The sequence below is a fragment of the Lytechinus variegatus genome, chromosome 6 (assembly GCF_018143015.1).
Source record: "Lytechinus variegatus isolate NC3 chromosome 6, Lvar_3.0, whole genome shotgun sequence".
Taxonomy (NCBI): domain Eukaryota; kingdom Metazoa; phylum Echinodermata; class Echinoidea; order Temnopleuroida; family Toxopneustidae; genus Lytechinus; species Lytechinus variegatus.
This window is the reverse complement of record NC_054745.1, coordinates 27,563,678-27,624,625: the sequence shown is the minus strand read 5'-3', so window position 1 is coordinate 27,624,625 and position 60,948 is coordinate 27,563,678. Positions and strand designations below refer to the sequence as shown.

At 37.0% G+C, this 60,948-nt stretch overlaps 2 protein-coding genes and 1 long non-coding RNA gene across 3 annotated transcripts; 2 read left to right on the top strand and 1 right to left on the bottom strand.

Moving 5' to 3' along the window:
• Positions 1 to 2,160: 2,160 nt before the first annotated feature.
• On the top strand, positions 2,161 to 38,438 carry LOC121417300 (zinc finger protein 665-like). Its single transcript, XM_041610957.1, has 6 exons — positions 2,161 to 2,230; positions 26,418 to 26,584; positions 28,027 to 28,122; positions 32,521 to 32,600; positions 33,058 to 33,610; positions 36,191 to 38,438. The coding sequence occupies exons 2-6, from the start codon at positions 26,449 to 26,451 to the stop codon at positions 38,113 to 38,115; spliced, it is 2,790 nt and encodes a 929-aa protein (XP_041466891.1). The 5' UTR covers positions 2,161 to 2,230; positions 26,418 to 26,448; the 3' UTR covers positions 38,116 to 38,438.
• Positions 8,995 to 10,525, bottom strand: LOC121417301. The gene is made up of 2 exons (XR_005970336.1): positions 9,774 to 10,525; positions 8,995 to 9,173 (listed from the first exon to the last, which is right to left on the bottom strand). It is a non-coding gene; the product is annotated as an uncharacterized LOC121417301 (long non-coding RNA).
• Positions 38,439 to 38,579: 141 nt separating the features above from the next.
• Positions 38,580 to 39,836, top strand: LOC121417677 (zinc finger protein 626-like). Its single transcript, XM_041611410.1, has 2 exons — positions 38,580 to 38,614; positions 38,768 to 39,836. Exons 1-2 carry the CDS (start codon positions 38,580 to 38,582, stop codon positions 39,456 to 39,458), a joined length of 726 nt encoding a protein of 241 aa, XP_041467344.1. The 3' UTR covers positions 39,459 to 39,836.
• Positions 39,837 to 60,948: the final 21,112 nt, after the last annotated feature.

Genomic DNA, 60,948 nt, shown 5'->3' with positions numbered 1-60,948 from the left:
ATGAGAACGGTGGCATATTAAAGAGAGAACTGGTAAAATATTAAATGAATTTTTGTTGAATTCTTTATTTTTTGTTGTTGCAATTTCTGATGTTCATATAAGTACTTAACCCTAGAAAGACTGGGCTATTTGAGACGTATGGAGGACCTTCTTATCTCGGCCACCGTTCGGTATATCTCGCCGAAAATTGGCATGCCTTGTTTCTTTACCACGTAAACTACAAGTCAGTATTAACAAATTCTTAAAATAATTATTTTTTATGTATTATGAATAAACTATACAAATTTACTAACCATTATTTTCAATCTTAACACCCTATTTCACTTAAAATTTTCTCCCTTTTTTTTTCCTGACATCATCTTTGCAAACTTATTTAAAGGTTTCCACAAAGTAAATTGTGAAAGCAAATTTTTTCCTTATATATTTCTTTGATTTTTCATCTTTTGTTTTTCATTGTTTTTTTTTTCAATGGAAATTAGTACAGACCGTTTAACAACTAACTTAAGTCACGTAGCACCATGATGCTATATATTGTAAATCTCTTCTCAAAAGTTGTGCAAGACTTTAAAGAAAAAAGTCAAAATTTTGCGGCATTTCGGAAATATTGGTTTGAATGGATGCTCAAGTCTGAGTTAGAATATTTTTTTGAATAGATGAAAAAAATTCTGATAATGCACTGAAAACAAATATCAAAGTTATTGCATTCTAAAGTTTTGTGCATATTTCATGAAGACAGCTTAAGTGCACGCCACCGTAGCGATTCCGGGTAGGGTGGTGCACATCCGGTCCCTGCCCCCTGTCCCCCCCCCCCTTTCTCGGTGGAGAGGCACAAGGCCAGGGGGAATATGACATGCATGAGGGTCCTTATTTTTTGCTTATCAAGTTTCTCCTTGTACACAAATATCACCGCATCCCCCTCCATGCAAAATCCTGGATCCATTCCGAAGGGGGGGGGGTACTTAAAACGGGGATGTGCTGCTGGAATGGGTCGCTCTTTGGGAAGAAATTCCCAAACATTGGCTATGGTTTTATGATGATTTCATATTCGTGCTTATGATATTGTTCGGCCATTATTCTCTCACATTTCCTCTCAAACTTAAATGAGAAGAAAAAAACCTTTTTAGGATAGCAGGTTTAAGGCCAGTATCTAAAAATTGGGGCATATTAAACCATACCTTATGTTTAAAGATTTCTTCCAAAAAGCGACCCGTTTATTTCCAGCGGCACATCCCAATATGCCTTATTTCGTGAGTACCCCCCCCCCCCCCGGTTTATCCAACATAAATAGGCAATGCCTGATGCCAATGGGCCGATACTTGTACTATACTGATCAGTTACCACTTGCGCTCGTGATTGGCCAAAAGTCTGCGCGCAAATAGCTTTCCATACTTTTCTTATATACAGTACTTTTAACAATACTAATCGAAAAGAAAAAATCATCTGAAATTGCATGCTGGCGGTCGACAAGAAACCCATTAGTAGGGTGTCTGGAGAAAAAAATTATTTTTCTTATTTCAAGAAAATATCACATTTTCTTTGTGAATTTGAAAAGAAATGACCTTCAGACTTACAGAAATGTAACATTTTTGAAAAAAATCCAATTATTGGCTGCAAAAAAGAAGAATGAAATTAGGTAATTTTTCAGCATTTCTCTGCCATAGACTGTGTAGTTAAGAAATGGACACACACAAATCCAAATTTTTAGCTTCCAAGGGCTGTTATAAATTTATTATTAATGCCAAAAACTTGTCCATAAAGAGTCAAATAGGATTTTTTATGCTCTTTCTGATGGTATGATTTTTATAAAGATTTGGAAACCAGATCACAATGAAAAATTGCGACAAAGTGAAAAAATTGTGCAAAACAGAAATTTCATTTTCCCATAGAAAACGCATGGGGAAATGGCAATCTCAACACACACAAAAATAAGGGTTTGCAATTTATCTCTAAATCCTTATTTAGAATGATCATATAAACTTGTCCTTACTGTCAAAAGAAGCCCCTGAATTTTCTCTTTCCATACATGCCAAACACAAGTTAATTATCAATTCAGATCACATTTTTCTAATAGCCTGAACTTCCCGAAAAATATGTGCCACATTTTCCCCTAAATCAGCCTGTTTTATGCTGACACTTTTCAGTGTGGCTTCAGACACCCTACCATTAGTATCAACGCAGACTTTTGCGATTTTCCAATGTAGGCCGAGACTATACATGGGAATCATATTTGGTGAGTGCATTTGCTCAGACTGTGCATCGATTAAGCCCTAGCCATTATTGCATTGGCCATTGCCTTGCCCTTGCCTTGGCATATTGCATGTGGACGAGTTCAAACATGATGCAAACGATACCGATGCAACATGCGGCGTGATTCGGATCGGCCAATCCCAGGCTCGGGCCATGCCCCAACCCAGGGAACTCCGGCCCGCGAAGGGCCGTAGCTAGCTCACTGGGTTAGCCATGCCCATGCTAACTCATTCAATGAACAAGGTTATAAAATATCAGACATGATCATATAAGTATAAGTTGCCCCATGGCCAGGACCTCGACACATCTAAATGAGGCCTATCTAATATTAATAAAGTTGTTCTCATCAGTTCATCTCCATGTCATGCATGTGTGGCAAAGTAAGGGTGGTGATGTTTTAGCTATGTGCGAATACGGGGCATCGCGAGCGCTGGTTTTGGTGGCACGGTTTTCGCGCGGGTTTTGCTACGAGTGGCATCGCCTCTGTCTGGGGCGGCTCATTGAAAATGGGGTTTAATGCGCATGCGCACATAGTACGTGCAATCTCGTGCCTTTTAACAGACAGCTGAAGATGTGCTCTTTCTGTACATATAAGTTTCAATGTGGATACTCGCCTGTAAAGTGTGGATACTCGCCTGTAAAGTGTGTAAATCGGAGCTTGAAAGTTCATCAAATTTTTGGACGCGGAAATGTTCGAAATTTTAAAATGCCATGGTGGCATAATCGTGATATAGTCCCCAAATCCAAAAGTGGGGATCATTAGAATCACACCTACCAGAACGTATGAAAATCACTTCCTTTCTCCAGAACACAGTCCCCAACTCTCGCACAGCTCTGTAGCAAAATGATAACACACACAAATGAAACACACTGTATCATGTGTATATAAACACTAGGGTTCTCTCCCTATTATATACTCGTGATACAGTCCCCACTCAATGGGAAATCAAGTTCGATTTTCACGGCGGTGGGGACAGCTTCAACAGTATAGTATACTCGTGATCCAGTCCCCACGCTATGGGATAAACGGTTCGCTTTGTACGCAGTGGGGACAGTTCCAACAGTATAGCTATACTCGTGATACCATCCCCACGCTATGGGATACACAGTTCGTTTGGCACGCAGTGGGGATAGCTCCAACAGTATCATACTCGTGATACCGTCCCCTCACAACATGAAATCGTGCTCGTTCAACAAGGGGATGGGGACAGTTTCCCAATGCAATGTGAAAGCATTTTAGGATATGGCTGCGGAAGTTGGGGGGGGGACTTCAGCCCCTACCTTTTTCCAAACATAAACGTGAAAATATGACCATAGAATTGTGATTTCATGTGCAGCTTCCCCCTTTTGCACCCACAAATGTAATGCACTTTACCCACGAATGTAATAATTTTTGATCGTCCACAGATGAAATAATGACTATTTACCCACAAATGTAATAAATTTGAAGGGATTTTCAGCGAATACTTCTAAACTAAAATCCTATAGAAATGCCTTCATATAGCACAAAAGTTCAAAGTCTTTTTTTCCAGACCCGGTTGATTAATAAATTATAATGTGAGCCCAAAGTCTTTTTTCCAGACCTGGTTGTTTAAAAAATTATATAAGTTCTTTTTTCCAGACCCGGTTGTTTAAATAATTATATGAGTTCGAAGTCTTTTTTTCAGACCCAGTTTTACAAATCATTTCTTAAAGAGTCAAAAAGTAACACAGATCCCCACCCTCTTATTAATGTAAAATAACATGGAAATATAGCGTAGTCTTACATCCAGACCCAGGGTTTTCAAAAAAATGAATACTACTACTAATAAATTAATAATTATATAAATTTATTTGAATGATTCAATTCATAATAATATTAATTTATTAGTAGTAGTATTCATTTTTATTTGAAAGATCTGGGTCTGGATGAAAGACTACGCTATATTTCCATGTTATTTTACATTAATACAAGAGTGGGGATCTTTGTTACTTTTTGACTCTTTAAGAAATGATTTGTAAAACTGGGTCTGAAAAAAAGACTTTGAACTTTTGTGCTATATGAAGGCATTTCTATAGGATTTTAGTTTAGAAGTATTCGCTGAAAATCCCTTCAAATTTATTACATTTGTGGGTAAATTATTTCATTTGTGGACGATCAAAAATTATTACATTCGTGGGTAAAGTGCATTACATTTGTGGGTGCAAAAGGGGGAAGCTGCACATGAAATCACAATTCTATGGTCATATTTTCACGTTTATGTTTGGAAAAAGGTAGGGGCTGAAGGCCCCCCCCAACTTCCGCAGCCATATCCTAAAATGCTTTCACATTGCATTGGGAAACTGTCCCCATCCCCTTGTTGAACGAGCACGATTTCATGTTGTGAGGGGACGGTATCACGAGTATGATACTGTTGGAGCTATCCCCACTGCGTGCCAAACGAACTGTGTATCCCATAGCGTGGGGATGGTATCACGAGTATAGCTATACTGTTGGAACTGTCCCCACTGCGTACAAAGCGAACCGTGTATCCCATAGCGTGGGGACTGGATCACGAGTATACTATACTGTTGAAGCTGTCCCCACCGCCGTGAAAATCGAACTTGATTTCCCATTGAGTGGGGACTGTATCACAAGTATATAATAGGGAGAGAACCCTAGTGTTTATATACACATGATACAGTGTGTTTCATTTGTGTGTGTTATCATTTTGCTACAGAGCTGTGCAAGAGTTGGGGACTGTGTTCTGGAGAAAGGAAGTGATTTTCATACGTTCTGGTAGGTGTGATTCTAATGATCCCCACTTTTGGATTTGGGGACTATATCACGATTATGCCAAAATGGTAAGTAAAACAAGAATCCGATTAGGTATACAATTTGACTGGAAATATATTTGAATTATAAAAAAATCCAAACTTACGCGATTCTGACGCTGCGCAGTCCAGATATAAGAGATGCCAGCTACCCTTGTTACAGCCGGTCTCTCGGCAGTCGAGCTGCCCGATGCGCCTGCGTTTGGCAGGGCGATGCTACCCTTGTCACAGCCGGTCTCTCGGCAGTCGAGCTGCCCGATGCGCCTGCGGTTGGCAGGGTGATGGGAGCGGTCGATAGTGAGTCGTTCATGCTGGATTGAACTAGATCGTAAATTGCTTACTTGATGATTATGTTGTGCCTTTTTTGGGAAATCTCTGTCATTATACCGTAGATAATTATTCTGATATTGATTTTAATACATACATTTGTCACAGAAAGATTTTATCATCCCAAGGTTATGTGACTCAAGTCAAGAGTCTAGTCTAGGTGGTTGATTATCGTTTCATTTGGAAACTGGATTTGCTTTTGACAGTGGAATATCAATGTTGACTTTTCTAAAATTAAATTCATGGGTGGAAATCCCAGGGGGACACGTCCCCCTACCCAAAATAATAGGGGGACATGTAACAATAATACATTTTTTTTTTCTTTTTTGGTCAAACTTTTTGGGGTTAAAATGACCTTACAACAGTTTGGGGATAAACTTTTTTTTTTTAACTTGTCAGAGTTGCCGGCATCCATAGGCGGCGAAAGCTGGGGGAAGTGTACCCCCCCCCCGCCCTTAATTTGAGGTGGGGGACGATCCCCCCCACCTCAATTTTTTTTTTTTGATAACCTTTTTTTTTTCTTTTCTTTTTTTTTTTTGCTTGTCAAATTTAGTTTTCTGCGTCCCCCTATAATTTTTGGTTGATAACCTTTGGTGTATTTTTTTGATTATCAAAATAATTTGGTGGTCCCCCTAAAATTGTTGGCTTTCGCCGCCGATGCCAGCGTCCCCCTACCTTTGGGGCCAATTTCCGCCCATGATTAAAATGCAAAAAATTTGTTGTTTAATTTTTCACTCTCAGAGGAAATATTTCACTTCCACACGGTGTGTCTGGAAAACGAAGACCGGGGACACATATCACACTCGTGTGAAAGCGTTTGTAGTTCACGCACGAAGTGTGTACAAAGCAGTGCAAATTGTGTTCAAAACACGTGCGCGGGTTAGAATGGACTTTGGACCTTGCCCCCTACACATGTTCTCCCATTGACATAACGCATGTCCCCGGTCTTCGATCTTCGTTTTCCAGACCTGTTGTTGGGTGTCTGGAAAACGAAGACAGAAGACCGGGGCCATCGCATCCGTCTAGCTAAAATAAACCATTATTATATTCAGATCAAATTCAGGAATATTCTGATATTGGATATGTAATGAATTATGATTGGTTAATGATTAATTGTATGGGGGTCATTCCACGGGGTTGGGGCAACAGCACTTTTTTGTGTTCCTTATGAATTGTTAGCTTTATCCTGAAAATGTGTTTGGTGTTTTGATGTTGCAATGTGGTTTTGTTGGAAGGCAGTTATGTAAGCAATTACTTGATGCAGAAATAAAAATGTTGAACTGCAAGTATTATTGATGGTGAGACTTTAAATGATGATGTCCAGACTCTTTTTTGGGGTACCAAGTGTGACATCCAAAATGGTCATTTTCAGTTGAAGATATCTAATCAAAAGATAGACTTAGTCAAATTCAAATGGCCATGATTGATAAAGCAACATTTGTTTAATAACAAAACAGTAATGGGATAGCAAATGAAAAGAGACTTCATATCATAAATCATTCCTACAAATCGGCATACCACCGTTACATGCGATGTCCGCGTTAATTTTTTCTGTAACGGCGGTAATGTGGTTAATATCTAAAAATCAGAAATCATTTTTTTCAAAATTATGTGTCAGAAATAAAGGGCATGCAGTAAGCAACTGTTAATCAAAAGATTAGCTTTGAAAACCGATGGTAATGTCATCTAAATTAATCGAGAGTCGCCGATGTTTTGGGCGATGTCCGGGCCAAATTTGTAACGGTGGATCACATTTCATCGCGTATGTAAGGAGACACCGGAGAAGAGACCGTCGTTGTATCAGACGGACGGGTTGTTAGCCGAAATCCACATGCACGCGCACATGAACAGCTATGATAGCGGGCGTTTTGAAGCATTGCAATTGGGAATATTCCTGCAATGTCTATGTAACGGTGGATTGGATATCCACGATGTTTTCCCTTTCAAAGCGACGTAAGTACGGAGATTTATCCCGATACTCGTATTTTGAAACTAGTTAAACCTTATCTTTAAAATGTGGAACTGTATTACCATGCAGAAAGTGTTTTTAAGTTTGAAAAATCTCGCTAATTTTCCATCATCTTTCACTTCGGTCCCACATGTAGCTTCTCGTGTAAGTGAAATATGTGATTGAGACATTGCCGTGTTTGTTCCAGATTTGCTGAATGGTTCCAAAGAAAATAATGCTTTTATTACTGTGATTCCGTGCAAACATGTTTTGAATGGTAGCTGACATTATTCAATCGTAATTTAGTTGATTTTTTTTACACAAAAATATGTTGATTCAATAGGCCAATGGATACTCAGAAACAGCTCTTTCACTGATGATCATGACGGTGACATCTCAAATTTGGTACAAAATTTCTCCTTGTTTAAATTGGCTCCTACTGATTCTAGGTAATATGGGTATCAAAGACCTGATGATCAAATTTGAATTTGCAAAAAAAAATGAGAATTTAGAACCAGTGGCGGCGCCACGGGGGAGGCAGACCCCCCCCCAAAAAAAAAAAAAAAAAAATTTTTTTTTTTGCTCGTCAGCTGATCCCAGCCCGAAAGGAGGGGGGAGGGGCAAAATAATTTTTCTGTTACTACCCCCCCCTACACATAGTAGATGGGCTTTGTGTATGATGAAGCATGGGAATAATTCAATTACTAGTAATTCTTAGCTATAGGCTTAACCTTCCCAAAACTTTTCATCTTGTTGAATGTTGGTATACTTTTTAGCACTCATTCTTTTTCCCTCATTTCTTTCTCCGTTTTTTCAATTGTATTTTTTCATTTCTATATATTCAGTTGTTAAGGATTTTTTTTCAATCGTATTTTAATTTATATTTATTCAATTGTTAGGAGAGGGGGTGGGTATTTGTTTTATCAGAAAGCAAAAGCCTTTGTGATTGTTTTCAATGTGATTTTTTTATTGCAATATAACGACATTTTAAAAACATGTACAAGCGAAGAAAAGAAAAAGTGACACAATCTAGTTTGTTTCACAAGAGTTTATTTGCTGTATCAGAAGGTAAATTGCAGATTTGAATTCCATTAATTCATTTAATTCCAATAAAACATAAATATATTATGTAATTGCTTGAACAATTAAACTTCATAGTTGAAAATTAAATAGGATGGTCATACAAAACTAAATGGAATTGTCGAGATAACCACCCTTGATTATAATGCAGAATAAAATTAGATTAAATTCATCCATTGAGAAACAAAATTAAAGTAAAGATAATTTATGAAAAGGTACCGGTAATGGGCAAGTAATTGTATTGTGAAAACAAAGTAGAACACAAGAAAGCAAATACAAAAACCTTGTATAAAACATAACTTTATATTTAATTTATGAACTAGGAAATGATGAATTCTAATTGCTGTGAAAAAAATACAAAGTGAGGGTGTATTTTGCAAGAACAGATCAGATTCCTTGTCATTGCCCTAGTAATCCACCCCCCTTACTTTAATGAGAAAATGTCAAGACATGTACATGAGTAAATGATTTCATATAATAATATAAAATATCGTGGAAACAATCCAGCAAGTTTTGTTGATTAAAATGTAATAATTTGAATTGTGTAAAAAAATAGTCAAACTTCCAAATACTATTTTTCTCAAATAACTACAGGTAGCCTCTGTTGAAGGTAAAAATGTATATCTTCAGTACATGAAGTGTCAATCTGGTGACCTGTACTCCTGGCCTGATGGCGAGGCACAATTCTACCTCTATCTATTTTGTGACATTGACAGAGTCCTCTTCCACACAGTTGTCATTGGGTCACCGATCATCTTGAAGTTCATAAACTTGTAACCTGAATGCAGAGAGAAATATTGCATGTTATTTCTTATTGTCAGGTTTAGTGTACAGTACAGTGTAATACTTTTTTTTTGCATTTGCCAGTAAGAAGTTTACCAGAGAGTTTTTAACCAAAGGAAAAGATTAGGTGTAGTTTGCAGTGTTATTCTTGAACATTTATTAGAATAGCTTAGTAGAAATAGTACATTTTACTTTCTTGTTCAAACAACAGGTGTAAGTTTTTTTAATTCAATTTGTCCACTAAGTACTTTACAATTGTCCTTTTGGCATGCTGAATCTTACTGTTTTATCCAATGCATTTATTCCAGTGATGACATGATTATATTTTAATTAATGTCACAACTACATTACCATGTAACTGAGGTAAAATAAGTTACATGTAGAGTAAACAAATTGAACAAGTTATATGTGTAAGGTATTAATGCATTGTCCATGAATTGCATGCCAACTTTGTGTTGTTTTGTCTTGAAAAACCATACATGTAGCTTAGAACTAAACTAGTACCTTTTCCCTACATCTTTTTCACCCGAGTATTGTATCAAAGGTATCAAAATTATAATCGTGTACATGTATGAATAAAAAAAAAACATTTTACCTGTTCATTGATGCATTTTAGAAGCTTGCCTGTAGATGTTGTATTTCTACACTTGAGTAAGATGAGTTAACTCGCATTAGTGTGTTGATACTAAAAGAATGGCAAGTACATGTAATACTATTCAATATGATCATTACAAGGACATGATGTCCATGTAACGGAGGTATGTACATTTGAAAGTAATATCGTGAAGGAGATATTTTAAAGTAATAAAGATTTGGAGATCATAAGCTAGCACTCTTTTGTTCTTTTCCCCTTTAGACAGAAACATTTGTTTCCAGAGATAGACGGAAGTGGAACCTTGAGGATTACCTTAGTATTATTTTAAATATAAATTTATCAATAATTTTGTACATTTTTCCTTGTTTAAACTCTAATTTAAATTGCTTTTATTTGCAAAGAATTTGACATGAAAAATGTTTTTTAGTATAATCAATTGATCTTGTGCAAATATTCTAAGGCATGAAGTGGAATTTGGTGTTTAATGGCCATTAATGGACCTTAACTTAGCAATGCTTCAAAGTATACCTCTGTTACTGAGACATGATGTCCATGTAACGGTGGTATATACATTTGAAAGTAATATCTTGAAGGAGTTATTTTAAAGTAAAAAGAATTGGAGATCATAAGATAGCACTGTTTTGTTTTTTCCCTTTAGGCAGAAACGTAAATGTTTCCAGAGGTAGACGGAAGTGGAAACTTGAGGATTATCGTAGTATGATTTTAAATATAATTTGTCAATAATTTTGTACATTTTTGTCTCACCTGCGAAGCAAAGTGAGACTATAGGCGCCGCTTTTCCGACGGCGGCGGCGACGGCGGCGGCGGCGGCGTCAACATCAAATCTTAACCTGAGGTTAAGTTTTTGAAATGACATCATAACTTAGAAAGTATATGGACCTAGTTCATGAAACTTGGCCATAAGGTTAATCAAGTATTACTGAACATCCTATTAGAGTTTCATGTCACATGACCAAGGTCAAAGGTCATTTAGGGTCAATGAACTTAGACCATGTTGGAGGAATCAACATCGAAATCTTAACCTGTGGTTAAGTTTTTGAAATGTCATCATAACTTAGAAAATATATGGACCTAGTTCATGAAACTTGGACATAAGGTTAATCAAGTATCACTTAACATCCTGCATGAGTTTCACGTCACATGACCAAGGTCAAAGGTCATTTAGGGTCAATGAACTTTGGCCGAATTGGGGATATCTGTTGAATTCCCATCATAACTTTGAAAGTTTATGGATCTGATTCATGAAACTTGGACATAATAGTTATCAAGCATCACTGAAAATTTTGTGCAAGTTTCAGGTCTCATGATTAAGGTCAAAGGTCATTAGGGTCAATGAACTTTGGCCGAATCGGGGGTATCTGTTGAATTACCATCATAACTTTGGAAGTTTATTGGGCTAGTTCATTAAACTTGGACATTAGAGTAATCAAGTATCACTGAACATCCTGTGCACGTTTCAGGTCACATGACCAAGGTCAAAGGTCAATGAACTTTGGCCGAATTGGGTGTATCTGTTGAATTACCATCATAACTTTGAAAGTTTATGGATCTGATTCATGAAACTTGTACATAAGAGTAATCAAGTATCACTGAATATCCTGTTTGAGTTTCAGGTCACATGATCATGGTCAAAGGTCATGTAAGGTCAATGAACTTTGGCCATGTTGGGTTTTTTGGTGAATAACCATCATATCTCTGTAAGTTTATTGGTCTAGTTCATAAAAAGTGGACATAAGAGTAACCATGTATCACTGAACATCTTGTGCGAGTTAGAGTAGTATTCAAAGTCAGCATTGCTGCTATATTGAACCGCGTGATGCAGGTGAGACGGCCAGAGGCATTCCACTTGTTCCTTGTTTAAACTCTAATTTAATTTGCTTTTATTTGCAAAGAATTTGACATGCAAAATGTTTTTCTTTAGTGTAATCAATTGATCTTGTGCAAATATTCTAAGGCATGAAGTGGAATTTGGTGTGTAATGGCCATTAATGGACATTAACTTAACATTGCTTCTAAGTATACCTCTGTTACTGAGACATGATGTCCATGTAACGGTGGTAACACCAAAAATAGAAGGTTATGCCAGAAAGAGTAGTTTAGTTTTTCCAAAGAGAATATTCCATTCTGTTGAGGCATGACTTCTCTCAACTATTTAGTTCTACATGCCATCATAAATTCAATTTTCTAGACTGGTGAGAAAAAAGAACGACACAGAACATGGCACTGGTATACACACAGAGCATCAAGTTCCATTTACTGATGCTAAATCTTTCAAAATATATATGCCATGTTGAAAAGTGTGGAATAAAGTGACTAACAATGTTGTTAGCAAAATATTTATCAAGAGTAATGGAGATCAACCCCTTTATTTTGACAGTGGGAGAGCATAGTCTTAGTAAGGATGATAAATGATGTCCATGTAACGGTGGTATTTTGTCAAATCTTATTTCTCAGTTTACTCCAATATGCAGGGTGGTATGAAATGCCTGTAAGTGGATTTAGTTGAAGGATTGTCCCATGAAACATATAAGAAATAAAACATTTCATTTATTACATTTCTATTTTTTGACCCTGATGTCACAATTTTTGCCCCAACCCCATGGAATGACCCATGGATATCGTAATGTGAATGATAATTGAGTGAGCAATATATCGTGCTCAGCTCAGCTGGCATTAAAATTTTATACCATTGACATAACGCATGTCCCCGGTCTTCGATCTTCGTTTTCCAGACCTGTTGTTGGGTGTCTGGAAAACGAAGACAGAAGACCGGGGCCATCGCATCCGTCTAGCTAAAATAAACCATTATTATATTCAGATCAAATTCAGAAATATTCTGATATTGGATATGTAATGAATTATGATTGGTTGATAAGTTAATGATTAATTGTATGGATATCGTAATGTGAATGATAATTGATTGAGCAATATATCGCGCTCAGCTCAGCTGGCATTAAAATTTCACACCATTGACATAACGCATGTCCCCGGTCTTCGATCTTCGTTTTCCAGACCTGTTGTTGGGTGTCTGGAAAGAGAGATAGAGGAAGAGGGGAAAAGAAGAGAATAAAGAGAGAGAGAGAGTGGAAGGGGGAGGGAGAGAAGAAAAAAAGATTAAAAGAGAAAAAAGGGGAAAGGAAAGAAAAAGAAAGAGGGATAAGTAATGGGGGGAAAGAGAAAAGAAACGAAAAGGGGGAAAAGAAGAAGAAAAAATAGGAAGAGAATAATATTAAAAAGAGAGAAAGATGGGAAGAAAGATAAGAAAGAGAGAGATGGAAATGAATGTCGAATGTCCCATTGGGGGATTTGAAATCTCATCTTTTTTAGGTTGGAATATCAAAAATGTTCAGTTTAATCGTTGAAATATGTATCTTCTTAATGGCTAACTTTTCGACCAGGCCATAATATGTAACATTTCTGCTCGCGCTTCGCGCTCGTGGTAATTATCTAGTTACATACGCGTCCTGTTCAGGTTCACAAACATTGCCCAGAATGTTAAATTTTCAGGACAATATACATGAAATTTGATTTTTAGCTTGCATATGGCTTATGAGATTTAACACATTTATGTTGCTTATAAAGTAAATCTAGGAAATTACTGTCAGGACATGGGCGTTTGCCCCTTCCCCCCAACAAAAAAGAGAGAATCAACGCTTAGAAAAAATAGAGAGAAATTAAAGGGATATTAGGATGAAATATACTATTATTTTCCAAATATCATGTCAAAATCTATAATACTATCACAACCTTGTATTTTTGTAATAAAAGTGTCAACATATTTGCTTGCTCGCTTCGCTCACTGCCAACTTCTTATCAGTTTTATGCGATACGCCATATCGAGCCCCCTCGAAATTGTTGGCTCATTACGGCACTTGGACAAATCAACTTTGAGCGGCCGATCGGGGAAAATATAGATGAAAAAATGGCCCCTCCCCCATTGGCGGAAGCTGGGACCGCCCCTAACTTAGGCTTTCAAGATAAAATACAGGGAAAAAAATCAGATCGCGCTTCGGGTTCTCATTATTTATTCAGGCCTTGTGAGATACCTCAATGTGTTTTTCAAGAATAAAATCTCAGATTTTCTTTAACGTCTACCCCCCATTTCATCTATTTTTATATCTTGGTGCCCTCGATCCCCCCCCTGCACCCATGCTGAATAAATATGCCACTGATGAGGATAATTAGTCGAGATTGCATATTCCCTAGAGGTTATCATTAATGATATTGAAGGGTATACTAAAACAACAGTACAGAAACTACAGCTCCGGTTTACAATATTCTGGTAGGGCTTAATCTGGTGAGAAGTTAAACCAAATTGAAACCCCCAAAATCACTCGTGCTTCGCGCTCCCACTGATATTACATCATGGGCGGAAATCCCAGGGGGAAAGGGGGGGGGGGGAACGTGTCCCACCTACTCAAAATAGTCGGGGGGACACAATATAAAATGTCCCCCTACTATTTTGGTCTTTTATAATCATAGAAATACATTATTCTAAATCGAAATAAAACATGTATTTTGGGACGAGATGACCTTAATTTGGCGATGATAACCCTTTTTTTTGCTTGTTATATTTTCCCGCCCCTTCTCCCCATAGGCGGATCCAGGGGGCCGAGCTCCCCCCCTTGGCGGAGCAAAAAAAGAAAAAAAAAGGAAAGAAAGAAGAAAAAAGGATGAAAAAGAGAGGAGAAAAGGAAGAGAAGGACGACGAAGGCATGAAATAAGATGAGGGGAAGACTTGGAAAATAAAAAGAATCTTTAATGCAACTATATAAAACTTTCGCTCGCGCTTCGCGCTCGCATTGCCTATTAGGTGATTTACATATCTTGCTCAAAATGTAGTTCGAATATCAAGTTTGGAAGTCAATATACAACACATATATATTTCACCTCGGAAATCGAACTTTCATTATTTTGTGTAATTTAAAAATTGGTTTTTGAAAAGTGCTCTGTAAAAATGTCAATTTTATGGTTTGAATGTTAACATTTGCTGCTTGCGCTACGCGCTCGCAAATTTTGATTTATCATGTACCTATATTTTCGTGTATTCCATAAAGTTTTCAAAATATCCCTTTTCTTGTCTGATTGTTAAGACGCATCAGCTAGCGTGCTGCACGCTCGCATTTTGATTGGCGAGTTATATAAATGTTTCAATATAGTTTATACAACAAACTACTTAAAATCCCCTTTTCATGACAGTTTATCAAAAATTATAGGTCGCGACTTGCGCTCGCATTAATGGTTACAAATATATTAACTGATGCATCCTATTCATAATCACAAAAGTGAAATGTCCAGTTTTTATGCCATGATATCATCAGATTTTGTGCCCTCAATAGGCATTAATAAATATGATATCAATTTAATAATTAAATTGTCCCTTTGTTTCATCTCACGCTTAGCAAGATTAATAGGAAGATAGTCATCATTTTCATATGATGGCATGTCGTAAGGATGTCCCGGTCCTATGTCAAAACTCAAAGTCTTAGTAATATCAGCTCTTTTTTAAGTGCGATCCATATCCACCTTACAATTTTTTTACAAAGTGCTAGAAATATAAAGCTGAAATTGACTCTCTTTTTTCAGATCGGACTATCAAAGTTTCATGATTTTCATGATTAAAGTTGTATTTAGAATGCCTAGATTCTAGGTCTAAATATGAAACACACTCGAGCATGTTTATTCAGATACCCAACTTTCTCTAATTTAAATCATTATCCATTTTCAGATCACAATATTAAACAATTTTCTGCTCGCGCTTTGTGCTCGCATTATTAATGTAGGAAGACCCCATATTACTCATCCTTTTGATGATTTACAAAACATGAACAGAGTGGCCCCCTTTTAGGTCTAAATCTCATTTTTTTTTAGGATTTACAAATCATGAATAGAGTGTCTCGTTCAGTAAATATCATGGAACTAAATCTAGAAATTTTCCGCTCGCGCTTCGCGCTTGATTTATTTGTTTTCTCATATACCTATTCTGCTTGAGTTAATAAAAAAGTGCTTAGAATTTCCTTTCTTTGGGTGAAAATTTCGAAGAGATTCAGCTCGCGCTTCGCGCTCGCATTATTTGATTGTCAAATCAAATGTAACAGGTATTTTTTTCATCAGTTCATTTCCCCTCGCGCTTTGCGTTCGTAGTAATTATTAAGTTGCATACATGTCTTTTTCAGGATAACAAACATTGCCCAGAATCAGTTCAACTTTAAAATTTCCCAAAAAATTAGCTCGCGCTTCACGCTCGCATCATATAAATGAGGATTATGATATTATGTATTAATTTATGAGAATAAAGCCAAGAAGTGACTAATAAGGACTACCCCTTCAAAGAAACAAACAAAAATTATCTTCGAGCTGCCGATCGGGGAAAATATGGCTGAAAACAAATTTCCGCCCCACCCCCCCCCCCTATTGGCGAAGGCTGGAACCGCCCCTGTGTCCCCCTACCTTTTGGTATTTATGTATTCATGGATTTTTTTTCAAGAACACATTAAAAAGTGGTCTTTATTTCTTTTTTAATGTCATTATAAGATAATTTAAGTTAGTCTGACCGGTAGGGAGTTGGCGCCATTTTTCGAAAAGTACACATGGGCGCCAAACATCAGATCAAATTTGCTCCCCCTCCCTCCCCTTGAAATCCTGGATCCGCGCCTGCATGGGTTCTATAACAATAACCCATTAGGGCAATCACCCCCTGACAACTACTTCAAGGAAAATATTATCCCCATATTTTTTTACCGCCGGGGACTGTTACCCCCCCCCAGAAATTTACTCTCCAGACAATTGTCCCAGATAATTATGAAAATAATAATTGTGAAAATGCCTTAACGTGACGACATGGCGTGGTACTTTATCTTACCATGTCTTAATTAATCATTGGCGGCCGAAGGCAAAACATTTAGGGGGATCCACCTGAAACTTTGGGATGGACACAGGTAAAAAATTGACAAGCAAATCAACCAAAATTTTAGGAGGGACCACCAAAATATTTTGACAAGGAAAAAAAAGGAAGGTTATCAACCAAAATTAGGGGGGGGGGCAAAAATATTTTAGGGTGGTCTACCTCAATTTAGGGAGAGGGGACGTAGAAAAGATATTGACGACCAAAAAAAGGTTCTCAACTAAAAATTTAGGGGGGAAAGCCCCCCCCCCCACTTCCGCCGCTAAGTAATTAATAAGCTTATTATTTCGACATAGCGATATATTCTATCTTGTCAAGTCCATATGTCCACATGGCGAGATATGAAGTGTACAAGTCCCGGCAAGAATCCCGATGAATCGCCATGTTCTCGTCATGTTGACTGTTGACACATAACTTTTTATAAGTGGACTGACTTGGCAGGATAACGTATCTCGCCATGCGGACATAATAATCTTATTTAGTCGATATGGCAAGATAAAGTATCTCGCCATGTCGTCAAGTCGATGGCATTTTAGAGGCTCCGTATGGCGTCTAGAGGGTACATTTCCGGGGGGTAACAGTCCCCGACGATAAAAATATGGGGATAATATTTTCCTTGAAGTAGATGTCAGGGGGCGATTGTCCAGTGGGTCATCGTTATAGAACCCCATGGACTCGTATCATTGACCTCTTTATAACATGAATTTCATTATATTGTCATGATGATAATTTTACACACACCGCGGACTATCGGACCCGCGGTCTATCGGGCCCGCGGTCTATCGGACCCGCGGACTATCGGGCCCGCGGTCTATCGGACCCGCGGTCTAACGGACCCGCGGTCTATCGGGCTGTAACCGAAAAGTCTGAGATTAGTTGATCCGGATTCAAAGCGGTGTACTCAACCCACTTCGAGAAGAGGGTTACAAACGGAGTTACTCCGCACCGGAAATGCGGTATGCACTTATCGCTGTGATCTCGCAGCACGTATGGCGCGAACTCGCTTGGAAACCATGGCAACAACTGCGGATACACCGCTGCGGTGTTTGCCAATATGAAAGCGGGTTTAAAGTCGGTCCGCAGTACAAGCGTATAAACTCAATCGGGAGTTATTCCGGAGTAACTCAACTTCGCCTTCAGTATGAAAACGGTATAAATGTCGTCCGCCGTCGATTCCCAGAGAGGGTTAGCCGATTCTGCGGTGCAAGATAGACCATAAAAGCCAATTCTGCATCGGCTTATGGTTCTGAGCCAAAAGCCGATGCACGTGTAAACAGGGCTTCCAAACGCGTACTGAATGTTGCTGTCTCGAAATGTACGCGTGGGAACGTCTCGGCCGGTTTAACCGCAAAGTAGTAAGCAAGCGACGCACTATTGTTTCATGTTCGCCGACCGTATGGAAAATACATTCACAAGGGCGCGCTTGCCACCTGTCTTAGGTCGATGACATTGCTTTCTATTACAATTAGGTTTATTTTATACGGAGTTTTTAATGGGATGGTCCGGGCTGAAAGTATGTATAGCTTAATGAATAGAGTAGAATTCACGAGTATAATACCGAAAATTTCATCAAAATCGGATAACAAAGTTATTGAATTTTAAAATTTAGCAATATTTTGTTCGATCAATTATCATTCACATCACGACATCCATACAATTAATCATTAACTTATCAACCAATCATAACTGATTACATATCCAATATCAGAATATTCCTGAATTTGATCTGAATATAATAATGGTTTATTTTAGCTAGACGGATGCGATGGCCCCGGTCTTCTGTCTTCGTTTTCCAGACACCCAACAACAGGTCTGGAAAACGAAGATCGAAGACCGGGGACATGCGTTATGTCAATGGTGTAAAATTTTAATGCCAGCTGAGCTGAGCACGATATATTGCTCAATCAATTATCATTCACATTACGATATCCATACAATTAATCATTAACCAATCATAATTCATTACATATCCAATATAATATTCCTGAATTTGATCTGAATATAATAATGGTTTATTTTAGCTAGACGGATGCGATGGCCCCGGTCTTCTGTCTTCGTTTTCCAGACACCCAACAACAGGTCTGGAAAACGAAGACCGGGGACATGCGTTATGTCAATGGTATAAAATTTTAATGCCAGCTGAGCTGAGCGCGATATATTGCTCAATCAATTATCATTCACATTACGATATCCATACAATTAATCATTAACTTATCAACCAATCATAATTCATCACATATCCAATATCAGAATATTCCTGAATTTGATCTGAATATAATAATGGTTTATTTTAGCTAGACGGATGCGATCCCCGGTCTTCTGTCTTCGTTTTCCAGACACCCAACAACAGGTCTGGAAAACGAAGATTGAAGACCGGGGACATGCGTTATGTCAATGGTATAAAATTTTAATGCCAGCTGAGCTGAGCGCGATATATTGCTCAATCAATTATCATTCACATTACGATATCCATACAATTAATCATTAACCAATCATAATTCATTACATATCCAATATCAGAATATTCCTGAATTTGATCTGAATATAATAATGGTTTATTTTAGCTAGACGGATGCGATGGCCCCGGTCTTCTGTCTTCGTTTTCCAGACACCCAACAACAGGTCTGGAAAACGAAGATTGAAGACCGGGGACATGCGTTATGTCAATGGTATAAAATTTTAATGTCAGCTGAGCTGAGCGCGATATATTGCTCAATCAATTATCATTCACATTACGATATCCATACAATTAATCATTAACCAATCATAATTCATTACATATCCAATATCAGAATATTCCTGAATTTGATCTGAATATAATAATGGTTTATTTTAGCTAGACGGATGCGATGGCCCCGGTCTTCTGTCTTCGTTTTCCAGACACCCAACAACAGGTCTAGAAAACGAAGATCGAAGACCGGGGACATGCGTTATGTCAATGGTATAAAATTTTAATGCCAGCTGAGCTGAGCGCGATATATTGCTCAATCAATTATCATTCACATTACGATATCCATACAATTAATCATTAACTTATCAACCAATCATAATTCATCACATATCCAATATCAGAATATTCCTGAATTTGATCTGAATATAATAATGGTTTATTTTAGCTAGACGGATGCGATGGCCCCGGTCTTCTGTCTTCGTTTTCCAGACACCCAACAACAGGTCTGGAAAACGAAGATCGAAGACCGGGGACATGCGTTATGTCAATGGTATAAAATTTTAATGCCAGCTGAGCTGAGTGCGATATATTGCTCAATCAATTATCATTCACATTACGATATCCATACAATTAATCATTAACATATCAACCAATCATAACTGATTACATATCCAATATCAGAATATTCCTGAATTTGATCTGAATATAATAATGGTTTATTTTAGCTAGACGGATGCGATGGCCCCGGTCTTCTGTCTTCGTTTTCCAGACACCCAACAACAGGTTTGGAAACCGAAGACCGAAGACCGGGGACATGCGTAATGTCAATGGTAGTAAAATAGTTGCAAACGCCAGTTTAAGTTGAGTCTGCTTGTACGTGATTGCGCAGTATGAGGTGTATTGTATGCAAGTTTTCATTTTTATGACAGTTTTGAGAATTGCAATGGCTGAATTCCGTGGGTGAAATAAATTATGTACGTTATAATTGTTAGGTATTAATTATGCCCTAGTTGATAACGATATCCTTACAATTAATCATTAACTTATCAACCAATGATAACTGATTACATATCCAATATCGGAATATTCCTGAATTTGATCTGAATATAATAATGGTTTATTTTAGCTAGACGGATGCGATGGCCCCGGTCTTCTGTCTTCGTTTTCCAGACACCCAACAACAGGTCTGGAAAACGAAGATCGAAGACCGGGGACATGCGTTATGTCAATGGGAGAACATGTGTAGGGGGCAAGGTCCAAAGTCCATTCTAACCCGCGCACGTGTTTTGTACACACTTTGCACTGCTTTGTACACACTTCGTGCGTGAACTACAAACGCTTTCACACGAGTGTGATATGTGTCCCCGGTCTTCGGTCTTCGTTTTCCAGACACCCAACAACAGGTCTGGAAAACGAAGATCGAAGACCGGGGACATGCGTTATGTCAATGGTATAAAATTTTAATGCCAGCTGAGCTGAGCGCGATATATTGCTCAATCAATTATCATTCACATTACGATATCCATACAATTAATCATTAACATATCAACCAATCATAACTGATTACATATCCAATATCAGAATATTCCTGAATTTGATCTGAATATAATAATGGTTTATTTTAGCTAGACGGATGCGATGGCCCCGGTCTTCTGTCTTCGTTTTCCAGACACCCAACAACAGGTTTGGAAACCGAAGACCGAAGACCGGGGACATGCGTAATGTCAATGGTAGTAAAATAGTTGCAAACGCCAGTTTAAGTTGAGTCTGCTTGTACGTGATTGCGCAGTATGAGGTGTATTGTATGCAAGTTTTCATTTTTATGACAGTTTTGAGAATTGCAATGGCTGAATTCCGTGGGTGAAATAAATTATGTACGTTATAATTGTTAGGTATTAATTATGCCCTAGTTGATAACGATATCCTTACAATTAATCATTAACTTATCAACCAATGATAACTGATTACATATCCAATATCGGAATATTCCTGAATTTGATCTGAATATAATAATGGTTTATTTTAGCTAGACGGATGCGATGGCCCCGGTCTTCTGTCTTCGTTTTCCAGACACCCAACAACAGGTCTGGAAAACGAAGATCGAAGACCGGGGACATGCGTTATGTCAATGGGAGAACATGTGTAGGGGGCAAGGTCCAAAGTCCATTCTAACCCGCGCACGTGTTTTGTACACACTTTGCACTGCTTTGTACACACTTCGTGCGTGAACTACAAACGCTTTCACACGAGTGTGATATGTGTCCCCGGTCTTCGGTCTTCGTTTTCCAGACACCCCTTCCACATTGCTCTATTGTCTATTTTTTTTTCTATGTTATTCATTTTTTTTCTATTTTATTATAATTATTTTTTTTTTTCAAGAAGGGTGCAGGGGGGGTTGTGTTCATAAGTTGAAATGGGGATGGGATTTGTATAAGTTTTTGTGTCACTTTTGTTCTCTTGTTTTGAGTGTTGGAGCTTTGATGCCTGTTTTTGTTGCTGTTCAGAGCTTTATTTATGTGCAGTGATTTCACGCTAGAATATGAACTTATTTTTCATAAAAAAAGGAGTGCTCGAACATGGCCTTTGTTGTAATCATACATATCTAAGAAATGCATATATTAAAGCTTAATTTTTATGTTTCCTTCTTGATACTTGAATTACATGCAATGCTACATCATTACACCCTCAGACTCTGCTGCTCATCCTTCCTAAAAAAAATTGTAATCGAATGCCCACGGTCTCCAAAATGAAAGCTACATTATCCATCTATAAACAAATTGTTGAAACAATAAAATACATAAAGAATTGGTGAAACAATCAAATACATCAGAAAAGCACACTTGTATTTTTATACCATACAAAGTACATGTACAAAAGGAATGATATTTTTCATTTGTAAAAAAAAGACCCCATACATACATGTACACAATACTAAAGTTGAAAAAGAGCTAATTGTAATTTATATCAGAAAAACAAAGAAATACATTAGAAATTACAAAAACAATACTTTAAACTAATTTATTTAGGAAATTATCTACATGATGCTGTTTTGATGCCAACTAAATTATATACAAATTATCTCTCATTATCACCTTCATTTGGCAAAAAAAAGAGGCGAGTAATTGTAATTTGCATAATTAATTAGAATTAATTAAAAGAAATTATTTTACACATAATAAGAAAAATTACCAAGTGAAATGATTACACATCAATTGAGTTTTCTTTCACCTTTCCATTGATACCTAAATTACTTCAAAGGGCTCAAAAACAAAGAAGTTAGAGCCCGTTGAAGACTTGGGTTCAAAATGGTCACAAAATGCCCGAAATGGTCACAAAAATCGGTTATGCACTCCATTGACTTTACATTAAGACAATGACCACAAATTTGGATAAATATGCGCGACTTAAACTGGAATAACTTTATAATTTCTTGTTGAAAATTTGAGTTCTTGGTATCATTTGAAAGGTCTTTTTAAGGGCTTTCAAATGATACCAAATTCATTGAGATTTGAGGATTTTCATTTTATTTGTCACATACCTAGATGTTTGGCTTATTTTCTCTTTTTCTTTTGGACAAAATATGCTTGATTTTCTTACACTCTAGTCTCACTCTCAGTTCATCATCTAACCATGGACCCTACCACAAATGATCTAACGCACTCATTCAATGAACAAGGTTATGATATAACCTTGTTCTCACTTATATGTGTGGCAAAATAAGGGTGGCAATGTTTGGCTTATTTTCTCTTTTTCTTTGGGGCAAATGCTTGATTTTTTTACACTGACAGTCTCCATTACACCTATTATTCATACAACTTGACTCTTATTTAAATTTGATTCTTTAAATTATTTTTTTCTTAATTAAAAATAGAGATCAAAAAATGAAAATTTTCTTGCCATATTACTTTCCACCAATAGAGGGTGTACAAAAAATTATGCCCCAAATTCAAGTTTTTGAGCGCTCTGGTGAATACAAAAATTATTCACAAGTTACTAATGAAAATAAATTGCAACTGTATGGAAATTAGTAATTTTGGTCACAAAAGTGATATTCATTTTTATGATTTTTTAAAGTGTGTGCTCTGTACAACATTGGCATACCATAGTCCTACCTGTAGATTCCCCACAGGCAGGGTGGTAGCAGTGAACAAGTGATCTAACGTTACCTTGGCTCTTATGTAAATTTAATTCTTTAATTCATTTTTTTTAAATTAGAAATAGAGATTTATTTAAAAAATGAAAGTTTTCTTGCCATAATTCCACAATTTCCACCAATAGAGGGCGTACACAAAAATTGTATACATTTGTAATTCTGAAGCTTCGTTGTTCCGAAGGTTTGTATATTCCGAAGGTTCGTATTTCCGAAGGCGAAGGTGCGTAATTCCAAAGGTTCATAAGTCCGAAAACGAAATGAGGTTCGTAATTCCGAAAGTTCGTTAATCCGAAAACGAAGTGAGGTTCGTAATTCTGAAGTTTCGTTAATCCAAAAACAAAATGGGGTTCGTTAGTTCGTAAACGTAATGATTAATGAACTTTATTTCATTTTCTGACTGACGAACCTTCGGAACATCGAAACTTATTTCGTTTTCGGATTATTGAACCTTCGGAATATCGCCACAAATGTTCGGATTAACCCTTTCACGTTTTCGGATTAACGAACGTCAAGGTATATTACGAACCTTCAGAATTACGAAGTGTAACCCACCAAAATATGCCCAAAATTCAAGTTTTTAGCGCTCTGGTGAATACAAAAATTATTCCTAAGTTACTTATGAAAATATATTGTGACTGCATCGAAATTAGTGACAAAAGTGATTTTTGTCTCGCCTGTATAGCAGTGGGAGACTATAGACCAGTTCGTAGTTACTTCATGGGCAATTTTGGTCAAATGACCTTTCATTTCTTTCATCATGATAAGCAGATTTCAAAGCAAGATATTACGTAAGCTTGCCTTACATAGCAGGATGAAGAAATTGAATAGACCAGGTGACTAGAATAGCACACCAATGAACACTTAATGAAGGTATTTGTTGCATTCCTACTTTGAATGCATATCTTAGCATGTTGCACATTGTACTTGACAAACTGAAATACCAGTCATTCGTGGAAGCATTGTTTTTTGTGGATGTAAATGAAAACGACAATTCAAAAGAATATATGAATAATCAAGACATCAAAGTTGGTGCTTATCTCATTAGATTTTAAAGCACCATGTCACTTTAGTACAAATGACCTTCTTCTGATTATGCGTAGAATCTTTTGATCATGCACAGAAAGGAACTACGAACTGGCTTATTGGCGCCGCTTTCCCGACGGCGGCGTCAACACCAAATCTTAACCGAAGCCCGAAGGTAAAGTCTTGGCTAATCCCATCGGAATACAATTAATGGATAATGTCTGTAGCGTATTCAATGAGGATGAGATATTAGCATAACTTAGAAAGTGTATGGAGCTAGTTCATGAAACTTGGCCATAAGCTTAATCAATTATTACTGAACATCCTGCCCTAGTCTTATGTCACATGACTAAGGTCAAAGGTCATTAGGGTGAATGAACTTAGACCAAATTGGGGGTACATGTATATGTTGAATTACCATTGTAACTTTGAAAGTTTATGGATCTGATTCATGAAACTTGAAAATGATAGTAATCAAGTATCACTGAACATCCTGTTAGAATTTCAGGTCACACGATTAAAGTCAATGGTCATGTAGGGTCAATGAACTTTGGCCAGATTGGGGGTATTTTGTTGAATTACCATCATAACTTTGAAAGTATATTGGTCTAGTTCATTAAACTTGGCCATAGAGTAATTAAGTATCACTGAACATCCTGTGCGCATTTCAGGTCACATGATCAAGGTCAAATGTCATGTAAGGTCAATGAACTTTGGCCACATTGGGGGTATTTGTTGAATTACCATCATATCTCTGTAAGTGTATTGGTTTATAAAACATGTCAAATAAGGGTAACCAAGTACCACTGAACATCTTGTGCGAGTTATAGTAGTTTTAATGTCAGCACTGCTGCTATGTTGAATCGGGTGATGCAGGTGAGACTGCCAGAGGCATTCCACTTGTTTTCTCAAGACTAGACAAATGTGTTTAATTTATGTCCCCCCCAAGCATTTTCCCCGGGACTATTTAAAGTATCACCTGATGATTTTTGGATGACACTTATTGACAATGTATATTGTATTCCTTCGTGGTTTTTTAACCCTACCTGCACAAGCGACAACTTGTGTAGGGGCCAAAACGTTTAAATGAGCAAGTGAAAGGGGGTCAAAAGTTTAGGGGGTGTTTGCAAATAATTTGGTCACACATGTGTAAAACAATGCATTTGACTGCCCCCCCAAAGGTCGTTAAGGGTCCATGAACATTGGCCAAGTTTGGGGTATTTGTTGAATTCCCATCTTAACTTTGAAAGTTTATAGATCTAGTTCATGAAATTCAGACATAAAGAGTAATTAAGAATCCTTGAACATCCTGTGCGAATTTCAGGTCATAGGTCATTTAGGGTCAACAAACTTTGGTAATGTTGAGGGTATTTGTGGGAATGTCATAACTTAAATAAAACGTTTATTGATCTAGTCCATGAAACTTGGACATAAGAGCAACCATGTATCCCTGAATATCCTGGGCACATTTCAGGTCACATGATTAAGATCAAAGGTCATTTAAGGTCATTGAACTTTGGCCATGTTGGGGTATAACTTAATTGGCATCATACCTTAGAAAGTTTATGGATCTACATGTAGTTCATGAAACATGAACACAAGGGTAATTTTTGATTACTAATCAAGTATGAATTATTGTTTTGCACACATTGTGGGTCACAATCATGGTCGATGGTCATTTTGGATCAATGGACAGAGTATTTCATTATCATATGAATATTTTCCTTTGTGAATAATTATTCAAGAGCTGTTTTCAAAGTCAGCACTGCTGCGCATCGGATTGCGTAATGCAGGCGAGACTTCGAGAGGCGTTCCACTTGTTTTTTTTTTTTTAAGAGCTTTCTCACAGGTTCTGTCTCCATCTTATCCTAGGTACAGAGTTAACTTGTATAGTCAAATCACCATGCCTCTGCCAAAGACAGATGAATGTTCAGATGTCCAGGTTTACTTCACAGCCAATGAATGGGCAGATATCAGCGATTACGAAAGGATCTGTATCCAGAATGTCAAGGAAAACTATGAGATGATGATAGAAGTTGGTAGGTGCAGTAATTTGTCAGAAGAACCTTTGTCCATTCATTGGAAAATAAAAAATTTAGTCAATAAAATTTGGTTCCTTAGATTAATTCAAGACCTGGGCCCGTATTCAATTTGATTCTTAGGTCAGAATATTTTACTGTATTTTACTGGGCATTTTGGTTCAAGTAAAATACTTCTTTGGTATTCAACTGTATTTTTAGCTAAGTATTTTTCTTAAATCTAAGTCGGCCACCTACCAGACTTAAGACTGGCCTGTGTGCAATATATTAGTTGTGATACACGCAGTCATACATACTGCACACAAATTGATACAATCATTGCACGTTTCTTGGCTCAAATATCACGATGTCACAATGGTTTGCTTAAATTTGACTTTATAAACTAAAATACTTAGATGTGATCTGAATATGATTTTTAAATACTTCTACAAACCAAGTAAAATTTTAAGTACAATACCTACAAAATTCATATTTCCAATTAAATAGAGGCCCTGGAACATCATGATTCCTAGACCTATTTTGAAAGTGAGATTGGGTAAAACAGCAGCATTATAACCAGGTGGGTGTTTCATAAAGCTATTCGTGAGTTCCTTTCTAATAACCAATGAAAAATTAGCATTTACCACAAGAAAGGATCACTAGTCATTCTTATAGGTCAAGTCCACCCCAGAAAAGTGTTGACTGAATAAATAATGAAAAATCAAAGTAGCATGCAAATGAGACAGTCTAATGTCCCTTACTATTTCTTTTGCTTTTTATTGTTTGAATTATATTTTATACTGTAATAAAATAGTATGCTCATTGGATTCTTTTTATTTATTTCAACGTTTCATTGGGGTGGACTTGTCCTTTAAACTCATGACAGAACGGTTACACTTCGTAATTCTGGAGGTTCTTTATTCTGAAGGTTCATAATTTTGAAATGCATAAATTGCCTATACCTCGATGTTCGTTAATCCAAAAACATAAAAGGGTTCTTTCATCCGAAGATTTGTGGCGTTATTCCGAAGGTTCGTTAATCTGAAAACAATATAAGATTCGTTGTTCCAAAGGTTTGTTAATCTGAAAACGAAATAAGGTTCGTTGATCCGAAGGTTCGATAGGCCGAAAACGAAATAAGGTTCGTTAATCATTTCGTTTTCGGACTGACGAACCTTCGGAATTATGAACCTCATTTCGTTTTCGGATTAATGTACCTTTGGAATTACGAACCTCACTTCATTTTCGGACTAACGACCCTTCGGAATTACAAACCTTCGGAAAAACGAAGCTTCTGAATGAGGAACATTCAGAATATCCGAACCTCCGGAATAACGAATGTTTGTAGATTTTTTCTATCATTTCATGGGAATTTGTTTGAATAATGCCAATCACTTTGTTTTTTGTCAATATTGGTGTTTCATACCAACATTGAAAAAGCTATTTTTGTTTTTAATACACAGGGGTACAGGTCAACCCACCAATGTTCATGCAACGTCAGCAGATATTACATAAAGAGATAATAGAGGAAAGTGAGGATAAGGGGACAGAGACAAGAGGTTTGTAAATTTAACCTAGCAATATAATAGCAACAGAAGGCTACACTATGAAAATTGTGATTAGCTCTATTAACATATATTGTTTTTTGGCAATTTATGCAGGGGTAAATTGTTTTTTGTGTAGGCCTACTTCAAAAGTAAAAATAATATCACCTTTGTGAAAGTTACGCACTAAATTTTGAAGTGATTTTTAATTGTCATGTCTTTCAGGTATAAAGGCCCGAGGAGTCTAGCGTTGTATGATGTATTACAAATATTTATCATTGTCTAGAGTCAGAATCAAATTTTTGCTGATTGGAATTGAACTTGGTTCATTGTTTGAACGTGATGATTCCAGAAGATTATTGTTGGCCTATGTTAACAGAAAATTGAAAGTCGGGTGAGTACGGTATTACATCAGCAATGGCATTGATTGATATACAATAACCTGTGTATCATTTGTTTTATAGAATGACTGAATTTTCTGGAGAATATTGATTTTTTTTACAACCATTTATAAGTAATTAATGATAATTATAACAATTTTATATACCGCAAAATCGCAAAATTGCCTCCAAGCGGTTAAGAGAAAGGAAAATGAAGTATAAAGGAAATAGAAATACTTTGCACAACAAAATGTATCATAACTAATATTACAATGTACAACTTTCTCACCAGATCATAAATAAAGAAATACCAATAAATGGGCCAATGCATCAGTAATGACTTATGCATGGTAATCATTCTATATCTATATATACACAACAAAAAAAGTAAGTCCCCCTTGAACAAACGTCGATAATTTCTGAACCAATTTGAGCTTTTGATATATTTTTACATGAGCGTGTATGTAATTTTATAAGCTACCCTCGGAGTAACTGTTATGGACGTATTTTACGTCATGCTTCAGTGAGCACCGACAGAAGACAAAAATGTCACTTTTCAAAAGTCACCAGCCAAATATCATGACTTTGATTCCATTTTATTGGAAGTGATTCCACATTCTCATCATGAAAAGTAGTCAGAAGGCTTGTAAAAGGTACTTTCTAAAAGACGATACAACTCTTGGCTGAATTTCACAGTTGAATAAACACAAGTCCAAATTTGCTGTAATTGGATTTTTAACACATTTCTATCAATAAAAATGATAGAATATGGTGACAGTTATTTTTGGGATGAGTATTTTGAACAATATTCATCGTTTCATGGTTCAATGAACATTCATTGAAAACAAAAATACAATTTTTTAAATATCATAGGCAAGTAGTGTTTCATTTTGGTAACTGAAACTGATCTTTTATCTACTTTTTCGATATGTTCATGACCAATTAACATGCTTCAATGATTCAAAGGCGTTTAATTAAACATTCACGCTTGAATGAACATGTGGAATGTCATTAGCTCTACGTTATTGGAAAAAATGCAATTTGTAACCATGGATATCTGTGACAAACCTCCTTGCATGGTTCATTTGATTTGATTTTTATGAAAATCCCGATGTTTGATGCATCAGTGAGCACACAATATTTGAAAATTTTGCAAATAAGAAGAAAGTTTGAGGCCTTGGCCCCACTCTGTGCCGTATCGAATTGTTATTTTGCAGAGCTACCAAGTCTCACGCATTGTGCGTGAGACTCACGCATTCAGGGTCCGTCTCACGATCTCACGCATGGCACCCATTTTTCTCACGCATATCGGTACCCAACAGAAAAAAAGAGAAAAAGTAGCATTATTCGCCAGATTATACGACTGGCTGACCGCCTTCGCGTCTAGCCCGGCACACGAGACGAATCAAAAGTGCAGTCAGCGCACAGCATACGTGATACGATGAATAGCGTGCGTGCATCGCATGGTTTTGAAGCCCATATCTCATGCGCGCGCGCGTTGCGCGCGCACCTTTTCGCAACGTACGAGTGTAAGTACTGGCCGCGCGCGCACAGAGACATCGAGTCATGAAAATCTCACGCATTACATTTTTTTGAACTTGGCATCTCTGATTTTGGTGTGCGCGCCTTTTGAATAGTGTTACTCTGAAGCCATGTGCGAAGTTTCATGAGATAAATGTTGGCAGAAGTAACAAAAACCGTCCATGAAACAAACCCTCATTTCATATTTGTTAAAATGTTGACTTGAACCTCTCTCTCATAGACTTGTGTACATTATGGATGCATATGTTTAAAGGTCAAGTCCACCTCAGAAAAATGTTGATTTGAATCAATAGAGAAAAATCAGACAAGCACAATGCTGAAAATTTCATCAAAATCGGATGTAAAATAAGAAAGTTATGACATTTCAAAGTTTCGCTTATTTTCAAAAAAATAGTTGTATGAACGAGCCAGTTACATCCAAATGAGAGTCGATGATGTCACTCACTCACTATTTCTTTTTTTTTTTATTGTTTGAATTATACAATATTTCAATTTTTACGAATTTGACGATTAGGACCTCCTTGCCTGAAGCACAAAATGTTAAAATAATGGAATTCCACGTGTTCAGGGAGGAATGAAACTTCATTTCACATGACAATGACGAGAAAATAAAAATATTTCATATTATACAATTAATGCACATTTATGAGTGTGTTATGACGATGCAGCACACTCGAGGGTATTTACAATTATGCGAAAGCAAGAGGCGCTTGCGCCGAGTGCTTTTGCATAATATTGTGAATGCCCGAGAGTTGCTCGCATCGTCACTAACATCACGAATCTTAAAATGTGCATTAATTGTTTTATAAAACGGGTCGGCAAAAAGAATTTTTCATGGAAATCTTGTTCAAATCCCTCCAACTTGTGTACGATCGCACAGACGAAGAGATCACAAGACTATCAATTATGACATCACAGGCGTATCTACTATGCGCGCCCAAGGAAGCGCATCAAAATCCTAGCCAGCCTCTTTTACTGAACGCGTATCAGTTTTTACGTGCTATTGGAACTAATGCTGCACAAAAATTGCATAGTGCTGCACAAAAAATGCACAGTGCTGCACGAAAAATGCACGACTGGAAGGTTGCGCACAATTAAAGCATGAACACGTGACTTGAATACGCAATCACCATTGGCTACATCCTTGAACCCGTGTTATAAAATAAAATAAAAAAGAAATAGTGAGTGGGTGATGTCATCAACTCACTCATTTGGATGTAACTGGCTCATTCATATAACTATTTTGTTGAATATAAGCAAAACTTAAAATGCCATAACTTTCTTATTTTACATCCGATTTTGATGAAATTTTCAGTGTTATGCTTGTTGAAATTTTCTCTTTTTATTAAATCAAGTTATTGTTGGGGTGGACTTGTCCTTTAAGAATAAGTAACCCCTTATTCAATATGGTTGAACTTTTTTTCAGGGCTGTCTTTAGCAATGTCATTTGGCAGTAATGTTTATCCACCTATGGGCAGAATCCTGTGCAAAAAAAAAATCGATTTGTTTATTCATGGATGAGTGAGCACGCATCAAAGTGGGAAAATTGGTATTTTCAATGTCACAGCCTCATTTTAATGGGTAATAAGGTGAATATTGAGGGCAAATTTGGTTTCAAATGTGACTTTAAATGCTGTTGTTTTTATCATCCACCATTTCTATTACCACACACTTTCCGAACTTTAAACATTTTCATGGTTGAGCAAGCACATTCGAAAACTTAGAATGAATACTCTTTATGCTGCATAAATGTATTCCTTTCCTAACAATTTCTCATGATCAGTTTTATTTATGGACAAATCAGTGGTGGATCCAGAATCTAAAAATGGGGGAGGGGCCTGTAATAGGGAGACACCAATATTTTCAAAATTAATCTGACCTAACAAGTTGTAGAGGATACTACCAAAAAACCCCTATGATGATACGTCACAGGGGCCGCGGAACGGTTTTCAAAATGTAGGGGAGGGGCTGAGCCAAAAGTGGGGGGGGGCTGACTATGCATAAATCACAATCGTATGGTCATTTTTACATTTCTGTACATGGTTTGGGAAATAAAGCGGGCCCCCCACCCCCCCCCCCTCTCCTCCGCTTCCGCGGCCCCTGCAATATTGTGCTCTCTCAACCATGAACATACGATATCAAAATTGTGTGTGGAGTGGCTAAATGATGGATAGTAAACCAGTATTAACACAATAAAATTCACCCAAAGAGAACTTTTGCCCAACTTTGTATTTGCACAATCTGAAAAACGACTCTTGTGACTTTCAAAAATGGTCATTTTTAATTCAATCTTTAAATACTCATGCATGACTCGACCGATCAATCCCATTTTTCCCCAGGAGTTGCCAAATGAGTGTAGAAAACCACCTACGAAATATATCTCAAATTGATTCCGTTCAAAAGTATACAGCAATTTGATTTAGGGGGGACTTACTTTTTTGTTGTGTATATATTTGCAGGTACATAGTTATCCATCTCTTTTCTTCTCTAGGGTCTTCTGACGTTCATAATCAACAGGGAAATACATGTCATACAGTGCAGAATGAGTTACATAAAGAGAATTTGAATACAGTAAGTACGAGTATCTAAGAAAATATTTTGCATGTCTCTGAGTTCATTAGGTCACATTAGTACATGCTTCGCTGCCAGTGATTACAAGATCATACATTTTTTAATCCAGGTGGGTGTTTCATAAAGCTATGAAGAATTCGTAAATTAAGAGGAACTTTAAGAATGACTAGTGATCCTTTCTTGTGGTAAATGGTATATTGAATTGGCGATGGTTCACCAGTCGTTCTTAAAGTCGCTCTTAACTTACAAACAGCTTTATGAAAAGATGTTCATTGGCCAAGTTCTGGTACATGCTTAAATAAAAATCCCATATTTCAATGATAATTTTTTTCTTATTTTTCTTCTTTGCATGTGTTTTTGTTGCATGATCTGACATGTCAAAATGTTTGGTATTATTTTTGGAGTGTTTTGTATCTTGATTTTTTTTATTCTTTTTTTTTATTACCGGTACATTAAGTTCACCATAAAAGTAGAAGCCGAGTATGATGATGATGGCCATCTGCTAGTTGAGGCTAATCATGATGCAGAAGGGAAAATTACTGATCTGGAATGGAAGAACTATGATCAAATTACCCTGACACAAACCAATCCAATATTATCAGGTGATCTTAGGACCATGTCAGGTGATCTTGTCTCTCCGTCATGTGATCAGAAGGCAGAAATATGTGAGGCTAATCACAATGCAGAAGGGAAAATCAATGATCTTGAATGGAAAAACTGTGATCATATTACCCAGACACAAACCAATCCAATATCATCAGGTGATCAGAGGACCAAGTCAGGTGATCAGAAGGCAGAAATATGTGAGGCTAATCACAATGCAGAAGGGAAAATCAATGATCTTGAATGGAAAAACTGTGATCATATTACCCAGACACAAACCAATCCAATATCATCAGGTGATCAGAGGACCAAGTCAGGTGATCTCATTCTGTCATGTGATCAGAAGGCAGAAGAAGCTTCAGGAGGCAGCCATGCTCCAACCCAATTCCAATCCATATGTGAAAAGGGTAAGCGTGTGCGGAAACATTCGTAATTCCGAAGCTTTGTTATTCCGAAGGTTCCGATATTCCGACGGTTCGTTATTCCGAAGGTTCGTATTTTTGAAGGTTCGTTAGTCCGAAAACGAAATGACGTTCATAATTCCGAAGGTTCGTTAGTCTGAAAACAAAGTGAGGTTCGTAATTCCGAAGGTTCGTTAATCCGAAAACGAAATGGGGTTCGTAATTCTGAAGGTTCGTTAGTCCGAAAATGTAAAGATTAACGAACCTTATTTCGTTTTCGGACTAATGAACCTTTGGAACTACAAACCTTATGTTTTTGGATTAACGAACCTTCGGAACAACGAAACTTATTTCGTTGTCGGACTTACGAACCTTCGGAACATCGAACCTTATTTCGTTTTGGGATTATCGAACTTTCGGAATGAAGCCACATATGTTCAGGTTAATGAACCCTTTTATGTTTACGGATTAACGAACATAGGGGTATAGGCAATTTACGTGTTTCGGAATTATGAACCTTCGGAATGAAGGACCTTTGGAATTACGAAGTATAACCGAAATTGGTATGTTGAATGGACGTGATACAAATAAATATATTGAAATGTTAGAAAACAAGAAAGTTAAGTTATATTTAAATGGATGGAATTCGGTGAAAACCCTTCAAAATACTTTTTAAATTCAGAAAAAAAGAATGCAGTGAACAAACAAATAAATAGACTGATTGATAACGAAAATAAAACTATTTGTCTTCAGGAAAATCTTCAATCCGAGATTTTACTTTTTTATTCAGAATTGTATCGAAAGAACGAAGTCATTGATATTGATTTGAACATCTCTTTAGATTATGCTGATGTACCCAAGTTAACAGACTGAGCTCAATCTTTGGAAGGCCTGCGAGCTTACTATAGAGGAGATATATCAATCATTGTCAAATATGAAGAGTTGTAAATCTCCTGGACTAGATGGGTATACAGTCGGGTTTTTCAAACATTTCTGAAAAGATATAAACTTTTTCTTGCTTAGATACCTAAATTGTGCCTTAAAATAAGGAAGCATGTCACAAAATCAGAAACTTGTTGTGATATCTCTTATTCCCAAAAAGAAAGACTTTATCTTCGAAATTGGAGACCAATATCTTTATTGAATGTTACATACAAAATAGCTTCGGCATGTATTGCAAATAGACTCAAACAGATGCTTCCTCTTTTAATACATGAGAACCAAAAACGTTTTATGGAAGGTTGGTTTATTGGTGAAAATATTTGACTGCTATATGATTTGCTTTTGTATACAGATGTGAAGGATATCCTCTTTTTATTTCTTTTAATCGATTTCGAAAAGGCTTTCGATTCCATTTCTAACAGCTTCATTAGAAAAGTATTTAAATACTTTAATTTTGACCCATCGATTATACAATGGTTTAATGTCTTCAATGAAAATATTCAATCTTGTATTGTGGTAAATAGTCACCTCACTCCGAGATCTAGAATCAAAAGAGGTTGTCGCCAGGGGGACCCATTGATTATCTCCCTTTATTTTTTCCTCTTGTGTGCAGAGATTCTTGAAATTTTATTTAGAAATACAAGGTGTATTAATGGAATAAGTAATGCATTAAATCAGTTGTCAATTCAATTTTTCTAGTGCGTGGAGGAAAAAAAATTGGATGAACCTAATTTCATAATAAAATACAAAAGAAAAAGTGGAGATGTGACATCATCGCCCCACCTAATGAATATTCATGACGACTGTTTTCACAAAATATTGCTAAACTTTAAAATTCAATAACTTTGTTATCCGATTTTGATGAAATTTTCGGTATTTTGTTCAGTGAATTCTGCTCTATTTATAAAAACTATAAATTCTTTCAGCCCGGACCATCCCTTTATAATAATAAGAAGAAGAAGGTGAAGGAGGAGAATAATGATAATAATGATTACAATAACAATAATGATAATAATGATTGTGATAATAGTAATACTAATAATGATAATAATAAATGAATAAATAGATAATGAGTGTGATGATTGCAGTACGCAGACGAGAGTTGGAAATGACAGCCTTCTTTACTCATATATTCATAGCGAGAACAATGTTTTGAGAATGCAAAAAACAAAGTATAAGACCTTTCCCCTGCCCCTGTGGAGGGAAAAGAGATTACACAAAAAAATATATAGTACAGGCCAGAATATCTAGCATTTATATTGGGAAATTCCTTAAAATGAGGAGGTCTGAGTCCAACCCCCTGTATTTGTGACCTTGAAATTTTCTTTATCTGAATTTTGTTTCTTTGGACTTCTGTAAATGCTGTCAAATGACCATGCCTTGGCCAATTTATTAAGTGAATTAAGACTTTGTTGTGGTCCAGTGGTTAGAGCATTGGACTCATAATCGCAAGGTTGTGAGTTCGAATCCCAACTCTGCCATTGTCTCCACTTCGATAAAAAGGCCCAAGAGTGATATCTGTCGTCTTTTATGTCAGCCAATATGGCTGATTAACCTAGAGGTAAAATGTTTCCAAGGTAATTGGTTATATACCAGCTTTAATCATTCAAATAATTGATGAATATGTATTGTTTTTCTTGATAGATTCTGGACTCTACAGATGCGAGTATTGTGGATCAGTCTATGCTATTCCTCTCATCTTAGCAAGGCATCTCAAGTACAAACATGGGCTTAATGGTGTTGTCTTGCCATCGTATGCATCAAAGGAACGCATTCTACAATTTGTTGAAGGAGAAATACAAAAATCCATGTGTGATATTAATGATTTTACACATGGTGAAAAGATAATTTTGAAATCAGGAAATAAGGAAAACATAATACTTGAAAAGAAACCTTATACATGCAATCAGTGTGGTAAGGCATTTATTTCTGCAAATCATCTCACAACACATGAACGCATCCATACAGGTGAAAAGCCCTATGTGTGTGATCAATGTGGTAAGGCTTTTCATCAAATATCCAATCTCAAAGTACACAAACTTATCCATACAGGTGAGAAACCATTTGTATGTATTAAATGTGGTAAGGCATTTAACACAAAACAGAGTCTCATAACACATAAACGAGTCCATACTGGTGAGAAGCCCTTTGAGTGTGATCAGTGTGGTAAGGCATTTAGTGATGGAAGTTCATTGAGAAGACACAAGCAGATCCATACAGGTGAGAAGCCCTATGTATGTGATCAATGTGGTAAGGCATTTCATGATATATCCAATCTCACAAGACATAAACGAAGCCATACAGGTGAGAAGCGCTTTGTATGTGACAAGTGTGGGAAGGCATTTCTTGAAAAATGCAATCTCACTTTACACAAACGAATCCATACAGGTGAAAAGCCCTATGTATGTGATCAGTGTGGTAAAGCATATAACCATGAATATACTCTCATAACACATAAACGAGTCCATACTGGTGAGAAGCCCTTTGAGTGTGATCAGTGTGGTAAGGCATTCAGTGTTGCAAGTTCATTGAGAAGACACCAGCAGATCCATACAGGTAAGAAGCCCTATGTTTGTGATCAATGTGGTAAGGCATTTCATGATATATCCAATCTCACAAGACATAAACGAAGCCATACAGGTGAGAAGCCCTTCGTATGTGACCAGTGTGGGAAGGCATTTCTTGAAAAATGCAATCTCACTTTACACAAACGAATCCATACAGGTGAAAAGCCCTATGTATGTGATCAGTGTGGTAAAGCATATAACCATGAATATACTCTCATAACACATAAACGAGTCCATACTGGTGAGAAGCCCTTTGAGTGTGATCAGTGTGGTAAGGCATTTAGTAAAGAAAGTTCATTGAGAAGACACAAGCAGATCCATACAGGTGAGAAGCTCTATGTTTGTGATCAATGTGGTAAGGCATTTCATGATTTATCCAATTTTACAAGACATAAACGAATCCATACAGGTGAGAAGCCATTTGTATGTGACCTACCTGGTCAAGCATTATTTGAAAAATCTGATCTCATAGTACACAAACGTATCCATACAGGTGACAAGCCCTGTGTATGTGATCAATGTGGTAAGGCTTTTAGTCAAATACAAGATCTTACTAGACATAAACAAATCCATACTGGTGAGAAGCCTTATGTATGTGATCAGTGTGGTAAAGTGTTTAATTGTGAATATACTCTTAAAACACATAAACGCATCCATACTGGTGAAAAGCCCTATGTCTGTGATCAGTGTGGTAAAGCATTTCTTAAAATATCCAACCTCACAAAACATAAACGAATCCATACAGGTGAGAAGCCCTTTGTATGTGACCAATGTGGTCAGGCATTTTATGAAAAATCCGATCTCACAGTACACAAACGTATCCATACAGGTGAGAAGCCCTTTGTATGTGATCAGTGTGGTAAAGCATTTAATCGTGAATATACTCTTAAAACACATAAACGCATCCATACAGGTGAAAAGCCCTATGTATGTGATCAATGTGGTAAAGCATTTAATGAAATATCCAACCTCACAAAACATAAACGAATCCATACTGGTTAGAAGCCCTTTGTATGTGATCAATGTGGTCAGACATTTCTCGGAAAATTTGATCTCACAGTACACAAACGCATCCATACAGGTGAAAAGCCCTATGTGTGTGATCAATGTGGTAAAGCATTTCATGAAATATCCGTTCTCACAACTCATAAACGAATCCATACAGGTGAGAAACCCTTTAACTATGTTCAATGTGGTTGGATGTTTAGTCAAAAAGGTAGCCTCACACTCCATAAACGAGTCCATACTGGTGAGAAGCCCTTTGAGTGTGATCAGTGTGGTAAGGCATTTAGAGATGGAAGTTCATTGAGAAGACACAAGCAGATCCATACAGGTAAAAAGCCCTATGTTTGTGATCAATGTGGTAAGGCATTTCGTGATATATCCAATCTCACAAGACATAAACAAAGCCATACAGGTGAGAAGCCCTTTGTATGTGACCAATGTGGTAAGGCATTTCTTGAAAAATGCAATCTCACTGTACACAAACGTATCCATACAGGTGAGAAACCATTGGAATGTGTTCAAAGTGGTAAGGCATTTCGTGATATATCCAATCTCACAAGACATAAACAAAGCCATACAGGTGAAAGCCCTTTGTATGTGACCAATGTGGTAAGGCATTTCTTGAAAAATGCAATCTCACTGTACACAGACGTATCCATACAGGTGAGAAACCATTGGAATGTGTTCAAAGTGGTAAGGCATTTCGTGATATATCCAATCTCACAAGACATAAACGAAGCCATACAGGTGAGAAGCGCTTTGTATGTGACAAGTGTGGGAAGGCATTTCTTGAAAAATGCAATCTCACTTTACACAAACGAATCCATACAGGTGAAAAGCCCTATGTATGTGATCAGTGTGGTAAAGCATATAACCATGAATATACTCTCATAACACATAAACGAGTCCATACTGGTGAGAAGCCCTTTGAGTGTGATCAGTGTGGTAAGGCATTCAGTGTTGCAAGTTCATTGAGAAGACACAAGCAGATCCATACAGGTAAAAAGCCCTATGTTTGTGATCAATGTGGTAAGGCATTTCGTGATATATCCAATCTCACAAGACATAAACAAAGCCATACAGGTGAGAAGCCCTTTGTATGTGACCAATGTGGTAAGGCATTTCTTGAAAAATGCAATCTCACTGTACACAAACGTATCCATACAAGCGAGAAAACATTTGTATGTGTTCAATGTGGTAAGGCATTTAACAAAAAACAGAGTCTCACAAGACATAAACGAAGCCATACAGGTGAGAAGCCCTTTGTATGTTACCAGTGTGGGAAGGCATTTAGTGGTGGAAGTTCATTGAGAAGACACAAACGGACCCATACAGTTTAAACGCCCTGTGTTTTTTATCTATGAGGTAAGACATTTAATCAAGAATCTCAAGGAAGATATAATACTTGAAAAGAAACCTTATACATGTAATCAGTGTGGTAAGGCATTTATATCTGCAAATCATCTCACAACACATGAATGCATCCATGCAGGTGAAAAGCCCTATTTGCGGATGAGTGTGGTAAGGCATTTAATTGTGAAGATCATCTCACAACACATCAACAATTCCATTCAGGCAAGAAACCCTTTATACATGTTCAATGTGGTAGGATGTTTAGTTAAAGAGGTAGTCTCACAAGCCATAAATCTAGACACTTCACTTCATTTGCACATTGTAGAGTACAGCCATGTATATTTATTGATATTTGTTGATTATGAGTAGTGCTTAGTTTTTGTTTTGACCCTAATAGCATTACTTTTGTTTTATTATAGTTTAATATCAGTTTATTTCTTAACCATGAATAGGTCTTGTACAGTGCCTGGGTTAGATTGGTTTTGACCTGTATTTTAGTCTTACCAGATACTGAAATAGTAGTGTCATCTGCGTACATATACACTGAGGCACTAGTAACATGATTCGATAAGTCGTTGATAAAAAGTAAAAACAAACCGGGGCAAGAATTAAGCCCTGAGGGACACCTACATTAATTTCTTTTGTAGAAGACTTCTCATTATCAATAGAAACAAATTGTATTGATACTAAATGGGCTAAGACAGTTCCATTACGTCACACAAGCATCTTTCCAACTGGTTTTCTTTGAACCCCAGCCAGTTTTCATTATATATTCAAAATTAATGCAAATTTTTTAAATATTGAAGTATGGATAAATTTGAATATATTTAAAGCAATGAATTTTGACGAGTTAAAAGTTTGTCCGAGACGTGGTGACATAGCACCAAATAATATATGCAAACTGGATTCTAGCAGGTGTTTGAAGGTTTGCATGGTGGCATAAACTATCCCTGAAGTTGTTTATATGGTACACAATATGTAAAGACCTGGAAAGGACTGAGATAAAAGTTGATAGAGGTAGAAGAGAAATAGAGAGGTGAGAAAGAGAAGGTTAGAAAGTAGAGTATCTTTTGGAAATGAGTGTAGTTTTAAAGAGGACTGTAAACCAGAAAGAGTTGAAAGCTTGAGCAGTAGGCAGTATGAGAGGCTTGAGTGGAAGGCTGGTTGAGTTGGAGGAGTGAGAGAAGATTAATAGATGAGAGAAGGCTGGCTTGAGTTGTTAGTGGAGTTGTAGAGTAGGAGTGGGAGAGAAGACTCAACATTTCAGGCAGGATGACGATCTGGGGAGTGTTTCATCAACATTTTTGTCCGACAAGTTGTCAGATCTGACATCTTTCTCTGACTCTGATTGGCTGTGAGACACTGTTACTATGGTAACTGTCGGATAAAATGGGACTTGTCGGATAAAATGTCCGACAAGTCCTTTCATGAAACGCTCCCCCGATTGACATATTATTTGCTGCTATGTCAGACAAACCTCTGACAAGCTTTGCTTTAAATATTCCATTTCTATGGATACTTTCAGAGTTATGCATATAATTTGAATATATATGTATACATACCTTTAAAGTTACGCATATAATTTGAATATATTATGAAAACAGACTTTGGTTTGACAAAGTGCGATCAGAAGCAGTTGGAAACATGCGTGATGTCAAGGAACTGCCAAAGCAAATACAGAATCACTTTTTTCGATGAATGCAGCGGATGTTCTATATATCTGAAGATGGCCCGAAACTTGTAGCCTGTACTCTATAGACATTATTGTATCATATTATGTGTACATTTAAGCAGTGGCGGACCGTGACCCGGAGTAGACAAAGCATTGGAGGGGCACTGTATTGTTGGTGAATAATGCTGTGCCCCTCCAATACTTTGTCTCCTTCGGGTCACGGTCAGCCATTGCATTTATTAAGAATCCCAGCCTGTTTGATGAGCGACACCTCCTCGCTGAAGTTATATATGTAGAAAATGGATTGTTTTTAATTTCTCATACATGACTAACCATCTAATTATTTACTGGCATTGATATGTCGGAGTCCTGTTTGCTATGTATCATCAAAGGTTAAAGTGATTGGTTAACATTGGTTTGACTTTTTAAAAATCTGAGCTAGAAGGTCACACTCGTCACCTGTTTCTGTGATATTTTATAAAAAATTAAGCCCAGAAAAAATTACGTTCGAAAATAATTATTTAGTGCTTCAAAAAGTGAAATATAAAGTGACCGGAAACACCATCTTAATTTTATCCCATACACTTATGTGTACTATTTAAGTGTCTATAAGACGCCTTTTTACAAAATCGGGGTTTGCCTTGTAGTTTTAGCTTTTCATTCTCAATAATGGTTGTTTTCAGGGTTTATTAGTTGTAATACGTACACACGTTTCATCTTGGTTTGCGAATTTTTTTAATCGGCTGCTCACATAGTTAAACAATACCTTTAAGTCCATGCTGTTTTGAATAAATCACATTAGCATAACGCTGAAAATCTCATCAAAATCGGATATAAAGTATAAAGTTATGACATTTAAAAATTTTGCTTATTTTTCACAAAACAGCGATATGCACAATTCAGTGACATGCAAATGAGACAGTTGATGTTGTCCTTCACTCACTATTTCTTTTGTTTTTCAATGTTTGAATTATACAACATTTCAACACCAACTTTACTGAGCCATACAGTTTTAAACAATGTTAATTCCACATATCCAGGGAGGAATTGATGGTTGTTTCACTTGACAATAAGGAGAAAATCAGAATATTTCTTACAAAATACCAAAGAAAAAGTGAGTGGATGACATCATCAGTCTCCTAGATGTGCATCTAGCTGTTTTGTGTAATTGAGCAAAACGTTTAAAATGCCATAACTTTTTTTACATCCGATTTTGATGAGATTTTCAGTGTTGTGCTAATTGGATCGTTCTCTTATTATTCAAATCAATTTTTGTTGGGGTGGAATTGTCCGTTAATTCTCTATAGTTGACGAATGGTATAGTCTTTTTGTTATTGCTTTTTAAGCATGCTTTAGTATTAGGACTGTGTGACCTGATAGAGATTCTACAGAACTCAGTGTTAATGATATTTAATGTTGAAGAATATCGGGAGTAAACTAAACAAATATTCTATGAGAACGGTGGCATATTAAAGAGAGAAATTGTAAAATAGTAATGCATTTGTTGAATTCTTTATTTTTTGTTGTTAAAATTTCTGATGTTCATATAAGTCCTTAACCCTAAAAAGACTGGGCTATTTGAGACGTATGGAGGACCTTCTTATCTCGGCCACCGTTTGGGTGATCGCGCCGAAAATTGGCATTCTTTACCGCGTGAACTACAAGTCAGGTTTTAAAAATATCTTTAAATAATGATTGTTTTTATGTATTATGAAATAAATTATTCCAATTTATTCGTGAAAACTTATATTTGCAAATTTAACACCCTATTTCACTTCGATTTTCTCTTTTTTTCCCCTGATGTCATCTTTGCAAACTAATTTAAAGGTTTCTACAGAGAAATGATGAAAGCCAATTTTTTTCCAAGTGTATTTCTTTCTTTTTTAATCTTTTGTTTTTCTTTTTTTTTCTTAATTAGAAATTAGTACAGACTATTTAACAACTAATTAAACCCTAATTTAAGTCACGTAGCGTCGCGTGCTATTGCTCTGTTCTCCACCACGTTGTGTTGTCGCTCGATCTAATGCTCTTTTATTTTCAACTAGACTTGAATGAGGCAAATTGATGCAGGATGTACAGTTCATATATACATTTATCAATTAATGATGATTACTTGACGATAATGACAAATACATGAGTAAGTCTGATGGTGACTATACTCTGAGGATGAAGATAATAAAAATGCTGCAAACTGATGTAGTATACTTTTCTGTAGCTCTAAAATCCAATCTCTATTCTGTCTGTATGATGGAACAATCTCTAAAGTAATCTGATTTGGTTCAGAAGTGAACCACTTTTATATTGGTCTGGTCTAGACTCTTTACAGCAAACCAGGTGTTGGTCAACCTTGGATGCTTGGCCAAAACAACATTTCAGGATGGTCACAAAAAGTGATGAGAATATAACCTCAAGATATTTCTCTTTTTTTAAGGGAAATTGTCATTTTCAACAGTTCCTGCTGTTAATGATTAAAAAAAAACACTTTTCAAATTAAAATGTGCTCTAGTTTTTGAATACCCTTTTTGAACTAAAGCATAATACATATTAGGTTTAAAAATAACCTTTTTTGTTCTCACGCTTTGCGCCCACCTCACTTATTATGTAGCAAATTTCCCTTGACTGGCGAACCCCCTCCACTATTATGACTTGCGACCCTCGTCTACTATTTTGACTGGCGAAACCTTTCTACTATCATGACTAGCGACCCTCATCTACCATTATGACGAGTGAACCCCTACTACTATTATGACTGACAAACCCCTACTACTATCATGACTGACAAACCCCTACTACTATCATGACTGGCAAACCCCTACTACTATAATGACTGCCAAACCCCTGCTACTATTGTGACTGGCGAACCCTTTCTTCTATTATGACTGGCGAGCCCTTTGCTATTTTGACGTGCGAACCCTTTCTATTTTTATGACTTGCGAACCCCTTTTATTATGACTGGCAAATTCTTTCTACTATTATGACTTGCGAACCCTTTCTACTATTATGACTGGCGATCCCTTCTACCATTATGACAAGTGAACCCCTACTACTATTATGACTTGCGAACCCCTTCTACTATTATGACTGGCAAATCCTTTCTACTATCATGACTGGCGATCCCCTTCTACCATTATGACTGGCAAATTCTTTCTACTATTATGACTTGCGAACCCCTTCTACCATTATGACTTGCGAACCCCTTCTTCCATTATGACTTGCGAACCCCTTCTACCATTATGACTGGCGAACCCCTTCTACAATTATGACTGGCAAATCTTTTCTACTATTATGACTGGCGATCCCTTCATCCATTTCGACTGGCGAACCATTTCTACTGTTGTTTTGTTAGAGCAATTTCATTAATTTTATTGAGTTATTTTCTCTTTAAAGATATTTATAGTATAGATTGATTAAGATCATTACAAAACCACTTAAAGCTTTGTTAGATATATGAGTAATCTTTGAAAATGGACAATAGGATCAGCTATTTTGTTGACATTGTTAATTTCACTGAGGTCATTCAAGAAAGTTCTAAAATAAGACTGCTCCAGAAAGGAGAATATGTTCTTTTTAAAGACAATACTAGAAGCTTCCAGAATAGTGAATAATTTATAAATAAGCTGGCAGTTTCTTTAAGGTGTTGTGGCTCAGTGGATAAGTCTTCGGAATTTGAACCCATTAAGGTCCGGGGTTCAAATCCCACCGCAGCACTAGCGTCCTTAATTTGGCAAGAAGTTTATCTACATTTACCACTCTCGCCCCCGGTGTAGTAAATGGGCCCGGTACGAAGGAATTCCTTGAATGCTCGATGCGCCCGATCAGGGTAGCCGTGCTTAAGCCGGGGTAATAGTATATGCAGCGCTTAGAAACATTTGTATTAAGCGCTATATAAATGTTGCATATTATTATTTTTATGATTATTCAAGATCACATCAAATCAGAACTCAGAGTTTCACGCCAGACTTTATGTCAGAGCACAGTTTATTTCCACATGGAATATTTATTTTCTGTGGAATTATTTGCACGCCGTCATGAACTGTTTGCAGTTATTTTGAGAGAGGAATTCTCAGTTTTAATCGAGATCATCAACCTGTTTAATGAACGCTTTTCAACCCATGGATTGCTGAAATAGACTGTTAATCATCATCATCATCGTCTTCACGGACATTTCAACTCGGTACAGTGACTCTTGTTATTCATCGTGCTTGAACATCAGTTTCATCATCGCCATCATTGTGAACTTTAATTTACGGAATCTTCGCCAACCAAATTGGATTTTAACTTTGGGATCAGCAGAACTGACACTTCAAGAGATGTACATGTAACATCAATACTGATATATGTTTTGTTAGTTTATGCGTGTTATACTTCCTGTATAATAGTAGAAAAAAAGGAAATCAAAGTTAAAACTAAAAATTTTCATTGTTATTTGTTGCAGTATCGTAACACCATTATGACTAGCGACCTCTTATGATTGGCGAACCCCTTCTATTATGACTGGCGACCCTCATTTACTATTATGACTGGCGAATCCTCCGTACTATTATGAATAGCGACCCTTTTCCACTATTACTGGCGAACCTCATCTACTATTATGACTAGCGAAGCTCGTCCCCTATTATGACTAGCGACCCTTATGATTAATGTAGCCTCTTCCTTTTTATGACTAACGACCCTTATCTATTATTATATGAATACCGACCCTCATTGACTAGCGATCCTTGTGATCAATTACCCTTATTGTCCATTATGAAGAGCGATCGTTATCTTGCATTATGAATATCGGACCTTATGACTCATGGTCCATATGACTAGTGACCCCTTTTCACTTTTATGACTAGCGAACTTTCGGGTAAAGGATTTTACACGTTATGACTAGCGGTCCTTATACCAGTTATTACTTATTGTCCTTATTAATGGCGGGCTTACCCGGCAAGCTCACTCCCCAGTCTACGCCCTTGGAAATCATGTAAAGATGCTTATGAAATAACATTTTTCAGGGTTTTCTCTTGAAAACTTCCGATGTTCACGTTCGAGTTTAAAGCAATACATTATATGAAACAATGAAAGAAAAAACAAACTTGTTTTTACAATAATCACGCACATACATGTGTACATTCAATCATCAATTACATCAAATTTTTTTTTTTTACATTATTTCTCTTCGCATAAAAAATTATTACTATAATACTGTGGTATATAAAGACAACATGTACGGGAAATATTAGTAGCTGTACAAAGAGGTTCTAGAAGCTGCATAGGTATTAATTGGGATCAATGATAGTAATTCCTGTCTCCATCCTCACAACGGCAATTCTGTGGAGGATTGTGGCCCAATGGGTTAGTCTCTGGACTTTTTAACAGAGGGCCATCGGTTCGAATCCAATCCATGACGTAATTTTATTCAGCATGAAATTTATGCACAATATGCTGCAAGCTCTCAACCCAGGTAAGGTGAATGGCAGAAAGTAATCCCCCAAAACCTGTAGGTACCGTAATCGGTCGATACTCTGCATGAATACCTGTATACTTTACAATTAATATGATACATATAACAAAAGTAAAGAAAAAATCCCCTTGATTTTTTCTATTATCTAATCATTTATTCACGTGTTCATCTACTTGCATTATTCCTTTATTATTTGTTTTTGATCGTGTATTTGCATGTTATTCCTATTTAGTTATTTACTTATTTCATTCATTCCAGATATTTATTGATTTAATAAGTACTACATCATTTCTTTATGTTTTATATTTATTATCTTATGCATTTATTTATTATCATTTACTTTCTTATTTATGTATTCATTTATCTATTGACTACCCATTTTTTTTGTATTTGTGGTGAGACATTGTTCTAATTCTACTATCAAACTACTTATCAAACCTACATAACAACACACACTCATGTTTTAGAGCTTACGATTATAGCTCATTCATGTTGTTTCAACCATTCATTGTGTCGAAATGAATTAAATAAAAATAGGCATACACTTATACCAGTGTTGTAGTCAAGGCTCAAACCTCCAAGGCCAAGGCCAAGGCTTTAATACCCAAGGCCAAGGCTTCAATAACCAAGGCTGAGGCCAAGGCATGGAAACTCAAGGCCAAGGCCAAGGCCTGAAAACCTCAAGGCCAAGGCCAAGGCCAAGGCATTTCAATTGTACAATATATGGAAAAAATTAGACAACAATGCTTAGGCGGCATACATGACACACAGGACCAAATGTATGAAAGGTGTGAGCGAGCAAAATTTTTGACCCTTGTACATTTAAAACGAAAATAATTTCATGATGTAGATTTAGACATAAAAACATTTAATTATTGTTCTAGGCGATTCACATTGCAATAATTATTGTTACCAAGGTGATCTGATCCTCGCATGCCCATTCTCAACATATGTCTTTCTCCTCTACCTGGTACAGGGGAGGCAGAATTTTTTTTTTTTTGAGGGGGGGAGGTCAAAGCAAAAAATGCACTTACAAAGTCAAAATGAGAATTTTGGTGCAGTTCAGCAAAGCTTTTTTAAGTGATTTCTAATTGATAAGACAGATATTTTGATTTAGGCTTTAATTTCCCGCTATAGAAAGCATAGCGAGCAAGTGGTTTTGAAAAAAAAAATCAATTTTCAAGTTGTAAAACTCGATTTTGGGTCAATTATGGTGCTAATCACTGATAAAAGGGCATCCTTGCGAGATGTTGTAATAAGATGTAATAAGAAATGAAATTTAAATATTTCGAGCTGTTTTTGTAATCATGGAAAAGGTGTGCATCTTACTAAACAAATTAACGCGAGCACTAAACACGAGCTGAAATTTTTACTGACCACAAAAGGAAGCTGTTCTGGACTGCATTTGGTGACTCATAAATAGGATACATAACTCACTAATCAAATAATGCGAGCGCAAAGCGCGAGCTCAAAAATTTGTAATATTCCGACCTAAAAACTAGACATTCTAGGCATTTTTTTTTGTGTAAATTGAATGCGAACCTTACTTAACAATAATTTATGCAAGCACAATCCAAAAATTTGTTGATTTTGAAACCTAAAATTTTGCTCTGTATGCCATTCTTGGTCCCTCAAAAACTTTTTGGCTCATCATGCCATTGATGCCATAGCCCATTTGAAAATGACGAAATTGAAGTTTGTTGGTCAAAGAAAATAACACAAGGAAAACCTAATGGAATAGAAATCAACCTTGTTATCATTCTTTAGAGTAAGCTATTTTTAAAGTATGAAAATTGTTCTCAAAATTGCAGTCAGATCTGTCAGAATTATTCCTGTCATAAAATCACTATAATCAGTGGCGTACCGTGGGTCACGGCATTGGGGGACACCAGCAAAACTTGGAACTGCCTAGTGAGCTCGCGAAGCGCGCCCAGTTGCCAGGTATACTGACCTAATAGAGATATTTTTATAAGGACAGTGCCAATAAACGGACATGTATCTCACTAGTCAATTATTGTGAGCGCGAAGCGCGAGCTTAAAATTTTTGATATTCAAACCTAAAAAGGGACATTACAATCAATCTTTTGTAATCATGATAAGTACATGTTTCGCTAAATAATGCGAGCGCGAAGCGCGAACTGAAATTTTTGTAAATATTGACCCCAAACAGGAAGATTTTAAGGACTATATTTTAGGAATCTTTTATCTATTAAGATTATACACATCTCACCATAGTCATTTAATGGGAGTGCCAATAAACGCTTGCTGATTTTGTTAGAATTACATGCACATAACATGCACATAAAGCACTTGTAATCATGATTAACATACCCATCTCACTAATCAAATCTTGCGAGCGCGAAGCGCAAGCTGAAAATTTAGGAAATTCGGACCTGAAGAGGGGCATTTTAAGGCTTGTTTGTAGGAATTCAAGAAGACCTTACGTAGTTCACTAACCAAATGATGCGAGCGCGAAGCGCGAGTCGAAAATTTTTGATATTTAGATCAGAAAACAGAAAAAGGGACATTTTAAGGACTCATTCTAGGAATTGATGGAGAGCAGACATCTTTCACGAATCCACTACTGCGAATGTAAGCACGGACAGGAAATGTTTTATATTAAGACCTTAAAATGGGACAATCACTTAAAGTATTCATGAAAAAGAAGCATACTATTGTACATGTAAAAGAATAACTTGAAGTGCGAGGAAATATATTTGGTAGTTTGGTGTATATTGACTTGAAAACGGGAGGTTTTAGTATAACAGGATTATATATCTCGGTAAAAAGACAAAGGGAGAACCAGGAACAATGAAGATATAAATATGTCCTGAGCCAATTATGTTTCATTTATATGAAAAAAATGTTTCTTATGTAATGTAACATATCATAATTATAACATTATAATGAACATTAATGTCTTCTTTCCCACTATGTTTCTCTTCCTTTCTCCCTCTTTTCCTCCTTTGTTAGTCAGCTGATGGGGGGGGGGGCACGTGCCCCCCCTGTAGTTACGCCACTGACTATAATCCTAATCATAATTATTATCATTATTATTGATATTGTCATTATCCTTATTAGTCATGATTACATCATATTACCAATAAAAATATTAATTTTCATCACTTCTCTTTGTTACATAATTATGTGATAATTGCAATTGATGGCACTGCTAAGTACACTTACTGCTTCTGCTGCTGCTGACTGGTAGTATTTAGTGTCATTAGATATACAGAACAATTGAAACATTTATAATTACTTTTATAAAACAAATGAAAGTACAAAATACAAAATGCCTTGAAAAAGCCTTGAAAATGCCTTGAAAATGCCTTGAAATTTCAAGGCTCAAAATCCTCAAGGCCAAGGCCAAGGCCCTCTCAAGGCCAAGGCTTGAATGTTCAAGGCCAAGGCTTTGAAAAAATAGGCCTTAAGGCGCCTTAAGGCCAAGGCCGAGCATCAAGGCACTACAACACTGACTTACACTCAATTACCACAATCATGGGCTGAAATCCCAGGGGGGACGGGGGACGTGTCCCCCTATTCAAAATAGTAGGGAGGACACAATATCAAATGTCCCCCTACTATTTTGGGTCTTTTATGATGGTAAGAAATCGAAAGAAAATATGTATTTTAGGAGATGACCTTACTTTTTCGGATGATAACCTTTTTCTTTTTTTTTTTGCTTGTCAAATTCATTTTCGTCGAAATGACCTTAAACTTTTGGGGTGATTACCTTTTTTGGGGGGCTTGTCAAATTTTCCGGCCCCTTAATTGTCCCCCTACCTTTTAAACAAACAAGATGTTTGGACGGGACCTAAAAGATCGGAAAAACTAATTTTCATTATTTTCAACCTTTCACATCACAGCGGTTTTAAGGCAAAAATATTCATATAATCTAGAAATGAATAGCGTTAGTGACATTCACTTGTGAGGGATTAATTACCCCAAACTTATACCAGAGCCTGTTAAACAATGTTCATCTCTTCATTCATTTAAGGCAAACGATAAATCTATGTTAACAGAATACTTGAAGTAAAATTTTTGTGTCGTATCGTTTTTATCGTGAATTTATTCCTCCTTCGATTTCGTCATCAATATCTTCATCATGACCATCATCATCTTCATGGCCTTTATCATCATCATCATCATCTTCATCATCATATCACCGTCACCCTCAGCTTTATCATCTCCATCTTCATACTAAAATATTGCATGAATTCATGTTTCGCATTTGAAAATATATGCCCATTCTGCTTTATAATTGTATTATTTAATTCAATTAGTATAAGTTTGGGATTGTCATTTTTTCAAGCAATCTGCTTATGATGACAATCCTTCTTCTGCAAATTGTGAATATTATATAGTTAATCATTTTTGTCTGGAATTATCTTTTTAGTACTCTTTATTTATAATTCATGCCAAAAATGCTAACATATTATGTTTATTATGTTGTGAAAAATGTATTATACGAATGTTATGGATGCAGAAGAAAACAAACTAAAGATAGGCTTAGTATAGGCTTTAATTTAGAATTGTTGATTGTGTATCGTCACATTTCATTCCAATTGAATAGTATTTTTTCTATATAGGTAAATTACAATTAAAGACACGCATCACTAACTTAGAAATATCGAACAGTATATTCATCTTCCAAAACCCCACACCAATTATTTGAAAAAAAGCTCTTTATATCTTGCCAGTCATTTATTCAATAACCTCCCCCAATCTGTAAGAACACAAACAAATCTACCGGCTTTTAAAAAAAATGCATCCAAAATATCTTTCCAATTAGTTTTCCGTCATTATTGCTGACTGATATTCTGACCATTGTATTGTTTTCATTTTTTGTCATGTATATTGATTGTACTTTCGTTTATGTTTTGAATGTGTATATATTCATATATTTTTGTTGCTTTTATAGTTTTTATTCTCTTATCTCAAATCTTTATTTTTATCATGTAATTTATGTCTCTTCAAATGTTTGTATTTATTATTTTGTTCATGACTTATAATTTGTTTTATGTTTTCCAACTTTTATGTACGGACTTGCTGGAAACAGCTTTGCGGCTGAAAGCAGGTTTTTTTTATCCCGTATTTAAATAGATAAAATATGGTCGCAAGCGAAAACATAACTTTATTGAATCAGTCTAAGAATTTCGTATTAAACAACTGAGCAGTCATTATAGTGTACGTAAGACCTTTCATTGCAAATTTGTGCTATAGATACATTCGCATATAGTTACTTACTCTAATCAGTTATATCGGAAGGAGAGACATGTGTACCGCAATGATTCAGTTCGCTCTCATACTCCCAGGCGCAGTTGGCGCCAAACAAACAAACAAATGAATGAATTAATAAATAATAATAATGATAATAACAAATATACAAAAGAAATGTATACTTTCGGGTCATCTAATCTACACATAATCTTCTAAAATCGAATGTTAATGAACATTGATTTATAAAAGCCTTGTTGATTGTATTGATAAATTCTATGTTCGTACACCCCGTCTGGGGCCCATATGGGCCAGGGTTTCGCGTGGGGTAAATATGGGCAGGCCCACATCGTACCCATGTAAACCATATGGGGCCCATTTGGGCTATGTATGGGCCCCACTTTGCCAATCTGGGACCCATATGTACACCCTATGTGGGGCCCATTTGGGCCAAGTGGGTTTAGTGTGGGTTGAATATGGGCAGGCCCACATTGCTCCCATATGGGCCCCATATGGGTTGCCCCATATGAAAACAATACTGTGTTTAATCAATTAAAAAAAATACATTAATTTGTGTCATTAAGGTGACTTTACAACGCAATACTCTAATCCTTATCATATCCTATAATCCTTATCATATCCTATAATTCTTCATTCTAACCCTAAATCCTAATCATATCCTACACCTAACCACTGAATCTTGTTATTGACTTCTATATATACAGCGAGTTTGCTATACTTGACAGGCAATGGTTAATAACTATTTTCAATATTTAACCTTGAAAATTTTGTCCTGAAATTAAATGTTTCGATTTTTAATTTTATAGTAATAAATTACATACTTTTCTGAAACTTTTTACGGTGGAATCCTTGCATAAAAATAAACTGTTGTATAAAATGTATAAAATAAATTGTTGTAGCTGTTTTAGCTAAAATTTTGGTCATTTACTGTTGTAATGAATATTCATGACTGCAGTCTAGATCGATCGATCCTGTGATATGCCCATCTCCAGCCCAGCTGATATTCATCTGGTACATATGGGCCCAGATATATCCAAGATGGGTCCCACATAATTTAGCCCATCTGGGTCCCACTTGGAAATGCCCATCTCCAACCCAGATGATATTCATCTGGTACATATTACCAAGATGGGCCCCACATTTTTAGACCACCTGGGTCCCACTTGGAAATGCCCATTTCTAGCCCATCTGATATTCATCTGGTACATATGGGCCCAGATGGGTCCCACATATTTAAGCCCATCTGCGCGGTCCCACTTGAAAATGCCCATCTCTAGCCCAGATGATATTCATCTGGTACATATGGGCCCAGATTTAACCCAGATGGGTCCCACATATTTTAGCCCATCTGGGTCCCACTTGGAAATGCCCATCTCCAGCCCAGATGATGTTCATCTGGTACATATGGGCCCAGATATATCCCAGATGGGTCCCACATATTTTAGCCCATCTGGGTCCCACTTGGAAATGCCCATTTCTAGCCCAGATGATATTCATCTGGTACATATGGGCCCAGATGGGTCCCACATATTTAAGCCCATCTGCGCGGTCCCACTTGAAAATGCCCATCTCTAGCCCAGATGATATTCATCTGGTACATATGGGCCCAGATTTAACCCAGATGGGTCCCACATATTTTAGCCCATCTGGGTCCCACTTGGAAATGCCCATCTCCAGCCCAGATGATATTCATCTGGTACATATGGGCCCAAATACATCCCAGATGGGTCCCATATATGTTTGCCCATCTTGGTCCCACTTGAAAATGCCCATCTCCAGCCCAGATGATATTCATCTGGTACATATGGGCCCAGATTTAACCCAGATGGGTCCCACATATTTTAGCCCATCTGGGTCCCACTTGGAAATGCCCATCTCCAGCCCAGATGATATTCATCTGGTACATATGGGCCCAGATATATCCCAGATGGGTCCCACATAATTTAGCCCATCTGGGTCCCACTTGGAAACGCCCATCTCTAGCCCAGATGATATTCATCTGGTACATATGGGCCCAAATACATCCCAGATGGGTCCCATATATGTTTGCCCATCTTGGTCCCACTTGAAAATGCCCATCTCCAGCCCAGATGATATTCATCTGGTCCATATGGGCCCAGATTTAACCCAGATGGGTCCCACATATTTTAGCCCATCTGGGTCCCACTTGGAAATGCCCATCTCCAGCCCAGATGATATTCATCTGGTACATATGGGCCCAGATATAACCCAGATGGGCCCCATATATATGGGCCCCATGTGGACCTACCCACTTTTAGCCCATATGGTTTCCATATGGGCCATATGGGTCCCAGATAAATCCACACTGGACCCATATGGGGCCAAGATATTTTGTTTTCTGGGTAATTATGCCACTTTGCCCATATAGATACCACATGGGGCCAACATGGTTTTATTATGTGGGTTCTAGGTGGGAAAACCCATATAGGCCCCATATGGGTTTTATATGTTTCTATCTGGGCTCAGTCGATCCATAATTATGCCACTTCGCCCATATAGATACCACATGGGGCCCATATGGTTTTATTATGTGGGTTCTAGGTGGGAAAACCCATATAGGCCCCATATGGGTTTTATATGTTTCTATCTGGGCTCAGTCGATCCATAATTATGCCACTTCGCCCATATAGATACCACATGGGGCCCATATGGTTTTATTATGTGGGTTCTATGTGGGAAAACCCATATAGGGCCCATATGGGTTTTATATGTTCCTATATGGGCTCAGGCGATCCATAATTATGCCACTTCGCCCATATAGATACCACATGGGGCCCATATGGTTTTATTATGTGGGTTCTATGTGGGAAAACCCATATAGGCCCCATATGGGTTTTATATGTTTCTATCTGGGCTCAGTCGATCCATAATTATGCCACTTCGCCCATATAGATACCACATGGGGCCCATATGGTTTTATTATGTGGGTTCTAGGTTGGAAAACCCATATGGGCCCCATATGGGTTTTGTGTTCCTATAGGCCCCATGTCACAGTGGAAATTGACAAAAGTTGCCAAAAATTGACAAAATTGACCAAAGTTGCACAAAATTGTACAAAATTGCATAAACTTTTCACAAAGTTGCTCAAAATTGCGCAAAGTTGTACAAAGTTGCATAAACTTTTCACAAAGTTGCACAAAATTGCGCAAAATTGTACAAAGTTGCACAAACTTTTCTCAAAGTTGCACTAAATTGCGCAAAATTGTACTAAGTTGCACAAACTTTTCTCAAAGTTGCACTAAATTGCGCAAAATTGTACAAAGTTGCACAAACTTTTCTCAAAGTTGCACTAAATTGCGCAAAATTGTACAAATTTTTCACAAAGTTGCAAAAAATTGCGTAAAGTTGTACAAAGTTGCATAAACTTCTCACGAAGTTGCATAAAAATGTGCAAAGTTGTAAAAAGTTGCATGACCTTCTCACAAAGTTGCAAAAAAATGCGCAAAGTTGTACAAAGTTACATTAACTTTTCACAATTAAAGTTATGCAAAATTGCGCAAAGGTTCACAAAGTCACATAAAATTGTACTAAGTTCCATTAACTTCTCACAAAATTCCACTTTCTGCTCCCTTCCCAAAATGAATTAAAACTTGAATTCTAGCTGCACCATTGAAAACACTTGTGCGAAGTTGCAATGCAAAGCTTTGCACGTGTGCATTAACGTAATCGTACACAATACATGCATCGCAACTGCTCGAGTACATGTACGTAACATGTGTATTGATGATGGTATTGGTATGATACGTAGAATTTTTAATTATTGTAGATAAAATGAAGCTTTTGAAGCCATTGCCTAACTAACGATAAAGATTACTACTATGGTGTTAGAAAAGTTGTGGAAATACTTGACAAATAACACAGCTTTAGTGAGTTTATTAGTTTTTATTATAGCTTAGTATGCCATCATACAGATACACTGAGAGGGATTAAAGTGATTAATTGTTTCTGCCTTACACTTAAACTCTATATACCCATCATCTTTGTTTATCACTTTTAACCAGTAATAACTATTCACTTTTAATGTAAAAGAAATGGGTCAATTGCCGGTGTTCATCAATGTTCAAGTATACAAGAAATGAAGGGCACAATTGTAAATGAAAAAAAAAGACTGGTAAATAAGCTATTGGCAAAGGAAAATAGGTAGTGAAAAAATTTAGGCAAGTGAAAAAGTTAGGCAAGTGAAATGTTAGGCAATTGAAAAAGTTAAGAAATCAACTGCTTCAAATTTTATCGGATTTTTATGCGACTCACATATACAGTGTGTTCCTAAAAAAAAGGTAATCGAAGTTCAAAGGTCAATCATTTCAAAAGTATATGGTTTATTTTTGTAATTTGTTTACTAAACTACTAAGTAACTCATCAGCTTTAATCTGAGACATTGTTTACGTCCAAACTGTAATGGGTCACACAGTTAGGGTCCTTTGAAGGTGATAGGTACAAAACCCATTTTTTCCAAGTTTTTCGTTTCTAGGGTATGAAAACAACTTTTTATAAATTGTTGGTTTCATAGTGTAAATCCCTTTCACCCAAAGTGGGGTGTCTGGAAAACGAAGACCGGGGACACGTATATGGCAAGCCGTTTGTACCATAAAGGCGATAAACCGAGTTTATCGCCGATAAACTCGGTTTTTCGGTCGATAAACAGAGTTTATCGAGCGAAAAACTAAGTTTTTCACCGATAAACTCAGTTTTTCGGCGATAAACTCAGTTTATCAAGTGATAAACTGAGTTTATCACGAGAAACTCTGTTTATCGGCGAAAAACTAAGTTTATCGCCGATAAACAGAGTTTTTCTCGATAAACTAAGTTTATCAAGTGATAAACTGAGTTTATCGAGATAAACTCTGTTTATCGGCGATAAACCGAGTTTTTCAGCGATAAACAGAGTTATTTCGATAAACTATGTTTATCACTCGATAAACTTAGTTTATCGCCGAAAAACTAAGTTTATCGCCGATAAACTTAGTTTTTCGCTCGATAAACTAGGTTTTTCGATTTCGATAAACTAAGTTTTTCGAATTGAAAAACTTAGTTTATCGAAATTGAAAAACTCAGTTTATCGAATCGAAAAACCTAGTTTTTCAAATCGAAAAACTTAGTTTATCACTTGAAAAACCTAGTTTATCGCCGATAAACTAAGTTTTTCAAATCTGATAAACTAAGTTTTTCGAATCTGATACACTGAGTTTATCGAAGAACGCCATTTGTCCCATAAAGGCGATAAACTAGGTTTTTCAAGTGATAAACTGAGTTTATCGAAGAACGCCATTTGTCCCATAAAGGCGATAAACTAGGTTTTTCATGTGATAAACTAGGTTTTTCAATTTCGATAAACTAGGTTTTTCGATTTTGATAAACTAGGTTTTTCGATTCGATAAACTAGGTTTTTCAAAATTGAAAAACTTAGTTTATCACTTGAAAAACTTAGTTTATCAAATAACTCTGTTTATCAAGTGAAAAACTTAGTTTATCGCGAAAAACTCTGTTTATCGGCCATGTAGTGGGCGATAAACTTAGTTTTTCGCCGATAAACAGAGTTTATCTCGATAAACTCTGTTTATCACTCGATAAACTTAGTTTATCAAGAAAAACTCTGTTTATCGGCGATAAACTAAGTTTTTCGACGATAAACAGAGTTTCTCGCGATAAACTCAGTTTATCACTTGATAAACTGAGTTTATCAACGAAAAACTGAGTTTATCGGCGATAAACTCGGTTTATCGCCTTTGTGGTACAAACGGCTTGCCATACACGTATCACACTCGTGTGAAAGCGTTTGCAGTTCACGCACGAAGTGTGTACAAAGCAGTGCAAAGTGTGTACAAAACACGTGCGCGGGTTAGAATGGACTTTGGACCTTGCCCCCTACACAGTCATGTTCTCCCATTGAGATAACGCACGTCCCCGGTCTTCGTTTTCCAGACCTGTTGTTGGGTGTCTGGAAAACGAAGACAGAAGACCGGGGATCGCATCCGTTATCAGTTATGATTGGTTGATAAGTTAATGATTAATTGTAAGGATATCAGCTAGGGCATAATTAATACATAACAATTATAACGTACAATACACCTCATACTGCGCAATCACGTACAAGCAGTCTCAACTTAACTGCCGTTTGCAACTACCATTGACATTACGCGTGTCCCCGGTCTTCGATCTTCGTTTTCCAGACCTGTTGTTGGGTGTCTGGAAAACGAAGACAGAAGACCGGGGATCGCATCCGTCTAGCTAAAATTATATTCGAATCAAATTCAGGAATATTCTGATATTGGATATGTAATCAGTTATGATTGGTTGATAAGTTAATGATTAATTGTATAGATATCGTGATGTGAATGATAATTGATTGAGCAATATATCACGCTCATCAGCTGGCATTTGCAATTTTACTACCATTGACATAACGCATGCATGCATGTCCCCGGTCTTCGTTTTCCAGACCTGTTGTTGGGTGTCTGGAAAACGAAGACAGAAGACCAGGGATCGCATCCGTCTATAGCTAAAATTATATTCAGATCAAATTCAGGAATATTCTGATATTGGATATGTAATCAGTTATGATTGGTTGATAAGTTATGGTTATTTGTGTGAATGGTTCTAGGACAATTACCCCCCGGACAATTACCCCGGACAACTACCCCCCGGACAATTACCCCCCGAGGACAATTACCCCCCGGACAACTACCCCCCGGACAATCACCCCGGACAACTACCCCCCGAACAACTACCCCCGGACAATAAGCCCCCCGAGGACACTTACCCCCCGGACAATTATCCTCGAGGACAAGTACCCACTGGACAATTACCCTCGAGGACAATTATCCCCCGGACAATTACCCCTGCCTGAGAACAATTACGTACAAGCAGTCTCAACTTAACTGCCGTTTGCAACTATTTTACTACCATTGCCATTACGCGTGTCCCCGGTCTTCGGTCTTCCTTTTCCAGACCTGTTGTTGGGTGTCTGGAAAACGAAGACAGAAGACCGGGGATCGCGTATAATTTTGTCTAGCTAAGATAGGCCTATAATATTCAGCACCATTTTCAAGAATATTTTGATCTTGGATACGTCATCTGCTATGATTGGCTGTGGATAAGTTATGGTTATTTGTGTGAATGGTTCTAGGACAATTACCCCCCGGACAATTACCCCCCGAGGACAATTACCCCCCGAGGACAATTACCCCCCGGACAACTACCCCCGGACAATCACCCCCGGACAATTCCCCCCGGACAACTACCCCCCGAAAAACCACCCCGGACAATAAGCCCCCGAGGACACTTACCCCCCGGACAATTATCCTCGAGGACAAGTACCCACTGGACAATTACCCTCGAGGACAATTATCCCCCGGACAATTACCCCTGCCTGAGAACAATTACGTACAAGCAGTCTCAACTTAACTGCCGTTTGCAACTATATTTTACTACCATTGCCATTACGCGTGTCCCCGGTCTTCGGTCTTCGTTTTCCAAACCTGTTGTTGGGTGTCTGGAAAACGAAGACAGAAGACCGGGGATCTCTTCGATCCGTCTAGCTAAAATAAACCATTATTATATTCAGATCAAATTCAGGAATATTCTGATATTGGATATGTAATCAGTTATAATTGGCTGATAAGTTAATGATTAATTGTATGGATATCGTGATGTGAATGATAATTGATTGAGCAATATATCGCGCTCAGCTGGCATTTGCAATTTTACTACCATTGACATAACACATGTCCCCGGTCTTCGATCTTCGTTTTCCAGACCTGTTGTTGGGTGTCTGGAAAACGAAGACGGAAGACCGGGAATCGATCGCGTATAATTTTGTCTAGCTAAGATAGGCCTATAATATTCAGCACCATTTTCAAGAATATTTTGATGTTGGATACGTCATCTGCTATGATTGGCTGCGGATAAGTTATGGTTATTTGTGTGAATGGTTCTAGGACAATTACCCCCCGGACAATTACCCCCCGGACAACTACCCCCGGACAATTACCCCCCGAGGACAATTACCCCCGGACAATTACCCCCCGGAGAACTACCCCCGGAAAATCACCCCCGGACAATTCCCCCCGGACAACTACCCCCCGAACAACTACCCCCGGACAATAAGCCCCCCGAGGACACTTACCCCCCGGACAATTATCCTCGAGGACAATTACCCTGGACAATAACCCCCGAGGACAATTATCCCCCGGACAATTTCCCCTGCCTGAGGACAATTACCCCCATAAAATCATCCTTTCTCTCCAGCATCAATGTTAGAAGCGGGACCCTTTTTAAGTTTTGGTCGGTGGCACAGGTTTTTCGAAATATTTTCTACTTTATCTTACCTTGATAATTTTTCTTTCTCTTTGATATTGCTCTTTTTCCTATTCTCTCACTTTCTTCTTTTTTCCGTTTTTTTTTGTTTAGCGGCGCCTTCTGCATCATGAAAAATGGGGGGGGGGTCTTGCACCCGAATTCTCCCGTTTGGCTATGTATATATTCATCAGAAAATGTGTAAACTGGCCCTCATACTAAGTTTTCATAGATCAATTGAACACGATTAGTCATAATAATCACAAATGCTGAATATCTCCGATTCCAACTGATCTGATTTTTTGAATATTTATTTTGTGTTCAATTTCAGGAAAGATATAAGGCAAATAGATAAAACGTAAAAAGACACCTTTATAGGTAAAAATATATTGAAAGTCGATAACGCATCTATCAACACTAACACTGTCAAGTAGGACTTATAATCCTGTCATTTTAAAACAATTCAACAAATAAGAAGCTAAAAATTATGAAACGATTGGTGCACATTCCAGCAAGCTCAAAAACTTTATGCAAAGATAATACAAACAAGAACACCTTGTAATTTTACCATTTAGGCCCTAAATGGTAAAATTACAAGGTGTTTTTTGTGTTTTACTCTTGGGTGAAAGCAACATTAAAGAAGGAAATTAAGTACCAAAATTACTAAATTGTAAACAATTGTAAAGAATATGACATAATCAACAACTGAAGTTATAAACAAATTGGCAATCATGACAGTAAACAATTCATTTAAGATGCATTTTAAGGACGGCACATAAGAATTTATAAAGAAGTAGACCTATGC

Bases quoted from the DNA above. Each gene is read 5' to 3' on its own strand.
- LOC121417677 (XM_041611410.1), top strand. From the start codon at position 38,580: ATGCAATCTCACTGTACACAAACGTATCCATACAG. The intron at 38,615-38,767 runs GTGAGAAACCAT...CACTGTACACAG, and splicing joins ACACAAACGTATCCATACAG to ACGTATCCATACAGGTGAGA.
- LOC121417300 (XM_041610957.1), top strand. From the start codon at position 26,449: ATGCCTCTGCCAAAGACAGATGAATGTTCAGATGTCCAGGTTTACTTC. The intron at 26,585-28,026 runs GTAGGTGCAGTA...TTTAATACACAG, and splicing joins TGAGATGATGATAGAAGTTG to GGGTACAGGTCAACCCACCA. The intron at 28,123-32,520 runs GTTTGTAAATTT...TTTCTTCTCTAG, and splicing joins TAAGGGGACAGAGACAAGAG to GGTCTTCTGACGTTCATAAT.